Genomic DNA, 72,089 nt, shown 5'->3' with positions numbered 1-72,089 from the left:
AAAAAATGAATGTACTTTGGTACTCCAGTCACCCTATTGGTATTCTAGTACCTGTTTTAAGAATATATATATACATATATTATTTACAAATGAATTGTTGTTAACAATAATGAATCTTTATTGTAAAATTTCAACCATAACAGGAGATATTTTTGCTAGATATCATTTTTCATGTTCATTTGTTGGTTTTGTTGTCTTGCTTTGTCAAGGGTTAGTTTCCGCTATCTTGTGCTCTATCAACTCCAATATTACCTGTCCTTGGTCAGGCTGGACTCCAAATTTCAACAAAAAGTTCTTCTAGTGTAGTATTGCAGAGATGATAAAATGTGTAAAGTTTGATGCTTTTGCTACTGTTTTTCCTTTTCCTTTGTTTGTAGTGTCTTTGAGACGTTTTGCTTGCCACCACTTCTTTCAGTGTGTTCTTCTAGATTTTTTTTACAGTATTACCTTTGTCTTTGAGTGCTTGCCAGTTTGTGGAATCTTCATGGTTTGTCGTGTGGTTTCAGTTTCTGTTCATAGTATGTTTTCATGATTCTTGTTCATTCTTGCTGAGATTTGTGATGTTATCAATTTGATAAAGTGTGCATTTCATTCATTGTACTGACATTTTATATGCGTTGCTTTATTTATTATGCATCTGAATAGATGACATTATAAAATGCGGACTTAAATACCCTAAAACATAGACTTATTTTGACTTGTGCGCAACATAACCTGAATTTCAGTTCCTTTTTTGACATTACATGGATTTATCTCTTCTAACAGAATATAGTGCATGGTGATATCAAACCTGATAATCTTCTGGTTACTGGTACGGGCACAGTAAAGATTGGAGATTTCAGCGTCAGCCAGGTTTTTGAGGTAATGAGTTGTTTAACCATGTAACTTAAGTTCAAGTGGTACCTCCTCATCCTTACTGTTTTTTAAAGTGGTGTAGGTGTGCTTGGTTATTATTATTATTTTTTAAATTAAAAGCCCTGCACATTCCCTCATTCATCTTTTACTGGCTTAACCTCTTTAATTCTTACAGTGTATTGAAAAAAATAAAATCTGGATATGTTAAAACATCATATCATCTAATAACACTTGTCACAAGTAGCGGTAAATTAATAATTCTAAGAAGGAATCACGTTACACGGGTAATAATTCTAAGAAGGAATCATGTTACACGGGGGGATTGATGTGATATATCGTGCTATGCTAACAACCTTCATCTGTTTTGAAAATGCATTGCAATAGTTTAGGTCTTCTAAATCAACTTGATAAAGGTTGGTTTCATTTTGGCATAAAGAACAAACATATGTCAAATATGAAAGAAAAAAGAAAGGGTGATTGCAAAGGGCAATTTCTTGACACCACATATCAAGATATCTCAATATTGGGAAATAATGTTTTTATTTGGAATTATGACACTGAAACCTGATCACACATAAACAAATAAGAAATAAGAGAGAGTAAGTGGGAGAGAGAATTACTTGGTTTGTCAGTAGTCGTCGATTTGGTTGCAGATCAGCGAGGTTGACCTATGAGATCCAAATTTGAGCGGCCTGGTTTGTTTTTGAGCTGTATATTTAAGTGTTCAAAATAGTTTAAGTTAGGGCTAGAGTAATTTCATTTTGAAGGGTTAGTGAGTTTAGCTGGAGTTATGTTTGGAACTTTGGACGTGAAAAATGCGGGTTCAAGTTGGCACTGACCAAAATAACCCACAAGAAGCTCAATTGAAGTTGCATCTCTAGGTCAGTGGAGGATGATCTATTCCAAAGTTTTTCAGTGTTCATGACTCCATTCCCATATACAACTCCTTACATGGAGTTGGGGCGTACATGTCAGTGATGGTGTTTGATGTGTTATTCCCCAAATGTTAAGGACAGAGGATTTTACCTGTATATTTGTCTGTACCTTGGCCTACATATAAAACAATATAACTAATTTGTCAACTACTATACTAGTAACCATGGAACAAGTGAAGATTATATCCTTCAAATTTATAGAAGCAGGAGACTGTTCTCGTCATTCTTTGGACATGCTTGTTCAGTTGGATCCTGAAGTTTAGGCTCACTATACATATTTAAGCCCATGGACATCCAGATACAAAAGCAGTTGCTTTGCTGGCGTAGGTGCTAAGGTACTGCATGCTTTAGGGTGTCGTAATACTCCCAGACCAGGCAGATGTAATTAATACCTCAAACTAAACAAGCCCCACTAAATTTAAGGAGCATTCTTGTCCAATATATTTTAATCAAATCTTATTGGAAGAATTCTATTCAATTTTGCTATTCTGCTTGGAGGAACAAGAAGAGAATAAAGAGATGAATACGTGACACAAAAGCGAGATCATAGGTTCTTTCTTAGGTTTTCTTCAATATTTTTAATTGTAATTTTTGGCTCCTTTTTACTTCGTTCTTGACACCCTCTAATGCAAAGTATTGAAGAGGCATTTGAAGGTGATATAGTTTACGGTGATTGTAGATTCTTCGTTTTTTCTTTGTTCCATTTGTTCTTAGAATATGAATATGAACATTTGTTTTGAAGTGTGATTCCTTTCCTTTTTTTCCTTTTTAAATTTACGCGACAAAAATGGTCTGATTGATGTGGGTTATGATATTTTTTTTACTCATTTAGTTATTTGCAGGAGATGAAAACTGATGATTACGACAATGTTATATTGTTTAAGTTAAATATTATCAGACATTAATAAACTGATAACAACAGCATTGATGAAGAGAAAAAAGTTTCAAGCTGAAAGCAGAGCTGCTCCTATTCCTGGCAACAGAATAATATTTTCACCTTTTTTTTCCTTATCAAAAAATTATATAAATTATAAATAGACCAGTTTGCACGATTAAATAATGTGCATCGAACAGATATGCGATATCTGAAGTAGTGACACATTTGTAAACATGCACTAATGAAAATAGTGATATAACAATACACATTCGCTTACCAAAGTTCTAAGAACATACCAAGGTGGAGACCTATATATAAATATTTCCGGTCAATATCGGATCATGAATAACATTTGACGTTATGAACACACTATATTTCTGGTCAATATCGGGATCATGAAAAACGTTTTACGTTTTGAACACACTATATATTTCTGGTCAATATCGGGGTCATGAAAAACATTTTACGTTTTGAACACACATATATATCAGAAACATTAATATTTGAAAGCATGGCTGATTTTTAATAACACCTCAATTAAAAAAGCTAGCAACTTTTAAAAGGGTACTCCAAGCAGAAGGCTAGAATAAACAATATCAAAGTAGCTGTTGTAACAACCCACTCCACCATATGGTATGATATTGACCGCTTTATGCCTGAGCCCGCATGGTTTTGTTCTTGTGTTTTACCCCAAAAGGCCTCGTACCATTTGTAGATAACCTTCACCTTACCTAGGCGATGTGGGATTGTGCAACTTGTAGCTTGCCCATTGTCTCGCACCCGCCCACATCACACCCGTCCACATAGGTCACCTAAGCTGTACTAACCTGATGGTGGGAAAAGATGACTTTGTAGTCAACCTGATGCAACAACTAAGTTTCAATTAAATTTCAACTAAATTATAAAGCTGCTGCATAATCTAGCTGCATACTTGTTTGACTGGATAATGCTTAACATGTTTTTCCAGACATCATCATGTTAGCTTTTTGTGTAATATGAATATAATTGCACAACTTTACTGCTGTCAACATCTTTGATTTCATATGTTAAGATAATTCTTCTGCAACACATTTTGTGCAGAAATGCTTATCAAAATTGTTGTGCATAAAAAAAGTGATTTAAGTGCTTACTATGCTCCAAATATGTTTTGTTTTCTGTGTGTTCTGGGTGGTGTTGGTGGATGGTCTTCATGGGCAAGGATGTCTACGTGAATGAAAGACACGGGTGGAAGAAACAAGTTGTTGCTGTTGCTATTCTGGCTTGACCACCCGTAGCTAGAGTGAACCTAAACTGAATCAAATAAAAGGTGAGCACAATCTGTGCTTAGAAATTTAAGCATGGGTTTAGCTACACTGGACTTCTAGTGGAGAATGTCATATACCTCAGGTTGAGCTTGAGAGCCTCCTTTGCTAGCAACCTGACTTGCAATTCTAGTTCTCTAATCCTGTTTTGGAGTCATTTACTTAAATACACAAATCAAAGTTAGCATAATGTTTGGAATTAATTTTGTCGATCTCAAAAAGTTGAGGAAATGGACTTTTTGAGACATCAAGCTTCATGTGTCATTGACTTGAATAAGTGGGTCCCCTTGAATAGATGGTGTTGTGAGGGGTAGAGTGGATATGAATCTAACCTTTGTCATTATGTGGACAAAGTGGCATTGACATGAATGCAAAAATATATTTCTGGATTTATCCACATTGAAATCATTTTATTTCTATCCATGTAAAGTTCCTTAATTACCTCTGCACTCGATGTGGATCAGTGATCTTGGTTTTTTTGGCACTACTTTGAAATTGGTTTTATTTGCAGGACGACAATGATGAGCTTCGTCGCTCTCCTGGGACTCCTGTCTTCACTGCACCTGAGTGTTGTTTAGGTTAGGGATCTCTCTCCGTGTGGGAAATTTATTTTAGTAAAATTAAAATCACACGACACACGAAATATATAATAATCAGCATGTTGATTTCCTTCTTGTTTAACAGGTCTAACCTATCATGGCAAAGCTGCTGACACATGGGCTGTAGGAGTTACTTTGTATTGTATGGTGTTGGGAAACTACCCATTTCTTGGAGATACTCTGCAGGATACATATGACAAGGTGAATTGCTGTTTTTTGGAACACACACTCTCATGACTTGTACAGTTATTTATTTGCAGCATCTGTATTGTCATTGTTATATTTTCATGGCTTTCTTTCATTTTTAAAACTTTGTGGAGCCTTAATGTTTAAGTCTGATGGAGAATTTTTGCCCTAAAGATCGTCAACAACCCTTTATTTCTCCCTGATTGTATGGATTCCCTGCTCAAGGACTTGCTAGAGGGGCTTCTTTGCAAAGGTCAGTATTCTTCTTTTCTTTCCGGTTGATAATTAATTTATTATTTCTCAAGTATTATTACTTTCCTGTCAATAGTCCATTATTCTTGTTATTTTAGTTGGTTTTGTTTTTCTTTTTCCCCTGTTGAAACAATGTCTTGTGCAGACCCAATACAGAGGATGACATTGAAGGCTGTTGCAGAGCATGCCTGGGTCGTTGGAGAGGAAGGGCCTATACCTCAGTATTTGTGTTGGTGCAATCGTAACAAGTTGCGGAGGGAAGCATCTGATGGGAGCAGTTTGGATACCCTTACTTGATCCACACTGACAATCCTTTAACTCTTTCGGATTTGTTTGTTTTTGTATAGTTGGAAAGGTAGGGTTTTTGACTCCGATCAACGAGGCAAACATTCTTCTGAACAAAAGAGTTGAAGATATATTTAAGGAGAGATTTCAGAAATATAAAGGTAGTTTTTGGGGGTGCTTTTGAAAGGCTTTAGGAGGACTTCAAAGCCTTACAAGTCCTTGTAAAGAAGCTAATGAGTGTTTTGTTGTGGGCAGTGTTAAAAACGACTTTTATGGAAAGCGTGTTTGATGCCTACAAGTCCTTCACCAAGAAGGCCCTTAAGGAAGAAGTTTGTGTAAAAGGAAGTTTAATCAGAAAACATGTTTGGTAAACCTATTTTTTGATTTGAATTAAGAAAAATTTACTTATACCCAACTTATCACCTTCATCAGCTTCTTTTCCCTTTCTTTCTCTATATAAATATCAAATTCCTAACTGCTCACGGTTGAAATGAAAAATTATCTTTTATTTGAAGTGAAAATAATATTCTCTTTTTGGCAAATTTGACAGTGAAGATGACAACATAAAATTTAACAAATACGTATTTTAGAAGTGAGATTCATATTTTAGGAAGGAAACAAAGTGAGTGAGTGAGAGATTGAAAACAAATAGATGATAAATACTTTTGTTTTCAACACATTTATATTTACTTACTTATGCGAGATTTAATATCTTGAAAAACAGATGTCAAATAACCTGTTAAAAAGGCTTTTGTAATTGTGTTAAAATATTATAGCACCATTACACTAGAAAAGATTACACCAGATGATCCGGAAAAGCAAAGATTACACCGGAGGATCCGGAGTGGTTCTACCTGAGGTTCATTCTCCACCTCGATTGAGTATATAATCCTCTTAACTAAAAAAAGACAGGTTGTAATAAATAAAATGAAAATGAAGGTTAATATTAAAAATGTAATCAATAAATAGGATTAAACAGATTACAGAGATACAATCGGTGTAATATGTATGTTTAATAAACATGTCATGTAATTCAATATGATATAAAAAAGTTAATAACATGTAATTCAATATGATATAAAAAAAGTTAATAACCTTTTAATCCGTTTAAATTAAGTGGTTGTGTTACCCATTTAGTAACTTAAATATAAAATGTAAATATAATGAAAAATTTGAGATAATTGATTACTAAATTAATGGAAACTAGCATAATTAGGACAAAAAAAAAAAAAAAAAAGCCCAAATAAACAAAGTTAAATTTATATTGAAGTAGATTAATTAAACAAACCTAATCAAATTAAATTTCAAAACAGAACATGATATGATTGTGCCTACCAAAATTGATGCATGCATGTAGTAGTAAATAGAGATGGAGAAGATAGTGTACGAACTGTGCATATATGTTCAATCTTCAAGTTGGAAACCTCTCTTCCCATTGCAAAGTTTAACCTATTAGGCCAATTATCAAATGAGCCTTATAAAATTTCACACAGGGCAACATGTGAGCATTAAGGAGTAATCTATATGGCGTGGGCATGGTATATGTGAAGAGTTGAATTCTATAATAATTGTGGTGCACGGATGGTAAATGCTAAAGAGTATTTTAGAGTAATTGTGGAGTTTTGAAACTTGAGAGAGTTGGAGATTTCTAAATTATTGAGATTTTTAGAGTCGTAAACATCTAAGATATTTTTATTGAGGGTTGCAGAGGTTAGATTAGCTATTAATTTTAATGTATTCTAACCTACCGATGATGCCTATATATAAAGGGATATTTTTATTTTCATTAACGAGGAAGATTCGTCCATGTTGAGAGATTTTTTCTTTTGTAATGAGTGGGATAAGGCACCAAAAATGGAGTATAGTGATTAACATGGGTGTATACTGTTTTGAGTTGGGTAATGTGTTAACAATCAAATAAATTCATTTCTTAGCTATCAAAGAAATTCATAGAAGATTGCTTTTCCTTTAGGGATAGTTTTATTTCTAACAAAACATGGGACTCCAAATAAGAATTTTACTCCTTATTTTACATTACATGCGAATCCAAGATTTCATTTATATTTTGTTCTGTATTTTATGATATATATATATAATTGATCACCCATATTAAATAAAACTAATAATTCTTTTCTTTCAGGGAGTATGTTACAAAAAAAAAATAAAAAATAAAAAAACATGTGCAACTATCTTAAAGTCTTACTTTTAGACCTGCAAATTCATCTAAGTATTAAATTGGATTTGTCATATATTATGCCCAAATATTTTTTAACCCACTTTAAGTTAACCTCAAGTGCTATTTTAAACTTTTACCATTACACCAAATTATTAGTATTAGTGTGATTTCAAGGACCATAAATCACCAAAATTATTAAATCTCAACTACAACCCGACAGTGTAAATACAATCCCTTTAAAACATGTGACCTGACTTTGTTGACAACTGTTACATTGGGTAACCGCCCGCAAAAAAAGAGGTGGCCCAAGGGCCTAGAAAGTCAACTACAAAGAGTCTTTTTTATGTAATTATTTGTCTTAAAATAGATATATGCCTTTGGTTGCATTTTCGTCTATATGCTTTTCTTCATCCTCAATTTGATTGAAAGAGAAACCTTCATAATCATCATGTGGTGTACAATTGAATCATGTTTTGGGCCAAATGATAGAATTTCTTATCCTTTGACTAATCTCATGATTCCCTATCAAAATGTTTCTCACGATCATCCCATGATTGGTTTCTTTTAAATGTACCTCCATAAGAGGACGAAAAATAAAGTAGAAAAATAGTATTAACTTCTTCTATTGTTTTATTGTTTATATATGCTATTGGTTGCTAATATTTTTATAGGATTATGAAAAAATAATGTAGAAAGAACATAAATTCATTTGTATAAAATACAAAGACAATTAAATATTTGCTACCTTCCTTTCAAAATTTTCAAATAATATTTGAGTAGTTAGACTTCCTCACTTTCTCCACAATGATACCGACTTAAAAAAAATAGTATTTAACATGAACCATATAATTTTCTAGGTCCGTCCTTATCAGTTGATAACAAAAATGATCGAAACTTCTATCAAATACATATGAATGGATTTATAACATGATTAGAGCATTCATTCGAACCATGGTTCGTCATATCGGCCAATATGTGACCCTTTTTCAAGGGTCCCATACTGGCCGGTCGGTTTTGTTAGTTTACACTGATTTTGTCTAAGTTCGTCACACCGCGACCTTGATTGCGACCAATATTACGAACCATGATTGGAATTCCAAAGACGACAAGGATTTAATGTTTTAATGGTAACTATTCCATCAATGGAGTCCATGATACAAACATACAAGGTTTCATCATGCAAAGCAAATAATGGAGTCCATGATACAAACAACCAAGGTTTCATCATGCAAATATCTCACACCCACGAATATGAAAGGGGTGTAAATTAAACAACAAGATAAAGCTTACTCACGGTGACCACGGGTCAATGGCCTAACAATATCAGTCTCTTACCTCCAAAGAGAGGTCAGAGGTTCAAGTCTCAGAAGAGACAAATGTGTGTGTTTCCCAACTCACTCACGGTGAAATGAAAAATTATCTTTTTGTTTGGCAAATTTCAAGTGAAAAAGAATATTCTTCTTTTTGGCAAATTTGACGGAGAAGATGACAACATAAAATTTAACATATACATATGTTAGAAGTGAGATTGATTCATATTTTACAAAGGAAACAAAGTGAGTGAGAGATTGAAATATGAAACAAAGAGATGATCGATGAAGGAAAAAGAATCACCAAGGGCTTTTCCGGTCAATGGAATTCTTGGCACACGTGTATTGCTTGGACTGCAAGCAAAGCATGGAGGCGGTGTTCAGCCACACCGTTTGCTCAGACTTTAGTCTAAGGCTCCGTTTCTTTTTTAAAAATGGTTTTTTTTTTTTTTTTTTTTTTTCAATTAAAATATTTTTTTATTTTTACTTTGTCAGTATTTAGTAAAGGTTTACGTCGAAATTGAGGCCGAGTCCATCGGGCGAGACATGTAAAATAACTTGTCGAAAATTTATGAATAAATTATTTTTGTTAAATTTTAATATTTTTTTTCTTCTTAAATATTTTATAATAACCAAACACCAGAAAATAAAAAAATATTTTCTAAAAAATATTTTCTGTCCAAACAAAAGGAGCCTAAATCCACCATCAACTTCAAACACCCAGATCCTCTACTGTAACCTTCCCTTTTCTAGTAGTGCTATACTTTTTTAATACAATTATTACATATGCCTTTTAACACATTATCGGTGTTTCAACACGTTATATTTATTTTTTAACGCAATAATTTTCAACAGATTACATTTGTTTTTTTAAACATTAAATTTGACATAAATAACTAAATGTAATTGTGTTGAAAATAAATGTAATTACATTAAAAATAATTCTACAAGACAGAATAATACAACAGAGAATCTGGGCTCCAACTTCAGTGCAGTCTGTAAGGACACAGAAAGGGGACTATATGTTACAAGTGGGACTTGTTTAACATCGGATCCGAATGGATATAAATGGGTTGGGTGTTAGCCCCACCAACCCGTTACACTATGCCAGTACTATGTTGCGACGAATGGGTCCTACCTAAGATGGTTCATGCTTGGCCCTTGGTTGAGTACAAAATCCTAGTATTAGACACTATCCAAGTTCCAAAAAGATAGGTTGTAATAAATAAAACGAAAATGAAGGTTAATATTAGAAATGTAATCAATACACTGATACAAAATGGTAACTCTATTACATTCCACCAGATGTTGGGCGGCCCATTTGTGTTGGCAGGTCATATTTGTATCAACTTAATACAGTAATATTATGTTAGGGCTAATTTGGTATGGTAGAATGAAATAAAAGAAAGTGGAATGAAATTGATTTTTTTTCATTTTCGTGTTTGATGTCAATTTTAAAGTTGAAATCATCATTCTGCACTATTCTTGGAGAATGATCATTTCATCAAAATCATTCCATTGTCCAACAAATGGAATAACCATTCCATTTCATTCTCACCTGTATTCTCATTCCATACCAATTTATTCCACCACACCAAACTAGCCCTTAATGTTATAACTCAACCCGGATAATATATGTTTAACAATTATGTTTAAAACCTATTCATTAAATATATTACTGGCATAGTGTAACAGGTAGGGTGGAGCTAACATATACTCCGTAACACACTTCTTGTCTTGCAATATATATATATATATATTACTAGTATTAGTCCACTCAAAAAAAATTTAACCCACCCCATTAACAATTCCTGAATTCGTTCTTGTGTATAATCTATTTAATATACATGTCACACAATTCATGACATGACATGATAAATTTAATAACCTTTTTAATTCGTTTAAATTAAATGGATTGTGTTAACTTGTTAGTAACTTAAATATAAAATGCAAATATAATAATAAAAAAATTAAGATAATGGATGACTAAATTAATGAAAACGAGCATTTTTAGGACCAAAAGAAAAAAAAAAATCATTTTTTTTTTAATATTAAAGTAGATTAATTAAACAAGTCTTATTAGATTAAACGAATTGAGTTTCAAAACATGAACATGATATGCTTAATTAAGCGAGTTAAGACTATTATGACACAAATATGATTAAGGTGAATCCAAACTTCAGGTGGGTTGTGTTCAATTTTTCCATCTCACAAAACATCCATTTTTAACCCGGTCCAAAAAGCCCCCAAATCCTTTAAAAATCCGTCAAAATGTGTGAAGCTTAATTTCATATGGACTTTTTCTCACGAACTCCTGTAGAGTGCATCAAATAATGTTGTCCAATGTTGAGGAACTATTTTCTATTAACGAGGCAAGCTACCGAATAAGATAAATTTTTTTTAAATAGATTAGTACCTTACTGTCTTTGGAACTGAAAGTCTAACGACACTCCAACTCAAACCCATTTGTGAGATTTTATATACATTGATTTTTTTTTTTTTTTTTTTTTTTTTTTTTTTTTTTCATTACAACAATTACATACATTGATCTTTATTTCTTTTTCTATAAATAAAGATGGAGAAAATAGTCTATGAACTCTACATATATCTTCAATCTTCAAGTTGGAAACCTCTCTTACCATTGCAAAACCTTATCGATGTTATATTCAGTCAATTTGACAGAAGGTCATGCCACACAGGTGAATGGACATGGTATCTGTGAAAGTTGAATTCTATAATAATTGTGGTGTATGCATGGCATAATTATTAAGATTTCCCGAGTTTGTAGAATCTACGATATTTTTATGTAGTCTAGAGACTTGATTAGATCCTAATCTTCATGCATTTGTATATTATTAAGATTTTTAGAATTCGTAAATATCTAAGAACATCTGTAATAGACTCTCTAAAATTAGAATCTCCAAATCTGCCACATAAACATTTCCCATAGCCACATCAGCATTTTAGAGTCTCCAAATTTTAATTATGTACTCCAATGGTGCATTTTTGCTCTTCAAAAATATTAATATTTTAATATTTTTAAATTTTAAAATAAAATTTATTTTTTAACTTTTTCCTAACGGCTATATTTTTCATGTTATATAAACAACCATTTGTTTATCTTATCATTATTACATTCATCTCAACTTATTCTAGTAAAATATCAATTTCAAAACTTTTTCAATCTCAAAATTCCAATGGTTTCCTCATCATGATTTTTTCCTTTGTCAGGCTCTTCTTCATCATCCTCTTCATCAGATAACGTTATTGACTCGATAATTCAATGTAATCAAGACGCCTTTCGTGAGATTTTGAATTCAATGAACCCAGAGATGGTAGAGCAAGTTTTTAAACCGCATAAGAAGCGGTACATTCATCGTGATCGAGAGGGAAGCCACCGTCAACTAATGAAAGATTACTTTGACGAGAATTGCACATATCTACCGGAGTACTTTCACAGACGATTCAGGATGCGACGAGAATTATTTCTTTGTATCCTAAATGATGTTAAAGCTTATGACGACTACTTTATCCAAAAAAGGGATGCAACAGGTCGTTTGGGGTTGTCTTCTATACAAAAGATGACAACTACAATACGTATACTCACATATGGTTGTGCAGCCGATCATTGTGACGAGTATATTAAAATCGGTGAGAGCACTCCCATTGAAACCCTGATGACATTTTGTAAGGCTGTTATTGGTATGTATAGGGAAGAGTACATGCGTCCACCCAACGAAGCCGACATAACACGATTACTTCAAGAAAGGGAGGAGAGAGGATTCCCAAGTATGCTTGGTTCTATTGACTGTATGCACTGGGAGTGGAAGAATTGTCTGGTGGCGTGGCATGGCACGCACAAATGACGCTCTTATATGCCTACGCTCATATTAAAAGCGGTTGCCTCAAAAGATTTGTGGATCTGGCATGCATTCTTTGGAATGCCGGGTTCGCATAATGATATTAATGTGCTGGATCATTCTCTGGTATTCGATAGTATCGTTACAGGCCAAATTCCTCCGGTTAATTTCGTTGCGAATGGCCATTACCATACGATGGGGTATTACTTATCTGATGGTATATACCCTAAGTGGGTAATTTTGATGCAAATAATCCTGCACCCAACTATAGCAAAAGAAAAACTTTTGCTCAGAGACAAGAGGCCTGTATGAAAAATGTGGAACGAGCTTTTGGGGTCTTACAGAGCAAGTGGGCAATAACGCAAAGACCAATGCGTTTTTGGGATAAAAGGGACTTGTGCCTTTATAATGAAAACGTTCATCATCCTTCACAACATGATCATTGAAGATGAGCGTTATGCCAATGTTGGAAGATGGACTCCGCCACTGGAGGAGACAATCTCGATTCCCATTTTAATTCAAAATCCATCAGTTTTAGCGATACACATCTACTCTCGCCAAGTCCAAATTCACAATAAAGAGACAAATACACGGTTGAGAAAAGATTTAATTGAAAATTTGTGAAACCGCTTTGGTGAAGAACGTGTTTAATTTATATTGCATTATTTTATTTTTAAATTGTTATGAAGTTTATGTAATGGAATATTTAATGTCTAATGTTTTATTTTGAAATAAATAATAAAATAATTTGTTGATTAAATTATTTAGCCAATATGTATGAAATCTTGTAAATAATACAATGTCTAATATCATTTGATTTATTAATTTATAGTGAAAGCAAAGACATAATTTTTTAATAAAAAAATCATATTTTAAAATAAATTTCAATTTGTTAGGGAAATCAAATAAAAAAAAAATTGTTTTGTTAATCAATATAGCCGTTTTAGGTACTGTTTGGTTGAACAGTACCTAAAACGGCTATAATGTTAATAGGAACATTGAAAAATTTGAAAACGAAAAAAAATCATTTTTTTCCAATTTTTTAAAACTTTTTTTTGCCCAAAAAAGCCTTTAAGGCACTGTTTGTGTGAGACAAACAGTGCCTTAACGGCTCGTTGGTTCAATTATTTTGAGGGAAAAAAAAAAAAGAGAGAGACCAAAGTAAGCTAAAAAATTGAATTTTAGCTTTTATTTCAGCCAAACATGCCCTTAGAAATAATATTTGGGGCTCGTACAGTGTTTTGGCCTGAATTTTAAAAATAAAAGAAAACAAAAAGGGGCCCACAAAAAGTGAGCCCAATCGCCAACCCAATCATGCTTTCTGGCGACCTCCATGAAGAGCCTAAACTTGGGGCCCACTTTTTTCATATTTTATTGGAGCATGCAATCTCCAAAAATTAGGCCACTTTTGCCAAAAAGAGCACTGATGGAGTTGCTCTAATATATTTTTGTGGAAGATTCTAGAGGTTAAATTAGCTATTTATTGTAATGTTTTCTAACCCCATAAATATTTACATTTTTTGTAAGAGGGTTCCAGAGGTTAAATTAGTTATTAATTGCAATGTATTTAATCCCATGAGGGACTATCTATACAGGGAAATTTTTATTTTCATTAGGAAGGGAAATGTCTACATGTAGAGAGAGAGTTTCGTATTTAATGAGTGGAACTGATTAACTCTTTGAGTTGGCTGATGTCTTGGCAATGAAAGCAATTCATGGAGAGGTGGTTTTAATGCGATGATCACTGCACCGAATCAATTGGGGAATTAAAACCAACAATTTAAATATTCAAGATTTAATTGATATTGTAAATGAAAATCTCTTTATTAAATTTTTTTTACCCAACTTCAACCAATAACCAAGCCATTTTCTTGTCCTGTATTTTATGTTAATTTGCCGCAAATATGTTAATTTGCCGCAAATACAATTTAACACACTAATTGAACACAGACTATTTTATACAAATCCTTTTTAACCCAGTTTAAACTCCTCATATAGTACAACCAAATCCTTCTTAACCCAATTTAACCTCAAAGTGCTATTTTATACAAAGTAACTGCTGCTTAAACTCTCATTCTACTATCAAACATGTTCAAACTTTTACCATGGTACCAAACTATTAGCGTGTATTAGATTTGAAGCACTAGAATCACCACAATGCTAAAATCGCAACAACAGATATGTTATAATATATGCATCATCATTATTCTAGCTTTAAATGGTGTGTTATAATATACACAAGAAATGTAAATGCAATCCCTTTAAAACATGTGACTTTTGGTTGCATTTTCGTCTATATTCATTTCTTCATCCTCAATTTGATTGAAAGAGAACCCTTCATAATCATCACGTGGTTCACAATTGAATCATGTTTTGGGCCAAACGATAGAATTTCTTATTCTTTGACTAATCCCATGATTCCCTATCAATATGTTTCTCAAGCTCATTCCCATGATTGGCTTCTTTTAAATGCATCTCCAAAAGTAGAAGAAAAATAAAATAGGAAAATAGTATTAATTTCTTCTATTGTTTTCTTGTTTGTACATGCTATATATTGGTTGTTTATATTTCATTGGATTATGAAAACAATAGTGTAGAAAGAACATGCATTCATTTGTATAAAATACAAAGACAATTAGATAATCACTGCCTCTATTATGTTTTTTTTTTTTTTTTTTTTTTCAAATTTCTTAAATAATATTCAAATGGTTGGATCCCTCACTTTCTCCGTAATGATACAATGGCCAAACCGACTCTAATAGATAGTATTTAACATGAACGATTAGTCAGTAATAGATGAGATAAACTCTTTTTTAAGTGTTTATTTCAATAAAGGTTATATTAGTCGACAGACACGGACCTAATTCAGGGTCCGTCCCTGTTAGTCAATAACGAAAATAATCAAAATTTTTATCATTTTTTTTTTTTTAATATTAAAATAGAAGTGATGTTAAACTTTCCTCTAATCCTTTCTCTCTTTTGCATTTAACTCAATCAATTCAAGGCATTGTTGGTATGAAGTTGAAGATCTCAACTGATTTAATATTGATCTAATGATAGATTAGTATGCAAAGAAGTAAATTTAAAAAATAAATTAGTGTTATCCGGAGACCTGAAAAGCATATAGCCCATACTGACTGGCATTGGGCAGGAGATTATTGTGGCCCTCGTGGTGCCCATGAAGGAAATGTCAGACCTCCCCATAATTTAATCAAAGGCACCATCCTTTGATTTTCTGACACCCCCCATGGAATTGAGCCATCTCTTTGCATTTTTAGATTTTATGTAGGACCTTTCTATCAAAAGTACGTAACATGGTACATTTATCAAGTGTTCAGACTTATTCTAGTCTACCACTGCCTCGTTAATATATCCACAAGTGGAATTTGAGTCATTCCAGATTTGGAGTGAACACACACACACACACACACACACACACACACACACACACACACACACATATATATATATATATATTAGTAATATGAGTTTAGATTTCATATTTTAGTGTTCAAATTCATACTCAATTTGAGCTTGAATTGAATTTAGTCCCTGTAAAAATTAGTATTAAGTTTTCGCTTCGACTAATCAGATCAAAGCTGTATCTCAAATTAATGACATCCACTCAAAATCAAACACTTGACCATTTCTCAGTCTACAAATCAAGGACAGTCCTCAGTTCATAATCATTGAGAAGAAACCACGATAAATAATAATAATAATAATAATAATTCATATTTTATTATTTATTTGCTAAAATAAACAATTGAATATAAATAGTATTCATATAAAACAAATTTATTAGTTTTTTTTTTTAGTTTTTGGAATTATAAGAGTGTTTTGGTAAGAAGAATCATGTTCTTTTCCTTTTTATGTTATCCAAACTAATAAAACACATTTTTACTAATCAAATGCATAATGAAAATTTAATTTTTCTTTCTTTCTCTTTCACTTTCTATCATAAAATTTTGTCTAACCAAATTGACCCAACATAAATATGTTGTTGCTGTAATTTTTTTCAACGAGCAAATATTCATCTCTAAAAACTTTCAACTTTAACTTGGGAGCCTAATTTTGATTATATATGTGCTTCTCTCAAATTTCTATCCATATGGTTTCATTTTAAATCATTGCCTTGAACCCCAATAGACAATATGAAAGTGAAAATTTTCTTTTTCTATTTTTTCCGGACCAAAAAATGTTATTATTATTTGTTGATAGAAATTAGTGGAGAGAGAGATGTGAATGGAATATGCTTCATTAAAAGGAAATTGTCAAGATGATTACCATAAAATAATGATGGGGAGCAGAGGGGAAAAAAAAAACTACTAAAAAAGAAAAAGATTTGAGGCTTTTTAGGTTGACATGTGGATATTTAGCCCTCACATGCCCCCATTAAAGAACAAACAGCATTAGATTCGTTTCCATCTTTTTATGTTTTTATTTTAATTATTAGAATAAAATATTCACTCACATTTCTTTTTGGTTCTCCAATTGCGTTTTATTTCTAGAAATGATAGAAGTTGTCCTTAACTATTTTTAAAATTAATGTCATCATTGAATTTTAATTAGCAAAAAGTTTGCAAACACTATTCATAGGTTTGATTAAAAATTAAATAGAGCAGTGAGGAGTCGGATCATGCTAATTAAACCTCGTTTGGGATGCGATTGGAATAAAAAAAAACACTTTTACCAATTGAGTTATTAAAAAATTACGATTAATAAAAAGCATATTAAATATTTTGTGACACATTATAATAAGTATTTTTTATAATTAAATTATTGTAACAATTATTTTGGAAACATTTATGTTGCTAATTTTACAATAATATCCTTTAATATGATATTATCATATTTGATAATAGTAACTTTATTAAGGAATGAGTGTAATTGTTATTTTTTTTAAAAAAAATAAGGATACAATTTACTAATGAAAAAGAATTATCTAAAATATTCAACCTCTACTCAGAAGACAGTTTTAAAAGTTTCAATTTCTAGTTTCATTCAAACAATCTATTGAGCTAAATTTGGTAACACGCAAATTTTCAAAATAAAAGCGTTTTTAAGTAATAAAAAAACAATCCCAAACAGGCTGGCTTAGGCTCCTTTTGATTAACTGAAAATGTCAAACAAATGAAGAAAATAAATTTTTAAAAAATATTTTAGAAGTTTGATTAGCAAAAAAAAAAAAATTATGAAGAAAAATTACTTTTCATAACTACCTAACTTCGATTTTATAAGAAAATTTCTATAAATAAAGCAAAAAATTTTGATTTCTAGAAAAAATTCACAAACTTACAATAATTTTTTTTCCATCCTATTCAAACCATAAAATGGTAATTTTTCTTATTATAACAACAAATTAATTGTACAACAAATAAATAACTTACAATAATTTTTTTCCCCCCATCCTACAGTTTAATGGAAAATTGTAGCTGATATAAGATAAGTACAACAAATATTTAAAATTTTAAAAAGGTCCAAAGTCACATGGTCGGTCATACACACTATTATTCTTGGCCATAAATGCACAATTTGCTGCGTAAAGCGTTAGTTTGACTTTTGAAAGATGCATTATAAACCACTAAATCAAAAGCAATTTGTATTACAATTGAACTTCTTCATATATTTGACTTTTTTTTAAATAAATAAATAAATAAGAATTCACTTGAGAATAAATTATAATTTCACTGTAAGAATAATATTAATAATGTAGAAAAATTAGATTGGCCTGTTAATTTTTTTATTTTATTTTTGACAATAAGCAAAAACAATATAGGAAAAACTACACTTAAGTAGATTTAGAAACTCTAAATAAAAAATCAGTTTATTATTACATTTAATTTTTCAAATAATTACATATGCATTAAAAACTATTATTTAGCTTCAAAATATCATCTAAACTCTTATTTCAAATTACAAAATATCCTTCCTAAATCAAATCATTCTTTTATTCATAAAATTTAGAAAAATAAGATTTCTAAGTTGACTTTCAAGTTAGTATTGGTGTATATATTACCAAAATAAATAAAATAAAAAACAACATATATATATATATATATATATATATATATATATAAATTTTGTGCAAATTTTTTTTATAATAATATCTCCTAATCCATATCGGGCTACAAGAGAGGGAGAGATCATGAAAAAACTAAATGGCTGCTTCACTAATATGGTTCAAAGTTAAAGGAAATAAATTATTTTAAGAAAGTACTTGATTTTAGGAGAATAATTTTTAGTATTTTGGAATAAGTGTTTGGAGGACATTTTAGACCTAAACAATAGTTATTAATGCATATGTAATCATTTTACTTAATTCAACCAAAGTGAAAAAGAACTTTTAAAATAGATCAGTTTGTTGTTTAAGGATCCTAACTCTATGTGAGTGTCGTTTTTTCAATAATATATTACATCACGAATTTTTTTTTTTTTTTTTTCCTATTTTCCTTCCATCTTTCTTATTTCCTTCAAACCCAACATAACACAAAGGAGAGAAAGGATATCATTAAAAATCACCATTAAACCTTCAACAATATATATATATGTGTGTTAAATTCACATAGGCAAATTTACATACGTGTGTGTGTGTATATATTATGACTTTGACTAGGCCTAAGCCAACCTTTCTTAATAGCTGTCTAGACACATTGACGTGTCTGCTAAATCACATAGCAAGTGTACGGTCAAACACGTGGTTTTGATCAACTTTTTCAATCACTGCCTTTAAATTTGTCAAAGTTAAACGCTTAGTTAGGCAACTTAATAAATCACAAGACCAATCACTAAAAAAAACCTTTTTCTTTTTTTCATTTTCTTGTTGGGGAATCACTATAAAACTTTAGATAAGAGCAATTTGTTGGACTTGCACCACATTCTCTACCCATTTTTAATTATATATATATATATATATAGAGAGAGAGAGAGACATCAATATTGACATATCTATGGTTAATTCAATGTATACATTGACATACTAAAATGGAATATATTCGGTACGTGAATAGAAGTATAACTAATATTCAAAGCTATTGAGTATGGGATAAGAAAGTATAGAAAAAGAAAAGTGTAGGTGTCTTACCAAAAATAAATAAACAAGCTTACAAAAAAAATTAAAAGGAGGCAAAATTGGGCTGACAATTCAAAAAAAAAATTAGATGAGTACAGCTTGAATTGTCATTATCTGCAACAACTAACATATTTTTACCTTTTGTCCGATTCTTCTTTTCAATTATTAATTCTTTTCCAATGTGAAATTTCTTGGTTATTAAGAATTTACATTTATTGTTCTTTTTGCATATAATTTGCTTACACGCCAGCAAAATAAATAAATAAACTTCTTTATTTATATATTGGCATCACACATATACACATCACTTTGTGCACAATATTAAAAATGCAAGGAAAAGCTATATATACATACATGTGTGTCTATATATATGTAGGCACTAGTAAAAAGTTTTCGCAAATGCTGGGAATTACAGTTAACCAAAGATTATAGTCTAATGGTACTTTCTCGACTTTCAAAGTAGAATATTGAGGGTTTAAGTTTGATAGGAGCAAATGATTGTGTAAAATATGTTCTTGGCAAGGAAAAAAAAAATTCACAAATTAAGAAATGAAATATTTATTATGAAATAATTTACTACCATAACAAAACTCACAAATTTTGAAATACTTTAATGCTATATTATTATGTTATCGTCTCCATCTAAAAGTTTATTAATTTGTTTGTTTGGATTTTATTTTATTTTTTTCAAATTTTGAGAACTTATAATTATTGCACTTAGAAGATAAATTTCTTCTATTTTATATAATATTTTTGAAATTCAAACTAAATGTTGCATAAACCTAGTTTTGTTTTTTAAAGAATTGCTTGAAAACTCTAAATAAAAATAAAACTAAATCGATTTAATAAATCAATATATCATAATAATAATAATACACTTTTTTTTCTTCTATTTATTATCCTTGAAATCTTAACTTGGGACTTAGGACAAAGTCACCAAGACAAAGATAAAATAATCGTACATTTGTTTGCCAAAAAAGGAAAGAAATTTAATAATCCAACTATAAGTATAATATTACATTATGCTTTATGCTAGAATACTAAGTTTTTGTAAACATTTGATCTTAATGAATAACCCGAGGTCAATTAAGGATTTTACAGTCAAATCCAAGGTCAATACACAAATTAGTCTTCATATTAAGGTGTATAGTACATCATAGCATCATTAATTGGCTTGTAAATGGTCATGGAAGTAAATGAAACAAGAATTAGGGTAATTACAGGACCGTCGACGTATACCAAATTCACGTCGACTGATTTAGCTCCCAACTCTCAAAATTCACACTTACTAAATACTGGTCGATGTGACACTTGGTAAGTTACTAAGTTTAATCTTTGAGGACTAGAATATTTTTAGAATCATTTTTTTTTTTTTTTTTTCTCTTTCTCCAGTTATCCTTATCAAGACCCTAGTACTCACCATTCGGTTTTTAAAAAGTAAAAGAAATACTGCTAAACCATCTCATTGATTAGAAACAATTTCTTGCTTTTGCTTCTAATGGGACCATTGTGCTCCATTCACATTGAAACGTTGATCATTGTATAACCTCACCATTAGAGAAATTGAAAGCATGTTTTCATAAAAGTACAGCCAACAAAGTGCATGTTATGGACTAAATTTATTATATAAAAAATGGGTCTGTACTTTTCCTTTTATAGTTGGTACAGATAAGAACTTTATTACTCATTTCTCAAACCAAGAATAGTCCATTCATTTAAATTACTCCACTTTCATATCACTGCAACACCAAGCAAACAAGGAAAGTTGAAAAACCAAAAAAAGCCACGTTCTTTATTTAATGTATGCCCTTTTTATTTTTCTTTCTTTCAAAATGCTCCCCCAACTTTCTCATATTTTACCATCAAGTAAAAAAGAAAAAAATTTAATTGCTACAAAAGGAAGAAAATTCTACAATTAAAACTGCCTTAATTCGTTCTAAATGAATTTTAAACTCTTTTCAAATGGTATTTCTTTGTCTTTGATTCGAATGTGTTTATAGGAATTTTTTTTGACAAGCTATAATTTACATTCTTAAATCGAATTTTGTGACTCAGGACGAAGGCAGTTATGGAACAGGAGGGCACGTGCCCCTGAATTTTCTCCCTCTTTTATATTCTATACATATTTTATAATAATGTATATGAATTTTTATGAAAATATTGAAATTGCCTCCCTAAATTTTCTCATTTTTCACAGAATTCTTATTTCCTTAATTCTTATATTCTATATCTGTAAATTAATTTTATCCTAAAAATATCACTATCTCTTTCTATAGATATATACTCATAAACATTGATTTATATGCATGTACATTATATTGTAAATATATATTATGATATAATATTATAATGTGCCTTGAAATCTTTTTCTCGCTCCTGAACTTAGGAATATTTTTCTCTTATTTTAAAATAAAAGATGTAGATCGCAGAAGGTTCACTTCATATACAAATATGATACCATAATCATTAAAATTTCTATTAGATTAAAGAGAGCAATAATTCACTTTTTTGTTAAAATCTCTCCAAAAAACATTGTTGGAGCTATTTGCTGGGCAAAGAAAAAAAAATTTATTCACATCCTCCAAAAATAAAAATATAAAATTAAGGAAAAGATAAAAGAGGGAGAGAGAACCTTGGTGGGTTTGGGCTGCATTTGGATAAAAGATGAAATATTTGGGAAAAATCAGAATATTTAAAATATTAGGGGCCATTTGTACAAGAAACGTATGAGAAGAATTTCAGTTTCTATTTTTCGCTTAAGTATATTTTCAGTTTCAATCCATACTTCGTCAATCAGTTCTCTTTCTCTCTCTTTTAAGAAACGAACCATATCTCAACTCTCTCTCTCACACACACACACACATATACACACCCCGCAGGATACCGGTGACATGTCTGGTGAAAGACACTTGCCGGCGCCGTCTCCGGCGGACTGATACCTGAGATCCGATCAAACTTTCGTACTTGTCCGCAATGGATACAACTCCGGGTATTCATCTTCACCTCTAAAGATCTCTTATACATATAAAAAAATTCCGCCAAGAGATCCGATTGATTTTCTGCGTCTAATTTGGATCAGAACAATCGTTTTATTGCCTTTTGGTTTTGGATCGAAGCAATTTTTGATCGGATTCTTATATTGTTTTCATATTTGGTGTTAATTTTTGATATAATCTAAACAGCTTCATTCATATATCTCGAGAAATCAGCCGGAAACGATTGAGATTCCGGTGGCCTTGCTCCGAATTCTGAATCGTCGCCGGAGATCCATGTAATTGATGTTGATTGCTCCGACATTGATCACTTCATCGTGAAATTGTAAGATTAGGCTTTAATTTAAGTTATGATATACATGCTGGAGGCAATTGTTTTGGGTATAAATAATTTCAAATGGAAATATAGGTTTGATTTGGTATATTGATGGATAGAATTTATAGGTGGAGAACAGTTGCGTGCAACGATCGCAACTTGTTTTCTGGTTATTGGGAAAATGATCGACAACTGAAGCAGTGTTAGGTTATCTGTTTGGAAATTGTAGTGAAATTGGTGTTGTTTTTGAGGAACTTGCATAAATTAGTTGGGGTATACAAAGGATTTGATAACATGGCTTTAGGAACTGATAGGTCGAAGAAACTGAAATTTTCTTCTTATAAGGTAAATAAATCTTTCTCTGATTATTCATTGGAGGGGGAAGCAGAAGAAGAAAGCACTGCATTGGAAATGAGGGCACAGGGAAGAGTTTATGATGGTCGGATTAAATTTGGATCAAGTGATTCTCTTCTTCCTGGTCTTTATGATGATGTTGCGTTGGTTTGTCTTGCTTGGGCTTGTAGATCTGATTATGCTTCATTGTCTTGCCTAAATCTGAGGTTTAATTCGCTAATGAAAACTGGGTATCTGTATGAATTGCGGAAGCAATTGGAGATTGTGGAGCATTGGGTGTATATGGTATGTGACCCGAGGGGATGGGAGGCATTTGATCCAATGAGAAAGAAGTGGATGAGATTGCCTAAAATCCCATGTGATGAGTGTTTCAACCATGCAGATAAGGAGTCGTTAGCTGTTGGTAGTGAATTGCTGGTTTTTGGCCGTGAATTGATGGATTTTGCTATTTGGAAGTACAGTTTAATTTGTCGTGATTGGGTGAAGTGTGACGGAATGAACCGCCCTCGTTGCTTGTTTGGGTCGGGTAGTCTTGGTTCAATTGCTATTGTTGCTGGAGGGACTGACAAGAATGGAAATGTTTTGAAATCTGCGGAGCTATATGATTCCAGTAAAGGTACGTGGGAAATGTTACCTAATATGCATTCCCCACGTAGATTGTGCTCTGGATTTTTCATGGATGGAAAATTCTATGTGATTGGTGGGATGACAAGTCCTACAGATTCTTTGACGTGTGGAGAGGAGTATGACCTTAAGACAAGAAGCTGGAGAAAAATTGAGGGCATGTATCCCAATGTCAGCAGTGCTGCTCAGGCACCTCCTCTTGTGGCAGTTGTCGGTGACCAGCTTTATGCAGTTGAGTATTTGACCAACATGGTGAAGAAGTATGACAAGGAGAAGAACTCGTGGGAGGTTTTGGGACGGCTGCCTGTCAGGGCTGATTCTTCAAATGGCTGGGGCCTGGCTTTCAAGGCTTGTGGAGAGGAACTTCTGGTCGTGGGTGGGCAAAGGGGTCCAGAAGGCGAAGCTATTGTGCTGAACTCTTGGTGCCCAAAATCAGGGGTCAAGAATGGAGTTTTGGATTGGAAGGTTCTTGGCGTGAAGGAGCATGTCGGGGTATTTGTGTACAATTGTGCTGTCATGGGTTGTTGAGGATTCATTCTATAGATTGAGGATTTGCAAGCTGACTTGGCCTTTTAGCTTGCTTCCTGGACATTATTTGATTGACCAGAATTATTTATTGTTGAGATAGCCGATCTCAAGATAACTTGTTTTTTTCTCTTAACATTCCTGTATCCAGATGTTCCTCACTCCAATGATTCTGCAGTCTCTTTGCCTTAAAGAGTACTGGGGAGGATCGCCCCTGTAACGTTGTTTTATCTTTTTTCTTTCTTTATTTTTGTCCAAGTTATGTTTCAGATTCACAGCCAACTGCTTCATATCAATAAATTGCGAATCTTTATTGTTCAGTTATTTGAAGTTGCTCATTTGGTTTTTTGTCCAATGGTATCCTTCGCCTTTTTTCGTACTTTCTTCCACATCCACTAAATAAATATCTGTACAGGTACATGACCGAGTTTTTTTTCATGCGACTTGGTTGTCACTCCTGGTGCTTGGAAACGGAACTGATACTTTTCTAATTTGCTTGTTTAAATATGTTTGGAGCTTCTTCTTCCCCTGCACATTTTGATGATCTAATTTCTACTATGTTATGGGTTCTTATACTTGTAAGCTCCGGAGCAATACTATTCATTCTTTGGACTAGGACAGTGTGGACATCTTGACATGGTAATTTTTATTTTCCCTTAAGACTTCTTAATTTAATCTAGTTGGGAGATCTCTTGGTAGTGACTAGGAATCAAAATATATTAAAATGCATGTTGAAGTTGTATATGCAATTACTGAAATAAACATTTTCTTTGCCATTGTATAGTTTGTGAACCAATCTCTTTATAATGGCATTACACAAACTATCCGTGAGATGCCTATGTACTAACTAAACCTTAATGGTATTTAACTATCTTCATCTCTGCTCATCTCAATGCCAATTATCCGAAGTTTTATTCTGATTTTGCTGTAATAAAATAAAATATAGTCCAAAAATACATGTAGAAATGTTCTTTCTACTTTTTTGAATGACTATGCTACTTCATGTGCATTCAAATTTGTATGGTTACCTCTGTCAAACTGAAATCCTGGTCTTTCTTGTCTTGTCACAGATTGCAATTCAAATGTTGAGTCTATAGTTGCTTTAATTTTATTTGTTTCCTTTTGGATAGCTATATGGTCTGTTAGAACTGTATTCATCTCCATTTTCTGTATGTGTTAGGACAACCTTTTAAACAAAGGAACAGCATAGAGACCAAAAAAGGGGGTTTGAGAGAAGAGTGGAGTGAGTCTTTTTTACTGTTGAATGATATACAGACTGGATTTCATGTGGGGACTGAGTTCCAACTCCACTAAAAATAGAATAATTCTTTATTTGGGCGTATTGCTCTGCTGTCAAGACGAAGTCTTATTCTGATTTTGCTGTAATAAAATAAAATATAGTCCAAAAATACATGTAGAAATGTCCTTTCTACATTTTGAATGACTATGCTACTTCATGTGCATTCAAACTTGTTTGGTTACCTCTGTCAAACTGAAATCCTGGTCTTTCTTGTCTTGTCACAGATTGCAATTCAAATGTTTAGTCTATATAGTTGCTTTAATTTTATTTGTTTCCTTTTGGATAGCTATATGGTCTGTTAGAACTGTATACATCTCCATTTTCTGTATTAGGACAACCTTTTAAACAAAGGAAAAGCATAGAGACCAAAAGAAAGGGGTTTGAGAGAAGAGAGGAGTGAGTCTCTTTTACTGTTGAATGATATACAGACTGGATTTCATGTGGGGACTGAGTTCCACTCCACTAAAAATAGAATAATTCTTCATTTGGGCATATTGCTCTGCTGTCAAGCCAAGTCCTTCCTTACCGGAAGTAGAAAAAGGTTGTGGTTGTTGTTGTGGTGCTTTTGATAGGTTTAGGTGGGCCTCATATTGCAAAATAAAAAATAAAAAAATTTGATGGGTTGGGTAAAAAATGACCAGCAAATTACAAAAAAAATGATGGCTTGGGTTAAAAAAGGTTCCCAAAGGACTCTTTGTAAAGTGCAACGAATCAGGTTTGTATCAGAGCATCGGAAGGCAGTTGTGAAATTTTTTGTACATTGATACACACTTTTTTTTGGGGTAATTATGATACACACTTTTCTTTACAACATAATTCAATTAAAGTGAATTTTGATTTTTTAAATGATTTTTTAAGACTATTTAACACGTATATATTCTAGCGCTAAAATTTGCTGTTATTTACAAAAATAATCTACTAATCCCCTCAAATTTGGAAACTATCATATTACTTTTGATGGTTTTAAAATTGTATCTCCCACAAACTAACTGTGACAATCACTTGCTATTTTTTATTGACCAAAATGCCCTTGTAATGATGTAATGACCAAACTATCCTTTCCAATACTTGCACGTGCCCTCAGTCTCTCTCTCTCTCTTCTTCTCCACTGTCGCATTGCGTTTACCTCATCGGAGAGGCTCCATGGATTCCGGTGACCGTAGCGTCATTGATTCCAAGAGCGACTTGTCATGTGTTTGTGTTGCTATTGTTGAATTTGGTCCGATTTTTTATCATTGGAAGTCATGAGCTTCGAAATCTCTTGTTTGAAGCTCTCATCCTGGTAAACAGTAATTCTTACAACCATCTATACATTGATAACTTGGGCGCTCTCATAAAACTAATCAATCCATCGCGAAGGATTCAATCCAACCTCACTTGAAACTAGAAATCGAACCAATTCGATGTTGCCATGAATTTTTGTGATGTGAAGATGTGTTTGACCAATCGAATGGATTGAATTCACATCAATTTCTTTCAAACTCATCATAGAACTTTCATTAAATCCAATTGCTCTATTTCTGCTGCTTCATGGTCCCTATTGTTCCGATCCACTCCAGCGTCGATCAAAGCTATTACTATATAATTTGAGTTTCTCGATCCTTGGTGAATATATATATAATTATGTAATATATATAATTATAATTACTTTAATTACTATAAACCTAGTTCAATCCCAGTGGCCTATTCCGTCCAAGAAACCCTACGGCAATTATCCTCTGTCATACTGTTGATGTTGCTATTTATTGTCAATTGGCTTCTTCGTTTGCAGATAATGGAGGATATGTATTATATATGTGTAAGTGTGCGTGCGCGCGCGCGTGCATGTGTGTGTGTGTATATAATTCCTATATAATTACTATAAATTTATATAATTATAATAAATATAATTACTATAATTACATATAATTACTATACTTATAATTATATTTACAATTACTATAATTGTATATATAATTACTATAATTATATTTAAATAAATATTAATATACCATCAAGGGCATTCTTGTCATTTTGCAGGAACTTAACGGTTCTGTGATGGATTGGGGGCAATGTGATAGTTTATGTTATATCAGGGATTTTTTTCATATTGGAGGGGGTTAGTAGATAGTTTTGATAAACAATATAGAGGTTTCAGATTTTAGCCCTATATTATATGTTGTAACATGTTGTATATCACAAAAAAGTCAGTATTTGCGAGTGAGAATTAAAAAAATTTGAAAGAAAAAAAATTGAAAATTAATGTAAATTAGGAAAAATAAATGTAACATAATGACGTGTAACATGCTCTTAAAAGTTAAAAACTAAATTGTCATTAAAAATTCAATCAAAGATAAGTGCCAGTATTTATCTTTTTGAAAAATGGACCAAAAAGTTTTACCCAGAAGCTTGAAAATTGAAACACCAACTACAAACCACACTAATAGATGTACAAAATATATATACATATATGTTTAAGTTTAAATCTAAGATTAAAAAATGCTTTAGAAGTTGAAATTAAAAAAAAAAAAAAAAAAAAAAAAAAATCGGTTTGGTGTTTATTTCAAATTTTGGAGATTCAAAAATCAATTTTTGATCTTGGATCTCAAGTTCTTGTGTTTATCATGCAAGATTTGCCTTTGGAGAGGAAGAAGTCAACAAGGAGAGATTTGTCTTCGAACGGATTCGGATGAGAGAGTGATTGGGTATAAATTTAAACTTCTGGGTAAATGGATAAGCGTTCACCCATTACAGTTGATATCAGAACTAGACCCAATCCTTGATCCGGTGTCACGCCAAACACCCAACCCGGAAGGCGTCCGAATGAGTCACCCAAGTAGACAGAGTGACCCGACCGCAATAAAAGTATTGCAAGTTCGAGTAGGGGAGAATGTTACAAAGGGAGATTTGTTTCATATTGGATTCGAATGGAAGAGTGATTGGATATAAATGGGTGGGTACGCAGTACTACCTAACAATTTAAGTTTTTTGATAAATGAACAAGCGTCGTCCCGTCACACCAAGTTTGTTGGAGCGAAAAAAATTGTGAGAAAAGAATAAAATTTGTGGTGGGAGAAATTTTAACAATAGGACACTTAGCCTAGGTTCGACTCCTAGCAAGTGCACTCGAGAATTGCAAACTAGTCAGATCGCCAAACTATGGGTCACACAGGTTAAGAGTTTCTTCACCTCATGTTTGTCTACCCAAACTATTCAGTTTTGCATAATTTACCAAGGACCGAAGGTTTTTTAGTCCAAAATAGAAAAAAAAATGTACAAAATTTTATTTGATTGAACGACCATTGCAAAATACCAAAGGTCTAAAGTGATATTTTCTCATCTCACATGAAGTGAAGGGTTGAAGGCGACATCATGAGCATAAAACAGTGCCAGCATCAATTAGGTGTTGGAAAGTTGTAATAGGTGGACGTTTGTTTATTTATTCAAAATGTTAAGTTTATTAAATAGCCCTACATACTTATTGTAAGTAGTGGACGTTTGCTCATTTACCCAAAAGCTCAAACTATTAGGTAATGCTGCATACCCACTCATTTATACCCATGTCACTTTTCATCCGGATCCGATGTGGGACAAGTTTCCCCTTGTAACATTCTCCCCCACCCGAACTTGCAACGCCTTCGTTGCGGTCGGACCACCCTGCCTACCCGGGGTGACTCACCCAGACGCCTTCCGAGCCGGGCGCTTGGCGTGACACCGGATCAAGGACTGGGTCTGATTCTAATACCAACTGTAACGGGTGAGCGCTTGTCCATTTACCCAAAAGCTCGAACTATTGGGTAGTGCTGCATACCCACCCATTTATACCCATGTCACTTCCCATCCGGATCCTATGTGGGACAAGTTTTCCCTTGTAACACCTATCCATTTCACTTTCCATTCGGATCCGTCTACTCGAACTTGCAACGCCCAATCCACACGAATTGAATAGGCTTTAATATTTTACAAAAAATAAGCAGCTAGCAACATGATTGTGTCATCTTTTAGCGAGTCGTTACAAATTCAAGCTCAAGCTACCTACAGTCAAAGGTGGTGAGAACATACTCTCCCATTATTCCTCGTGACAAAAATTTCTAAGATTTATAAAATAGTTATCACATTTCACAAAGAGTAATGCCATAAACACTGATCAGAACGTTGTGCGACTCCAATAAATAATATTCCATAAAGATTCTTGTCAATTTTGTTTTTATAAGAACAGTCTCTATTTCCTAGGTGTTAAACTCAATGATTGTCACATCAATCGGTAATAGTTAAGTTTATCATTTTCCTTTCACAAATTGTTGGAGCTCAAATTTCTTGCCTTTCCTTTGAGAGAGGAGAGGTTATACCATTGGTTTAACGGCCCATTGGTAACTCAGAATTTCCTACTCAATATAGCAGCAATGGAACAATGTTAAAAGCATATAACCACATAGCAATTACTCAGTAGTTAACATAATAATGAAGCGAAGTAGATGTTCAGACACAACCTAGGTGGGGAACTCAAAGCATAATAAGTACGTAACACAGTAGATGTGTCCTTCACAACCAGATGAGGAAATTAAAGCATAATAAATAACACGTAGTAAATGTTTCCTCCACAACCTGATGAGGAACTTTTGAAGCATACTTAAGTAACACATAGTAGATGTTTACTCCACAACCTCTGATGAGGAACTCAAAAGCATAATAAGTAACACATAGTAGATGTTTCCTCCACAACTGGATGAGGAAACTCAAACAAACACAATTCAACGGAGATGAGCCCGAAAATTACATGTTCAATTCACGGTCTCACCTCGTTTTTTATTCTAACACATGAAAAACGGAAAAGGAAGTTCACCGAAACTTGCATGGGAGTTCAGTCACCCCACCACTGATGGACGAAGATGCCGCTGTTTCTGAGACTCTTGAAGAGGCTCATGCAGTCTCCGCACATGGCATTTTTGCATTCGGCATTGTCTGAGCAGCGAAGGAAGAGTTCATCAATGTGGCATATTGCTCCAGTTTCGAATAATTCAACGAGAATTTTCAGTTCTGCGTCTCTTGCATTCATCATAAGGACCACGACATCACCTGCTGCTATTGTTGCTTTAAGCCAGCGAATCAAATCAAACTTTTCATCATCCAAGGGCGCAATGAAATCTTCACCGGATTTGGAACTGGTAGTAAGCATATCTTTTGCAAGGCCCGGATGATAGACAAAGGTAACACCAGGTTCTTTCACATAAGACAAGAGGACCGAAGGGTCGTGATCAACAACATAAACATCGAAAGCTTGAGATTGTATGGGATAATGAGGCATGAACATTTTTTCAATGCTAGAGTTCACAAATTCCCCTGCACCAACATTGATATAGATTAACCTGTTTCTCGAGGACATATTCATGAACTTGGGTAAATATGAAAGTTGTGTTCCGAGTTGTTCGGATTTTTTGTCTACAAGAGGCTCCATGTACTTTATAATGGGCTTGTTGTTCAAAACTGATGGGCACTTGCTGGGAAGCCGGGAATGCTCAAAGGAAGCAACAGTATCAAATCTTTTCTTGAAAACAATCAGAGCAAAGGAGCCAATACCACATACATGCACAACATTGGAATTTCTCAAGAAAGACGAAACTGGTATAGCGGACCTTATCAAGGCACCCGAGTAAAAACTATTGGCACCCACAAGCATAGCACCAGTTCCGCCTGGTCGCAGAACACGCTCAATCTCATGCACGAGAAGAGCAGGAACAGAAACCTTATCGAGAGCTCTAGAGAACACAAAGTCGAAATAATTATCCTTAAAATCGAGCTCATACACGAAACGCTTCCGCAAAAGAGAGAAAAACGGGTGTCTTTCAACACCAAATGCATTGGAGAATCCAAATTCTTCCAACGCCAGGACAGCCGAGGCCGATCCTTCCCCAATACACAGAGCTTTTGCATCAGAATCCAAAAAATCTTTCTTCATTAGCTCCTTGAACACATTAATAGTCAAATTATCACTTCGTTTGCATGACCTCACTATAATTGGTGCAAGAAGGGGAATTTCAAAGCCCGAATTGGGTTTCAGAAACCCAGTGAAATTCAAGTGCATGGTCGAGCCAAAATTCAATTGGCATTCATTGAAATTCATAGCCAGTGGATCAATCATTCGTATATCAGAAACAATTTGAATGAACGGAATGATTGCCATAGCCAATGCAAACAAGAAGGTTTTGAGAAGCAATCGCCTCACTAATGACACACGAAAGATTTGCCATTTCAAGACCTTGAAATCCATTTTCAATGTATCTATCTTTTCACGCGCCGTGCAATTCGACTTGGGTCTTTCGATTAACAGATCTAGGGTTTGAATTTAGAGAAAAAATCGATTTTTGAAAAATCGAATCAAACAGTGAAATTGAACACAACAACAATGTAGTTAAAAGAGATTAGCGAGTACAAAACCTGGAAGAGGTGTGATTACCACCCACGAGGACTCCCATAGATTTTTGAAACCCTAACCATACCCTCATTGGAACCCTTCTTGGCTTCAGCTCGTACCACTTCTGATCCATCTTGGACCCAACACCCATGATTGAATCAACACCTTACATTATCAGCAAAGATTTTCAAACAGAAACTACATATGTATACACGTATATATGAGAATTAGGGTTTGGATATGGAACAAAGTTTTAGAGAGAGAGAATGGATCTGGAAGATGCGGAAATGAGTAGTGATGAGTGAAAGTGGAGTGAGGCAGTGAAGTTATATGGGGGCGTTGATGACAAGAAGTTTCGGAGGTTCTGGGGTTTCGTGTCAGTGTCCTGCGTATACACGTGTCGTTTTGTAATTGGATGCAAAGAGGTAGATTGACTCGTAATTATTTTTTGGATGGCTCAGTCGAACTCGGCTCACTTGTCGGTGCGAGTTTGTGGGCTGGGTCACGGATTCGAGTTGGGCCAGTTGGTACCGAATTTACGTTTCCTGTGGGACGTTGACAACCGGACCGTTCGTAACTGACCACGATGCTGGAAAACAAATTATTGAGAGACATATAGGACTGGTGGGCTCCACCATTCCCAAAATTATTAGCAGCGTGACAAGGCACATGCCTTTGGTCCGTGATATCAATTTAATATAACATCATAATATATATATATATATATTATTTATTTTTTTGACATTTCATAAAACAAATGGAGTTGGTCAATTATCAACAATTCGACTATACTAAATCACAATTTTTCTTTATTTAAATAGAAAACACACAAAATTCCATATGTTTATCATAGAACCCATTGAGAGGTTACGTAAGTCCATCCTTAGCTGTTAAAGATGATCAATTAATAATTTTTCTTTCTATTCTTCCATTTGTTTCACGTCTCAAATAATGTATTTTTAATTATATTATATTTTCAATCAGTATCAACCTGAGAGTAACCCAATTGAGATTTTTTCGGACTAAAAGGTTGTGCTTTTGATCCATGCTCATTGTATTTTCTTTGGTTTTTTGTTTTTTGAATTTCCATTTAATATATTCCTTCTTTTACAGGGTAAAAAAAATCATAAATGTGATTTGATTCTCTCCTGCTTTTAATTCAATTGATATGCATTCTTTGACTGTAATTCAAATAAAAATAATATTCCCTCGTCTCATATTAATTGTTGTTATAAGTGTACTTATATCACATTAGATTCGAATGAAAAGTAAAAGAGATATAAATTGATGGGTACGTAGCATTACCTAATAAATTAAGTTTTTGGATAAATAAATAAACGTCCATTCTTTACAATTAATATCAGAGCCACCCCTTACAATTAGGATAGTATATATATATAGTATAATTTTATAATATATATATATATATATATATATATATATATATTTTATATTTATCGAAATATTTTTAACATTATTTCTCCTCTTCTTATTTTTTCTCTATTCTTTCTTATTACTACTATGTATAATTCATTAACAAAAATATATAAGATCTAATTTTATTTTTCTTTTAATCATATTTTATTTATCTTTTGGTGTCTATTATTTTTATTTTAATCATAGGGATTACATATAGGATAAACTACACCAAGCTCCGCCAACTTGAGAGGCTCCTGATGAGTCATTATTAGTCAATTAGTGTCACAACCAACACTTCAATTTGTGAATGAAACTCGAATATGTGTAACGATGATTGTGAGTTAATTTATGTGGAAATGAACTCATAACCAACACATCCCCATCTTTGCTTCTATGAAATTTAGGAAGTTCATATCACAATAATTGTGATTGTCATCACTTGACAATATACACTGATTTATATACCTCAACTTGATAAGAAAGTATACGATTTATTCTCTCTCAATAGAAGTTTAATAAGTGTTCAAGCCCTATTAGGGAAATAATATTTGTGAATTTGTGTGCATTCTTACTTTTAATTGAATTTTCAAAAATAAAATAATATAAAATAAAGAGAATAGTGTTACCATGAGGTTTACATGATATTGTTCTCATGAGCTCTCTTATATAAATTATATCATCACGGTTACAAATATTTCTCATGAGCTCTCTTATATAAATTATACCATCACGTTACAAATATTAAAGTAATATCATTGTTAAAAAAAAACAAAAAATACAGTTCCAAAAGTACCATAAAATAAAATTATACGATCAAAGTTAACAGTGTAATTTTGTCGAAAGAAGTAGTGTGTAAAATTTTGAATGATTAATGTGACATATTGTAAATGCATTTTAGTACGAAATTTTGACGGTATAATTGTCATACAATGCGCTTTCAAATAGTTAGATTCGAGACTCAATAATTGTACATGATTATGATAAAAAGACGGAGAGTTCATAAAAGGTGCCACATGAGGGAGACCTCGTAATAACATTACTCAACAAAAAATAACTAGACCAACCTCTTATGATATTTATGAAAATAACAATGTTTTTCTTTGTCATTTTATAAATTATACTAACCAGTTAAATTAAGGAGCGATCATAATCAGTTTTAAAACTTCGTTGTCATTGTAATTTTTCAAACAAGGGATGTCCATATAATTGAGAAAGTCTAGTTTTTTCATGTATATAATATAAATAGATGTTATACAAATTTGTATATATTTACCATTGAATATATTTTCAATATAAAAAACCATACGAATGTATTTAATTAATTAAGGATTTTGTGGCCTAGTGATATCTCTTTTATGAGAAATTATTAGTTAGAACGGTTGTACCACGTCATTGGTACAACCGACCTACACATAAAAATTGACTAAAGTAAATGGTTCCACAATAACTTAGTAAATTGTGATAAATTCAACCATTTTACTTTAGTGGAGTGTTTGTATTGATTGGTTGTACTAATAACTTGTCACAATCTTCGTATTAGAGAACAAATTAAGTGTGTGAGTGATATGTGTTTCTTATGTCGGCAACCTATGAGATGAAACTGAGATTGGAAAACTCAAGCACTTGTAATTGGTGGTGAAAGTGACTATTAGGAAACAAATTAAGTGTGTGAGTTGTGTGTGTTTCTTATCGGTGAAAAAAATTATGTCGGCAACCTACGATGGAACTGAGATTGGAAAACTCGAGCACTTGTACTTGGTGGTGAAGGAGACTCTGAAATTGCACCATCCTGCCTCTCACTTCAAATGATAGAGAATAAGTGAATCAGACATCGTAATCTCACTTATTTCAAAATGAGGTCAACTCCAAAAACTATTGACAAACTTTATACACGGGCCTTTAAATTAATAGCCCAATCAACTTTTAAAATGATTAGAGGCCCTTAAAACTTTAAAATGGGCCCCTACTTTAGTGGCCCGCCAACCTAGCCTTTTGGTTGATTAGGCATTAAACAAAGAGTCATTCCCACCTTCTATTAAATCTTTCCAATGTGGGACAATAACTTGTATCATGTGAGGATTTGCTTTCTCTATCAAAACTTCTACTAGAAAACCATCTATGTAAACTTGTACAGTGTAATTTTTAATTTTATTTTTGATCTTTCTCTCATATGTTGTATATGATATGAAATTTCATCTTTTTCATAATTGACTTAATTTTTATTCATTAATTTAGTAAAAATATAATTACTAAGTCTTTTAATTATAAAAACATTGACTCAAATTCCTGAATATGTTATTACTAGTGTTAAATGATAAAATTCACCAAAATTAATTTTAAAAATAATCTTTATCGAATTAGGTTAAAAAAAACCATAAAAACCATGTATCGGTTTATTTTGATCATTATGTGCGAGTTTTAAAAAAATTCACGATTGCGATAACCAATATCGTTACGGAACACCGGTACTCGTCTAAGTCCGTTACACCAGGACTGCAAACCATGGTATATATATGGAGATATTATGTGTATATTACGTAGACAGAAAATTGGTGAGATCCCAACCTTTTGTTAGGATCCAATTCACATAACACAGTAAATTGAGAGCTTCAAGCTCTCAGGCATAGAAGTCTGGCAACTGGAACAACAACCATGGTCGTCGGACTCTGTTCCAATGGGGTCGCAGTTGTCCAATGGCCGACGACGACCCCTCCTCTCTTCTCTTTTGCTCCTTTTTCATTCATTTTCAACATTTCTTCATTCCCTACCTCACCCCAAAACCTCCATTGATGACCATTATTTTCTGGTGGGTGGAGGAGGGCAGGGACGGTGGTAGTGGTTCATGGTGCACTACAGCAAAGTGTCAAAATTAAAATATGCAAAAAAAAACAATAGTTTCAAGGGTAAGTGCAGAAAATATCTCTATAGTATGCTTACAATGCATATCACACCTATAGTGTGCTAAACGATGTCATTTTGCTTTATGTCCATTTCCACCATTTCACAAAAATGATTTAATTTTAAATAAAATGTAAAATGTGTATATAATAGCAATTCAAGAATACCATACTGTAAATGTGCAAGCAGAACCCATTTGCACAAATTTAACACTTTAGGAGATGTTTTTGATAGGGATGTTCTCTTGCACTTCACCTCATCTACTGGGCACATTTAAAACTATTTTTGTTAAGTTATCAAACACAAACACAAACAAAAATAAAGTAAATTATCAAAATTAAGAGCATTTTAATTTATTCAATGACGTGGCCAAACACATACTTGTTATCTCATGTAATAAATATATGTGATACTCACTCCAAATAATTATAGTGAATTGCCTAATAAAATATTTTTGATAAATTATTTATGCAAAATATAAGTAAGTAGAAGTCTCCATTTCCTTATTTATGACATAGATAAATAATTAAAAATAATAATTCGGTGTAAAAATTATTTTTATAATTACATTAAAGCATAGGTGCTTTTTGATTAATTATAATTTTAGAAGGTATACGTTAAAATGCTGAAATTTAAAATTTAGAATAGTATTATTTTTCTAAAAAATTTAAAATGTTCACTAAAGTAAAAAGTTAATCTCCGTTTTATAAAATTTTATCTTATTAAAACAACACAAATAATAAAAAAAGGTAACATATATTTTCGAAAAAAATATTGTGTGTTCTGAAAGTACCCATTAATAAAACTATTATTTATGTTTTTTAATTTATTACTAACAAATACTAGTAGGTTTTGGATTCTAAAAGTCGTAATGGCAAAAACTGATGGCAACACTCTTTTGGTAATTAAACAGACCCCTTAATAAATTTAATTGTATTGTCGAAGAAAAAAAAGAACAAAAAAAACTAATTTGTTTGTCAAACAACAACGTAAACACGTCCAAAAATAAGCTATAGATGCACCGGTTAAAAGAGGAAGTTTATTTTCTACAGAAGGCAAAAGGCGGAGAGGGAGACCAAAATAACATTGGTGAAGTTATTAAAAATGACTTTAAAAAGCTAAACATAGTAGGTGATATGGTGAGCAATAGAAAGGAACGAAGATAGAGAATTCATGTGCCCGATCCCATTCATATGGGAATAAGACAAGGATGATGATGATGACGATGGTTCAGTTAATTTAAAGCCATGGTCTAAAGTTCATCAGTCAGTTGCTATTAAGTATAAACACAAATAAGTAGTGGTATAACCATTGTTATGTTCCACAGTGTCCAGCAAAGTTTTCTTCAATTGGAGTTGTTTGACATAATATAGGTGATTTTTTTTGGAAAATTTCCCGTTAAGAAGGTTTAAGTTCACCTTGCTGTTGTTTCTTTTTTCTTCTGATTCCTTTCAATATGTAGATGGGCTTACTTCTGTGTTTTCTGTCTTTTGATTAAAGTTTCTGTATTTTTCAAGGGAATTCTCTTCAAATCAGCCAAGAAAAAGAAAGGCATGAGTGCAGGTTTTGTGAATTTTGATAATGCAGAACAAGTGAAAAGAGCTGTGGAGGTATCTCTTATTTTTAGTAATCATTAGAGGTTCAAGTAATCAATAGGAGTGCTTTGGAAACATGCAAAACTTTAACAACTTGTACTCTCAAATCCCAATGTGACAGGAGCTAGATGGAAGATCTGTGGGAAACAAGAACTTAAAGGTTTCAGATGTCGTTCCCCGACCATTTGAGAAGAAAACTAAATTGTCAATGCCTCCCCCTCATTGCCCCCAACAATCCGCAAAACCAGCATCAGCTGTTGACAATGGGGAGGTCTCTGAATCTACAAATGGGCTTCAGGATGTTGATACAATTGATGACAGTTTAACTCCCAATGGTTTGGGATTAAAGGCAAGAAATGTGCGTGATGCAGTGACACCACTTTCTCATATGCCCTATGTCGATCAGCTGGAGCACAAGAAAAATTCTCTCATGCAAATTCTCAAACGACTTGTCAGAAATACTGCCTTTTTCTTTAATTATCATATTTTGTGTGTAGTTTCCTTATATTAATTTTTTGAGTGCTCGTCAGTTTTTACTAATATGAATTATTATTATTCTGCGGAATACAAGCTACAATTCTACGATTCACCGACAACTTATGTAGCCTTTTTTTTTGTTTTACTATTTGTAGACTTGCCATGCACGTAAACTTGTCCGAATGGTGTTTCACTTCCAGAATGGATTCTTAAATCTAGGGAAACAGGAGCTGTTCTTACATTGTCTAACCACTTGAATAGATCAATCTTGCAAATTAATATTCGTAGTTTTGTTATAATATTTTGACTTTAGTAGGAGGAAGGGTTTTGTTCATGGAATTTAGTAATAATAACACTTGAATTTCTCCAAAAATTGCACAATGCCCTTTCTATTGTTATTTACACTCTAAAACCTGTATCCCCTGCTGTATCTTAGAGCAGTCTTAGAATACTTTGGGACTCATACAGCTCATCTTTTAACCCTGCAGGCGGCCTTGCATGCAAATTAGAGGGTATAGTTGAATCGCCAGTTGTAAATGGATACCGGAACAAGTGTGAATTTTCTGTTGGATATTCTCCGGAAGGCAAACCAACTGTGGGGTTTATGCTTGGGAACTTCAGGTAGTCTTTGTAAGTTCAGCTTTTGAAGGTACTTATTTGCAATTTTTTTTTTTTTTTTTTTTGCACTTATCAAGAAAGATGAATTACTTATTTCAGGGAGGGTGTGACTGCTGTTGAGGAACCTGCAGACTGCCCCAATGTTTCTAGAATTGCAAATGTGCTGCAATATTTCAAGAGTTTCTACAACATTCAGGCTTACCAATTTGGAACAGATTGAATAATACTGGATTCTGGCGTCAGTTAACAGTAAGTTTCACTGTCTGAAGGGTAGAAAATTTGTTATGTCTTCTCTTATAACTGCTTGATGCAGTATTTGGAGTATTTATTTAATTTGCTGTATCAATGAGACTGGAAAACATGTAGTCCTTTCTGCTGAGTTTACATTCTGTTTCATGATATCTGATTAGGTTCGAGAAGGAAGAAAGCCAGGCAAGGATGCTGAGGTTGAAGATTTTGGGGCCAATATTTCAGAGGTCATGCTCATGGTTCAGGTTTATTTCTAATGAACCTACACTTTGAGTATTCTCTTCACGTTTGTGGTTTTCTATTGAACAACATAGGATGTTTCAATGCTCTGGTATTCTATATGTTAGAAATTTTAAAAAAGGCTGAGTAGTATTTGCTTTGCCAAAACTAGGGTTTATATAACTTACGCAAAAAAAAAAAAAAAAATTACTGGGGTTTATATTAGATTACAACCCTGAATCTAAAAGGAAACAACTTATTTGGAGATACTCATTAAATATAGTCCTTGCTTAAACCAATCCAATGATATCTGATAAAACTAAAAACAATTTTATGGTGTAACAACAGTTCACCATGGTCCAATACAACCACTCATGATACTTCTCATTCTCTAGTACTTCATCATAATCTACTTGAAATTGATAGGGCGATGGACACATCTTTGCATAATCACAACCAGATTGCCAAAAAGGTTCACTGTAAACAAGATATAAACAAATGATTACCAATAAAACATAATCAATTTGCACCATTATATGGTTGAATTTGAATGTGGTGTTTGCTGCTCTATCTGACTACAAACATCGAAACTTAGAAAAGTGGACACCATTAATGCCTGAAGCCTTTGTTGATGAAGGCATCACGTGTCTTCAAGCAAGAAATCAAGCCTTTATGGACTTGACATACTATTGAGGCCACATGTATCTTCCGAAATTGCAACAACTTGCCACATGAACAGAGCACTTCTATCTAGTTACAAAAACAAAATAGGAGCACTTCTATAGTATCGCGTGGTATAGATACAGCCAATACAATAGTAAGAGAATGGTTATAGCAGCAATGAGAGGGGAATTTTCATACAAAGAACATTGTCTGGATGCAAATTAATGGAACAATGGCAGTTGATGATGTGATGATGGAAAACCTTGCACAAATATCATATGATCTTTCAACAATTTGTTGAGGATAACATGTGACTGATGAAAAATAAAATATCAGAAAAGAGATTAGGTATCTTGTCAAAAAAACCAACGAAAAAAAAAATGGAGATATTATGAAAAATAAAATATTGTTACGGAACACCGGTACTTATCTGAGTCCATTATACCACGACCGCAGATCATGGTGTATATGGAGATATTATGAGTATATCACGTAGACAGAAAATTGGTGAGATCCCAACCTTTTGTTAGGATCCAATTCACATAACACAGTAAACTGAGAGTTTTAAGCTCTCAGGCATGGAAGTCTGGCAATCGGAACAATAACCATGGTCGTCGAACTCTGTTTCAACAGGGTCGTAATTGTCCGACGCCCGACGACAACCCCTCCTCTCTTCTCTTTTGCTCCTTTTTCATTCATTTTCAACATTTCTTCATCCCCTACCACACCCCCAAAACTCCATTGATGACCATTATTTTCCGGTGGGTGGAGGGCAGGGAAGATGGTGGTGTAGAAAATATCTCTATAGTATACTTATAATGCGTATCACACTGCTAAACAATGTCATTTTGCTTTATGTCCATTTCCATCCTTTCACAAAATGATTTAATTTTAAATAAAATGTAAAATGTGTATATAAAAGCAATTTAAGAATACCATACTGTAAATGTGTAAGTAGGACCCATTTGCACAAATTTAATACTTTAGGAGATGTTTTCGACAGGGATATGTTCTTTTGCACTTCACCTTATCTACTGGGCACATTTAAAAGTATTTTTGTTAAGTTATCAAACACAAACAAAATTAAAGTAAATTATCAAAATTAAGAGCATTTTAATTTATTGAATGACGTAGCCAAACACATACTTAGTATCTCATGTACTAATTATATGTGATACTCACACCAAAATGTTACAATGAATTGCCTAATAAAATATTTTTGATAAATTATTTATGCAAAATACAAGTAAATAAAATACTTCACTTCCTTATTTATGACATACATAAATAATTAAAAATAATAATTCGGTGTAAAAATTATTTTTATAATTACATTAAAGCATAGGTGCTTTTTGATTAATTATAATTTTAGAAGGTATACGTTAAAATGCTGAAATTTAAAATTTAGAATATTATTATTTTTCTAAAAAATTTAAAATGTTCACTAAAATAAAAAGTTAATCTCCGTTTTATAAAATTTTATCTTATTAAAACAACACTAATAATAAAAAAGGTAACTTATATTTTAGAAAAAAATATTGAGTGTTCCGAAAGTAACCATTAATAAAACTATTATTTATGTTTTTTTATTTATTACTAACAAATACTAGTAGGTTTTGGCTTCTAAAAGTCGTAATGGCAAAAAACTGATGGCAATACTCTTTTGGTAAAAAAACAACAAAAAAAAAAACCTAATTTGTTTCTCAAACACCAATGTAAACATGTTTTAAAAAAAATAAAAATAAAAAATAAAAAAACCGTAAACACGTTCTACTTTAATTAAAACAAAAAACAAAAACATGAAAAAAAACTTAAACACGTTCTATGTGAAGTACTGAACTTAACTGAAAGGAAACCTAGGCATCAGCAAACACTTCCACTAATGGCGGCATCTTCAAATAACGAAACCTCTGCAACCAAAACCCTAAACCCTTCCGTCGAAAACCCTAAAACGAACGGCCACGATTCCACCGCTCAATCCCATCGGACGACCCCGCAAGAACCATCACAAGAGCCACAAAACGACGGCGATGGACAACCTTCCGATACTCAATCAGCGGACGCAATCGAATTGGCCGAGAAGCGAAAGAGAGTGGACCCCCCGGAGCCATCGGCGAAGATAGAATCAAGTAGTCCTCTTCACCCTCTGTGGAAGACGAGTCTCTGTTCGTATTTCCGGCGATCGGACGGGTCTTGTAGCCACGGCGACACTTGCCGTTACGCCCACGGCGAGGAGGAGCTCCGACCCAAACCCGACAACACGTGGGACCCAACATCCGAGAGGGCCAAGAAGCTGTTGAAGACCGAGAATGGAGAGAAATCGGAACGGGCCGGAGTTTCGGATTCAAGAGAAGCTGGTGTTATGATGACAGACGCTCTGGCCGACAATGATACGGACTCGGCGCTTGTGAAGTGCTTGGTGCATCTTCCGATGAAGTGGGATGCAGGCAAATTGAGGAGTTTTCTTAGTGAGCAGGTGAGGGAGTTCTAATTTTGTTTGGTTAATGGGAAAATTTGGTACAGCCTGTAAAACATATACAGTACTTGAATTGTACGTACTAAAACTATACAATTTTCAATTCAGCGATTGGATTAGAGCTATTTCTTTTTCTATAACGTAAGGGTTATCGATTATTGGTGATCACATTGAGTATTTGTTGGTTAAAATTTAGTTAAACACCTATGTACAGGTTTGAAAGTTAATTTAGTATATAATAGATTTAGATGAATAACAATCATAATAGTGATAGAAAGTGGATCCGAGTTTCTTCTTTTGCTACTTACGCTAATTCATGCATAGTTGCATACTTGCATATTATTCAAATCTGGGATTTTGAGAGAGCCTTCACGCTTGCATCTCAGTGAGTGAAATTTTATGCGGAATAGGTGCGAAGCCCAGTTATTTACACCACCCATTCCTTCGTCTGACTATATATGTGATTTCGAAACGAGTGTTGCATGTGAAATATCTCTTTCTTATTGTTGTAACTATAAATATACAATAGGACACCATCATATGAGTGTGGTGAAAAGAATAACACATAGGTTAAAGGAAAATTATACAGGACCGTTATTAGACCAACTATACTTTATGGAGCGGAGAGTTGGGCTTTAAAAAAGAAATAAGAACGTTTTCATGTAGTGAAAATGAGAATGTTAAGATGGATGATTGGACTGACTAGAAGAGATAGGGTCACAAATGAATGTGTAAGAGAAAAACTAGGTGTGTCACCCATTAACGAGAAAATAAGAGAGAGTAGACTTAGATGGTTTGTGCACGTACACCGGAGACCTATAGATGCACTGGTGAAAAGAGGAAGTTTAATTTCCATAGAAGGTAAAAGGCAGAGAGGGAGACCAAAAATAACATTGGTGAAGTTATTAGAAATGACTTTAAAAAGCTAAACATAATAGGTGATATGGTGAGTAATAGAAAGGAATGGAGATAGAGAATTCATGTGGCCAACCCCATTCATATGGGAATAAGGCAAGGATGATGATGATGATGGTTCAGTTAATTTAAAGCTATGGTCTAAAGTTCATGAGTCAGTTGCTATTAAGTATAAACACAAATAAGTAGTGGTATAACTATTGTTATGTTCCACAATGTCCAGCAAATTTTTCTTCAAATAATATAGGTGATTTTTTTGGAAAATTTCCCGTTAAGAAGGTTTAAGTTCACCTTGCTGTTGTTTCTTTTTTCTTATGATTCCTTTCAATATGTAGATGGGCTTACTTCTGTGTTTTCTGTATTTTGATTAAAGTTTCTGTATTTTCCAAGGGAATTCTCTACAAATCAGCCAAGAAAAAGAAAGGTATGAGTGCAGGTTTTGTGAATTTTGATAATGCAGAACAAGTGAAAAGAGCTGTGGAGGTATCTCGTATTTTAGTAATCATTAAAGGTTCAAGTAATCAATAGGAGTTCTTTGGAAACGTGCAAAACTTTAACAACTTGTACTCTGAAATCCCACTTTGACAGGAGCTAGATGGAAGATCTGTGGGAAACAAGAACTTAAAGGTTTCTGATGTTGTTCCCCGACCATTTGAGAAGAAAACTAGATTGTCAATGCCTCCCCCTCATTGCCCCCAACAAACCACAAAACCAGCATCAGCTGTTGACAATGCGGAGGTCTCTGAATCTTCAAATGGGCTTCAGGATGTTGATACAATTGATGACAGTTTAACTCCCAATGGTTTGGGATTAAAGGCAAGAAATGTGCGTGATGCAGTGACACCACTTTCTCATATGCCCTATGTCGATCAGCTGGAGCACAAGAAAAATTCTCTCATGCAAATTCTCAAACGACTTGTCAGAAATACTGCCTTTTTCTTTAATTATCATATTTTGTGTGTAGTTTCCTTATATTAATTTTTTGAGTGCTCGTCAGTTTTTACTAATATGAATTATTATTATTCTGCGGAATACAAGCTACAATTCTACGATTCACCAACAACTTATGTTGCCTTTTTTTGTTTTACTATTTGTAGACACGCCATGCACGTAAAGCTTGTCCGAATGGTGTTTCACTTCCAGAATGGATTCTTAAATCTAGGGAAACAGGTGCTGTTCTTACATTGTCTAACCACTTGAATATATCAATCTTGCAAATATTCGTAGTTTTTTAATAATATTTTGACTTTAGTAGGAGGAAGGGTTTTGTTCATGGAATTTAGTAATAATAACACTTGAATTTCTCCAAAAATTGCACAATGCCCTTTCTATTGTTATTTACACTCTAAAACCTATATCCCCTGCTGTATCTCAGAGCAGTCTTAGAATACTTTGGGACTCATACAGCTCATCTTTTAACCCTGCAGGCGGCCTTGCATGCAAATTAGAGGGTATAGTTGAATCGCCAGTTGTAAATGGATACCGGAACAAGTGTGAATTTTCTGTTGGATATTCTCTGGAAGGCAAACCAACTGTGGGGTTTATGCTTGGGAACTTCAGGTAGTCTTTGTAAGTTCAGCTTTTGGAGGTACTTATTTGCAATTTTTTTTTTTTTGCACTTATCAAGAAAGATGAATTACTTATTTCAGGGAGGGTGTGACTGCTGTTGAGGAACCTGCAGACTGCCTCAATGTTTCTAGAATTGCTTGCAAATGTGCTGCCATATTTCAAGAGTTTCTACAACATTCAGGCTTACCAATTTGGAACAGATTGAATAATACTGGATTCTGGCGTCAGTTAACAGTAAGTTTCACTGTCTGAAGGGTAGAAAATTTGTTATGTCTTCTCTTATAACTGCTTGATGCAGTATTTGGAGTCACGGAGTTCGGTAGTTGAATTTATTTAATTTGCTGTATCAATGAGACTGGAAAACATGTAGTCCTTTCTGCTGTGTTTACATTCTGTTTCATGATATCTGATTAGGTTCGAGAAGGAAGAGAGCCAGGCAAGGGCGCCGAGGTTGAAGATTTTGGGGCCAATATTTCAGAGGTCATGCTCATGGTTCAGGTTTATTTCTAATGAACCAGCACTTTGAGTATTCTCTTCATGTTTGTGGTTTTCTATTGAACATAGGATGTTTCAGTTCTTTGGTATTCTATTTGTTAGAAATTTTAAAAAAGGCTGAGTAGTATTTGCTCTGCCAAAACTAGGGTTTATATAACTTATGCAAAAAAAAAAAAAAAAATTCCTGGGGTTTATATTAGATTACAACCCTGAATCTAAAAGGAAACTGCTTATTTGGAGATACTCATCAAATATGCTCCTCGAATCTAAAAGGAAACTACTTATTTGGAGATGCTCATCAAATATACTCCTTGCTTAAACCAATCCAATGATATCTGATAAAACCAAAAACAATTTTTTGGTGTAACAACAGTTCACCATGGTCCAATACAACCACTCATGATACTTCTCATTCTCTAGTAGTTCATCCTAATCTACTTGAAATTGATAGGGCGATGGACACATCTTTGCATAATCACAACCAGATCGCCAAAAAAGTTCACTGTATACAAGATATAAACAAATGATTACCAATAATACATAATCAATTTGCACCATTATCTTGTTGAATTTGAATGTGATGTTTGCTGCTCTATCTGACTACAAACATCGAAACTTAGAAAAGCGGACACCATTAATGCCTGAAGCCTCTGTTGATGAAGGCATCACGTGTCTTCAAGCAAGAAATCAAGCCTTTATGGACTTGACATACTATTGAGGCGACATGTACTTCTGAAATAGCAACAACTTGCCACATGAACAGAGCACTTCTATCTAGTACAAAAACAAAATAGGAGGCAGGTCTGCTGAAGCTATAGTATCGCGTGATATAGATACAGCCAATATAATAGTAAGAGATGGTTATTGCAGCAATGAGGGGGAATTTGCATACAAAGATCATTGTCTGGATGCAAATTAATGGAACAATGGCAGTTGATGATGTGATGATGGAAAACCTTGCACAAATATCATATGATCTTTCAACAATTTGTTGAGGATAACAAGTGACTGATGAAAAATAAAATATCAGAAAAGAGATTAGGCATTTTGTTGAAAAACCAAAGTCACCAGGAAAAAAAAAAAAAGTGTCTCCCAGAAATAAACATAGGAAAAGTCCCAGACCAGTGAGGCTTTGAAAGCATATTAGGATATGAAGGCTAAGTTGTATTTGCTAAACCATTATGACCCTAAATTTAAAGTAAATAACTTATATAAAAATATTCATCTGATATACTTTTACGAGTCTTACATAATTCAATTTAATCATATGAATCAAATTAAGAACAATGTTGCAGTGTAACACAGTACACCAGAATCCAATTAAAACTCATGATACTTCTATATTCTCAAACGTTTTTGTGGAGAAAAGTAGACATAGGAAGCCACATTGAGTAACATTTTAGTAATTTGGGCTTTAGATAGTATATGCAGACCTTTACTCTCTCTTTCTTTTTCTTTTTTTTTTTTATTATTATTTTTTTCTTTTTCTTTTTCTTTTAAGATAATACTTGCTTCAGTAATTGACAAACTAATCATGCATTGAAGTTTAGCCACTATTGGACGCTCCATTCAAATTTGTGTTTATTTTCATACACACACTCTTATTTTTGAATTCTTAGGTTTGCTCAGTGGGCTTTGACGATGAAATGGTAAACAGTGAACTTGAGAAGATGAGTCAAGCTTTTCTTGTGGGAGCTTCTGCTGATTCTCCTCCTTTGCCTCTAACAGCGTTAGTCCTTCAGGTACTAATTCCAGTTCATGGTTATATGCTTGCATCTGAATTTTTAATTTCTTTGCATATAGGTGTGTGGCATATGTAGTGAGCTAATGTGGAGACTAACAACTCTCAGTATCTTTTTCTTAAACTTACATGTATATAGTTTGCTTGTTTTGTTGTTGCCATAATATTATTTAAATGTGCAAGGAAATGAACTTGATTCAGTAATGAAATATTGTATAAAAAGATAATTTTAGCTTGAAAATTTTTACATGTTTGCAAAAAACCATGTTTTTTTTTTTTTTTTTTTTGGTTAAATTTCTGAGTGTCAATTTGTCAGGCATGTTTAAGTGTAAACTGTAGACAGCTTTATTATTTATATTGTGTGTTTTCACTGTTTTGGTTGTTTGTTAGCAAGATAATTCTCCTAATATTGAATAGAGGTGTTGGTTAGCATTAGAAATTTGGCCTGATTTCCTTAAATTTTGATTCATCATCCTTAATGTCATCGGCAACACAAGAAACTGGGTATGACTTTAATGAGCTTCGACATCCCATCCATCTTTATATTTGTGTGTGTGTGTGTGTGTTTGGTGACCTTTGTTTATTCAAACAATTGTTTGAGAACAATTCATTTTGTATGGCATAGTCTCCCGGAATAGTTTGCTTTGTTTGGCTTCTGAGCAGTGGGATCAATGTGTCTTAAACCAACTCAACTGCATGTGTTTGTCACGTGTGCAACTGAGTGGTTTGGGGTTTAGGTTATATGCCTCAAAATTGTGCGGATATTTTCAAAATATCATGGTATGTTAATGGAATGACACATGGTCATATCACCTGCAGGATTACACCGTGCAATATATTGAAAGTATTGCACTTTTTTACGCTATACACATGTTTTTCTTTGGGGTGAATGCATTTTGTTTGCCTTAAAAGACAGGCTGAATATCTGAAAAAACTAAATACAAGTGGGACTGTAACCCTCAAAGTAGTCTAGATAGAGAAATATCGATACTTTTTTGAGTATGAACAAGATAAGAACTCCATGTGGCTGTGGCACTGGCACTAGCTGAATGGTTGTTTATGTTGCATTGTAATAATTGTATATTTTATATTTATACCTAAACTATATTTGACAGATTCATAGTGACCCTTATTTGCTCTGGATGTTAAACTTTTATGAAATTGTAGTGATTGTATTCACTACATGTCTAGAGACTAGAGTCTCGCATTTTTTCATATTCTTCCCACTATGCACATGTTAAACATACATTTCATTTGCAAATTGCAATATATTAATGAAAGATCTTCCACTAGCATCTCTATTAACACTTCAGAAATTTCATCTAATTTTCCATGATTAATATTAATTTTACCATTTTTGGGGAGAAATTTACTACGTTGATATATGATTGATATCTATTTTCATGCTTGTAATCCATTTTTTTTTTTTTTCTTGTCTATATGTTTTCCCTTTAGGCAACAACTGGATGATCTTCTACTTTATATTGTTCAATGCATCTTAAAAGCCATTTTTTACATGTCTGTTTGGTGGTTTATTCTCGAGCAGGATCATAAGGGAATATCAAATGCAGCACCAGCTGATGCTCCATTGCGCTCACTGCCCCTTCCAAGAGCAGAAACTGTGTCTGGACTTGATGCAGCAAATGATGATGTAGAAGCAAGGATTCATGATTATATAAGCAATCTTAAGTTTCGTATTTCCCCAACAGCTTTTTTCCAGGTAAGGACCTGTAATTGTTCTCTCTCTCTCTCTCTCTCTACACACGCGCGCGCATATACAGAAAAGTTTTTTCTAGTATAATTGGAAACTCTTTGCGTGTCATAATGTTGCAGGTAAACACCTTAGCTGCAGAGAAGTTGTATTCACTTGCTGGGGATTGGGCTGATTTGGGCCCTGATACCTTGCTTTTTGATATTTGTTGTGGGACTGGAACAATTGGCCTCACATTAGCTCGCCGTGTTGGTATGGTAATGCTCACCATTACAGTTCAAGAATTATTCAATTCTCTTATTTTCAAGTATGATATATGATGGGACTAAATAGTTTTTCATCTAACATGGAAGATTCTTGGCCATTTTATCTAAAAAATGGATTTGAATAAACTATTTTGCTACATAGCATATATATTTAAAGATATATAGGTATATTTGTACTCCTTTTTATATCTATGCTTGAAGCATTCTCTTTTTATGAATGTGTGTATTTATATACACACATGCTAATACTCAATTATATAGCTTATTTTGGCCTTGAAACATTTTCAGGTTGTGGGCATTGAAATGAATGCTTCTGCAGTTTCGGATGCTCTCAGGAATGCTGAAATTAATGGCATAAAAAACTGCAAATTTGTATGTGCAAAGGTGAGAATTAGGGTGTTTCCTTTTTTACTTGGTATATCCATTTTTTAATTTTTTGCGGGTTGAGTTCATCATATTTATTTTAGATAACTCATTTCTTGTTTGATTTTATATTTGTTATCCATGAGTTAACAGGCTGAGGACGTGATGGGATCTCTACTGAAAGAGTACCTAAATTTGCCTCAGAAACAAGATGAGGTATCAAATGCCTCTGAAAGCAATAATGAAGAAATTATTAATGTTGAAAGCAGAGGTACCTGCAATGACAATGTAGCAGACCCCAAAGATGGTGAAAGTGCATCTGGGTGTTCCAAAAATGGCAACCCAGAACTTACAAAGCAGCTTCTTAATAGTTGCACTTCAGAAAGTGGGACCACTTCAATGCGGCAATTTAAAAATGTTGTTGCTATTGTGGATCCTCCACGTGCTGGACTTCATCCCACTGTAAGTAATGTGCTCCTTTATGTTATGCTTACCATTGCTACATAGTTCTTTTTCATGTTGGTCTGCTATATATTCTACTGAGTCAAATCCTCAACTCCAGTTCTTTTATTGCAAATAATAACCCTAGTTGATAACTGAAGTTGTTTGGATATTAGAGGTTTTCTTTTAGCCAACTGTTGATTCTAGACAAGTCTAAGTCAACGTGCATGTGAACTTCATCGTCTTGATTTATCAAGCACTGTACCATTTGGTGTAATTTTCTTGATTGCCTCTTCTGTGTTCTGCACTAAAAAATCCTTATGTTCCAAGAACTGGAGGTTAGTCATGCACATCTTTCTAGCGGCGTCATGTTTTACTCCTACCTCATTGATAGGTTTTGATCAATCTTTCTTCTGTTTACAGGGGAATCTTATTGGCCTTTTTCCTGTCCTACTGTTTTGGATTTTAAAATTCACAATTTATTGGCTCAATTAGAATGGAGGAACAAAAGGACCTGCATAGTTATAGTATTTTTTATTGTTCAAAGCTTTATTCTCTTAACCTTGTGTCGAGTAAGTTGTGACTTATAGTCCCTTGTCTTCTGTGGACCAATATAAAGATTGTCATCCTTTTTTAAGGTAGGATGGGATGGAATGAGAAAAAAGCTAGATAGACCGGGTCAGTTAGTCAGATTTTCATTTTTTATTTTTTTACCTTGGCAAGAAACTCTCTCACATACCCACTTTGCCCCTAAGGGGACTTGAACCCTGGACCTTCTGCTTTGGAAGGTGAGGAAGTACCACTAGTCTACAACTCTTGGTCAGTTAGTCAGTTTTATTGTTGAGTTATCTGATTTTCTTGTTTTGGATATTCTTTGGTAGGATTTTTCTTATGTTCAGCCATGACACTTGTTTCATGGACGTATTTTCTTCTTCAGTTTAAATTTCGTTATGGATTTCTTTTATGCCATGAAAAAATGGATCCTGGGAATTGGTTTAAAGGAACTAAAAATACTACTATGTTTGTAAATTATTGCCTTTATCTTTATTTCCTTATTGTTTAGGTTGGGTTGTTGCTCCTGAACTGTAGAGACGGGAAAATGGTTTGAGAAAACTACTGCTATGTATTTTTTTTATATGTGAAAACTACTACTATATATTATTCCTGCACAACTGCTGCGTTTGCTATTTGTGAAGATTAAGAGCTTAATTTTTAATTGAATTTGAATTTATAATTTTCGAAATGGATCTACTTTAAATTTGGATTGCTACCTCATGGGCATTGGCTATGTTTTTTTATTATTATTTGTGGTTGTGGTGTACTGTGCAAATTAAGTGGAGCACACATGGTATACATTGTTTGTTCAGTACAATTATAGTTGATAAAGCTGATTTAAATATTAAAAGTTTAAACAATATTTCACAGTGATTAGGACTCACTCATAATATGTTGAATATTAAATGGTAAAACTGAAATGAGGGAATGAAAGAAAAAATTATGAATAGGAGATATCCGAACATGACAATTTTTTTATTAAGATAATCAGTTACCAGGAAGGGGAGCTTGAAGAGGACGCTGAGAATAGAATTTGAGCAAAATGTGTCGTAATGGTTGTTAATATTTGTCAAGTAAAAAATTTATTAGATGGCTCCAAGGTGAATGGCAATGGAAAACAGAATACTGGTGGGTGGTTATTAATTAGCATGTTCAAGAAATGTACAGCTGGAATTAGGATATTTAGCTGGTGCGTGGCAATAGAAAACAATCTCAAAAAAAAAAAAGCACTTTGCATCGATTGAAACTGAGTAGGGAAATTGGTGAAGAATGACTTTGGTATATCCGTTAATAATGAATGCACATAGCAAAAGTGATTAGAGTATGTGTTAATCATGAATGCACATAGCAAAAGTGATTAGATTTAAGTTAGTGTTAGAAGGGTTATATGATAGCTAAAAGGCGTGATATAAGTCAGAGGAAACAAGCACGCGGGTGTGTGATTTAGTAATTCTTTTGATATGGCTCTAGATGGAGTTAAATGACAAGATAATTGGATTGGCTTGGGAACGGGTTCGTTTGATTTGGGTTTATGTGCCTAAATTATTTTAATTTCAGGGCAGCTACTTAAACAGTAGTAGCATATGGACAATGCAAGTACATGCCTGATCCAGCAGTAACACAATATTTTCCCATTTCTGAAGCCTAATTTTGCAAAGGGAATATCTTGCACCTGAACCTTTAAGCCAGAACATTGTTTCCTAGCTCTAAATTGGTCAAGTGCATGATTCACCCATCACCCATGAGATTGGTTCCTCTGAATTTTGCATAATACTGTCTCTACACTTCTTTGAAGATCTCCTGTGTGCACTATGGAGTTAAATGGAATGGCCTTGTAGTGGTTCTCGTTTACTTTTAAACCCTGATATTGCTATCAAAAAGTACAGGAACCTCGATGCTCATGTAGTTTCATTATTCCTGTGTTTAAGCTTCTTGTTTGGAATCTTAAATTTGGGTCACCGACTCTAAATGCATGAACTGTTTATTACTGATTCTTATTTTGTGTGAATGCAGGTAATCAAAGCTCTTAGAACACATCCTGGTCTACGAAGGCTCGTGTAAGTTCTCATGTTGCCTAGTTTTATTCCTTGTTTTGTTAAGATATTCTCTTTCCCAAAATCTTACTAGTTTTTTTTTTTAATTTTTCTTCAGTTACATTTCCTGTAATCCTGAAAGCTTAGTAGCAAATGCTATTGAACTCTGTACACCATCTGCTGATCAATCTGAAAAGGGGAACAAGAACAACAGGGGATGGAGGAACATGAGCAGCGCTGGGCTGGCGCGGCATAGGGCCAAGTCTATGCCCAACTCAGAGCCTTTCCAACCCATCAAAGCTATGGCTGTTGATCTTTTTCCTCATACTCCGCACTGTGAACTGGTGATGCTTCTGGAGAGGTAAAAAAAAAAAAAAAAAAAAATTGAGCTTGATTTGACAGGCTTGTTTACAATTTTTTTTTTTTTTTTTTAAAGGAGAGGTTCGTTTTATTTATTTGCAAATAAACCGAATATTCAAAATTGTTGTATTTAACTCCGAGTAATATAATGAAAGTCTCTGATCACGAGGAGCATCTCTTTATTTTCTTAACACTGAATTGTCTCCTTGTCTTCATAATTTAAGCTTCTTTGTCATTGGAGTGGAGGAGAGCAACATTTGATCCTGTGCCATTAATCAAATTCTGGTCCCACTATATATATATATATATATATATGTACCCCCACCCAATTATCCTGGTGGGGACTTGCATCAACCTTGCAATTGAAGTCACTAAACCCTCTTAATGGCAGTGTCTTGACATGTTGCCTCTCTAGGCTCAGGTTTGACCTGATTGAGATTCAAGCCCATGACTCGACCCATGCTTTTCCTTTTGTGACGGGTGCTAAGTAGCACCATTCGTCCAAAGTCTTTGGCTGCTCTCAAGCTTCGCACGCTTTGTACAAAATCGGGGAATTCAATTTTATTACTATATATGTATTTATTAGTTACGCTATTATTCAATATATATATTAATTATTTAAACTTTACTTGTGCTCCAGTTGTATCGCATTGCTATATAACTAATATATATTAATTATACATGTTTGAAAATATAGTACTAAAAAACTTCTTAATCGGAGAATATTACAAATAAATCAGGCAAGTAAAAAATAATTACCTCATTTATTACATATATCATAAATAATAATGAATATATTTGGATATGGATTTAAATAAATAAAAATATATAAAATATATATGTAAATGACATGATATAATTTTATTTAGCTTTCAAAAAATTTAGACTTTCATACAAGATCACCCTGGTTAAGCACGCATCTAAAGTAGAAGTCAGTCTTCACTTTCTATTGTTGATATGTTGCAATGCTATCCAGAGGACATGAGCATCTTGGACCAATTGTCCACTAAATTAGTACTCGAAAAGGTTTGCAAAGAAACCTAATATCCTAATATCAAATTCATGCCCTTAATTTGCTTTGTATACAACCATATAAATGAATTTTTGATACAGTAAACTTTTGGTGTACTCTAAAGGAAAAGGAATTAAAAAGATGCACAAACATTTTCTGCATTGATTCTTACAAAGCAAATGCTATATTAAATAAGTATGAACTTTAACGTTAACCGAAATTAAATCTACATGGGAGTAACAGTCTTGTACTCTTGGAATCCACCCCGATTACATAATGTAGTTCTCGTCACTGAAAATCCATTAACTACCCATTCAAAACCACTACATGGACAAAGAAGCCAATTGTAAGAACTAGCAAACACCAAAACCACTTCAGAATTCAAACTACGGCCTCCGGAGAAACATTGGCATTCGAGAGCCCCCTGAAAACATGATGGAGTAGAAGTTGAGTGGTGGCCATGTCCTGGATTAAATTTTAAATTCAATGCCGGTTAGCATTTCAATAGCATCCCATCCGTAGGTAATATATCTGAATGAATTACTGTTTTCAGCCACAGTAATCATGCACCGGAAGGGTTGGGTTCAGTTCATTATGATATGTATCTATCCTGCTGCTCTTGAAGAAGCTTTGCGGAAGATTTGGCATCCAGATATAGGGAACAGACTTCTTCAAGATCCGCCTGCAAATTGCAACAGACATATATATACTCACTTGCAGAATGAAATAATAAAACGTCCCTTACCAATCTTAGATGCACATATACAGAAGAATACCAAAATAATTACCTTGCAAATACTGTCCCGGCCATTCATTTTAGCCACAATGCTGGCAGGCGATAAGAGCTGAACTGCATGCCTGAGAAAACAGGAAGATGGATTTGAAATTACTATTGAGGGGGAGATGCACCTTGTAAGAGAAAACTAGAAGAGGAGGGGAGAAGTGGACCTTAAAGATGCTTGCTGTCCAATTTCTCCAAGGTAAGCCAAACTTTCCTCATCTACAGTCAGCTCTTCAACCTGTGCACGGATGGCTAAAATCTGGCCAAACATCAAAAAGCACATGTATCAATAACATTGGTTATATGTTTAAAGGATGAAATAGATAATACATACAACAAAATTTGAATAGAATACGGCGTGAACCTGTATCATTTCAGCTGGACCATAAGTTTCAGTCCGTATAATCACCAATCGGTCTAACAAGTCGACAGGTATGCCATGAGGACTGGTCATATCTGTTCCTCTGCAAAGTTCACAAATTCAAATTCAAATATCAGGAGATCATTAGGACATCATATGTGGTTAGGGCTCGAGGAAAACCCGGTAGGCATGTTCCAGGAGACACATTAAATTCTTTGGCTTCCACAAAACTTAATATACTTGAAAGTCATTGATACGACTTACAAAAATAATTCATTCAGTTTATATCTAAGCGATCAAATTCATGCGCAAGTCACAAATTCATGCGCAAGTCACTAATTACCTACTCCCCCAAAGGAAAACATGAAAATTTATGAATTGAAAGATGTTTAATACAATTGACTAAAAATGCACAAATGTACTTTTTGAAGAAGCTCCTCTGGTCAAAGCCAACAAGTGTAGCTTTCTTGACAGCTTCTCATGAAGGCAGGTGAGCACTTGACTGAAAAACTATAAAATCATGGTTTTGTCCCATGTTTGTTAGATGCTAACATATTTTCTTTATTGTGTACCCTTGATTATTCTGTATTCACCAATGAATACAAGGATATCTCCACTATCCAGAGGGGAATTTTGAAGTAGTTAGATTGAAGCTTTTCAATACATATCAAATGTGCCTGCCACAGTCAAGCAGATGGATTCAGAGGGAGTGGAGGCTTCCAGATTCAATTTTCTTAGTCTTAAATTTTGTGTCTAGGCTGAGTTTGCATTTTCTATCACAGTTGTCTTTGCTTGAGTTTTTTAAGAGGATATATGCCTCTCTGATATTCTGTAAACTGTAAAGGTTTCTTTTGTTAATACAATTTATTTAATTACCAAAAAAAAAAAATTACAAACCCTAATATATACTAATTCACAGTAGTCCCAAGTTTCTGAACATCTGATGAAGTAGAGCTTCATACCTTACATTACATATTCCTCTGTTTGTGGCAAAAATTACTATTGGAGATAGTGAGCTCTCTAAAGCGCGATTCAAGTATGAAAAGCACTCCATATCCAGCATATGTACCTGTGAATAGTAGTGTGCTATGAACAAACAAACCACTGAAGTAATCATTACATAACAGGACATGAAAGATTAAATTTAAAACTGACCTCATCTATGAATAAGACTCCAGGAACGAGCTCTGCGACACCTTCGTCAATATAACGGTTAACAACCTGTATGGGCAAGATTTTCAGTTAGCGAATGAATCTGCCTTATATTCATGGGCAGTGTCTGCCATGGGAGAAAAGGGGGTTTTGATAAGGGAAAAAATACATGATCCCCATGGTTACAAGTTCAATATTTGTGAACTACAGTAGCCAGGTTATGTTGGAAGGACAGAATTTCGAGGCAAAAGGAAAAAAATAAAATTATTATTGTTCGATTCATCTTGGAACTCGAATAAAATGTGGGATTTCCCTAAATTATAAAGAAATCATTAGCACTATTTCCGAATAATTTGCCAATCAAAAGTTCAATTGTAAATGGGTTCACTGAAAATAATCAGAAATCCATGTAATTTGTTATCTCACTCATCAATCATGTTTTGTCTATATACGTGAAATGAATAAATAAATTAAGCAATTAATATATCTTACAGATTTATGAATTAGTACCTTATTTATCTCTTGTCGTAACTTGTCAGTAATTTCTGTTTTCCTGGGCTTCATCATCTGACCCATGAGAGACAATATGTCTTGTCCGCCTTGAGGCCGTGCATTTGCAGCATCCAGATCATGTAGTGTAACATCCTACTAAGCCAAAAGAGAGTGATTATTTAAATCTCCAGAACCTCATCTCTACCATCTTGTAAAGGTGAAATTATATTGGCAAAAGAAGATCATAGATAAAATAAAAATCCATCTCAGAACAACCACATAACATATATTATCAAAACAGACGCTAAATTTTGTCTAATTCCGAGGTTATAGCAGGAAAGTTATTGGAGAGATCTCATCCATTCTTTCCTAACCTCAAGCACAACAAACTTATATGCAGAATACTACCAAGTGTTAAGCTATTTACATCATAAGATGAACACAATTCATCTAGAACTCACCAACACATAGAATACAATACCAGCATATAAAATGGAGGCAACTCTAACCTATGTGATAAGCAAAAATCTCAAGCGAATACTAACTTTGGGTGGAGGTACAGCCTAAAATCCAGATTTGTAATTGTAGCAATTGCAGTTCATGTAAAACTTTTTGTGCAGCTTAAAACCTTTCAGATATATATTTCTCCTTAAAATCAATAAATTGCATATGCAACTTGAATCCATATTCTATTAAAATCCAATATCAGAAACATTTAATTCTCACAGCAATAATATGCTCTTGGAAATGCAGAGTTCCCAAGCGGTCAGCAGAAGCATAATGGAGTCATTGATCAATGCGGCTGGGGGGGGGGGGGGGGGGGGGGGGGGGTGTGGGCGTTTGTGTTTGGGTTGTTTTGGGGTGGGGTGGGGTGGGTTGGGGAATCCTAATTATTAATCAAAATAATCAATCTACAAGTAACAGAAGAACTATAAGTTGCAATCCACTAAATGGCACATATCAAGGCTTGTAATGGACTTACCATCAGAGCTCATCATATCAACAATGAAACATAGAATACATAACAAGCCCAAAGTTCATTGAAACAAACCTGAACTATCTCCTTCTTTTTGTGAACCTCTCCTTTAGGTAGTGGAACATACTCTTCAGCCTCAAGATCGAATTCTGTAGCAAATGCATCACTCCTACCAACCCTTTTTACTGCTCCACTATTGGCTTCAATGTATATAACATCACCAACAGCTACCTGCATTTTTACCAGAAACATAGCAAGATATTAAAGAAATCAAGAAACCATTGCGCAATTTTCACTCTGAACATGCAGTACCTCTGGGGACCAAAAGTGATTTGACCCCCATCCTAGAGATCCCTCTCACAATATGCAACATTACATGGCTGATTTTTAGGCAGAATTTGTACATAAAAGCTTCTCGAAGATTTACTAAACTGAAATAAAAAGTTAATGAAAACAAGAACTAAAACTCTCATTTATAAACAAGAAACAAGCATATAAAGCAACTAACCTTTTCCTTAATCAAGGCATCATAAATAGTTGGGTCCAACTTCAGCTGCTTGGTTCCTTTTACAGTTTTTAACCCAATAATTACATGGCTAATGCTCTTTCCATAACCACCTGTCATACTCTCAGTTTCTTCTGGGGAGAGTTCAGTCACCTAAAACACAACGAGCTTTTTAACACATCATGAACTGTGACAGACTATAAGATTACAATGATACGCACCAAAAGAAGGGGGAAAAACAACTCGACCAATTAACTAAGAAGCTTGATAAAGGTAACTTACCTCTCCTTCATAAACCTCCTTATTTTCCTTGATACGTAGACCAATGGCACGTCTGAAATTTTCCATTAAAACCTCAGTTTTCTTCACTTCTGAGGAATACACTTCTGAGCCAACCATTGGGCAAAATGGAACCTTTTGATATAAAAATAAATAAATAAATGAATTTTACACGTTGAAGAAAAACCTGAGACATAATCAATCTTAAGTAGAAATTAACTCAAGATCCAACCCTAAGATGCCAACTGATAGTCCCCATTGAGAAACATGACAAATTGTTTTGGTCGATAGAAACATTACAAGTTAAATATGCTAATATGAACAACAATTATAAAAAGAAATCAATTAAAACAATAAAAATAAGAAGTAAAAATGTAAGGAAGTACCTTGCTACCGAGCTCTTGAGATATTCCCAGGGCAAGTGCAGTCTTCCCAGTACCAGGGGGTCCAGCGAGCAGAAGAGCTCGGCCCGCCATCTTTTTTTGCCTTATCATATCAACCACAAGGCCTGAAGCTTCTCTTGCTGCAGCCTGACCCACAAAGCCAGCTGCCAAAGGTATTGCCTTTCCATTGGCCTATAAAAGAGTCCAACCAAAACCCCAGAAAAAAATTACCATTTGTTGATGAATGCATGATTACTAAAGGTATTGCCCTTCCATTGGCCTAGAAAAGAGTCCGAACTAAAAAGCCAGAATTTTTTTCACCAATTGATCAATAAAACGAAGACGAATACTTGATGAATAGAGTCCGTACACACACACACACATACATATATATATAGCCAAAGACCCAGAAGACCCAATAGGACAAATGCAATCAAACCTCTGGAATGTCAAAAGAATTTTAAAAAAATGTGGTTCAGTGACAATCCAAAGAGGGAAAAAAAAGTACAAAACCCATAATATAACCTAAAACCCTTCCGAACCCCCACAAAAAAGAAAGAAAAACGCATAAAATGAAATAGCAATCGAGAAACAGAAAATAAAAATTCGATAGATGAAAAAGGGCATCCAGAAATCAAAGATAAGTAGAGTAATATAGTCATATATGTAATTATGCATGTATGTGTATACATATAGAGAGAGAGAGGGAGAAAGAACAGTGCGAATTACCTCAAGACCAAGACCTTTGATGTGGGTGTGAGTAGCGATTCTCTGCTTCTTTGTTGTGGATTGAACCTCTTCTATCTTCATCTTCTCTCTCTCTTTGGTTTACGAAGGAGCCTGAGGAGATGGGTTTTGAATCAAGTACAGGGGACGAGGGTTTTTGAAGAGGGAAGTGAAGGGGACGGCCCGGTATTGTCTTATAACGCATATCGGGTCAAAACCCGATTAACAATTGGTGTACCCGGACTGATGTCCAAAGTTCATTTGAAAGTTGTGAACCCCAATTTAAATTTGGGCCACGTTTAAATTGAACTGCCATCAAACTCAAGCCCAATTTCAACTTCTCTTTCAAATTATATATTTGTAATTTCTACGTAGTAATACGTAATGTGATAAACTTTTTTTTCTTTCCTATTCTTTATAACTTGATTTATTGTACATTAATATTTAGAAATTTAGTATCTTAAGGATTTGCTTATTTGATATGTATATATATATATATATATATATATTTTTTTTTTTTTGAATTAAAATTTTAAAATTTTATATGCATAGGATAAAACCAAACCGGATGTTGACGTGATTTTCAGCCTAATTTTTTTAACCCGATATTAAAAATTTTAACGTGAGTTGATGAATTTGGATTAAGGTTTCCGTTTGGAATTGAGTTGAATGTTTTATGCTTTTATATTATCTTCATGAGTTGCACCATTAATAACAACCGGAGTATGAAAATGCACATGCAGGTATTAACCAATAGAATATTCTTCTCACCCAAAAAAAATAAAAAAATAAGACTTAAGTAGTAGAGTTATCCAACAATATATTAATTATATATATATATTTCCGGAAATTCATCAACTAAATTATTATCATCATATCCTTCTCCTAATTTCATATGTTGATTCGCAATATAATATATTTTTTCACTCTTTTCTACTACTAGTCATCTCTGTTGTTGTTAATTAATAATCTTGAGAGAGTTCCATATAATTAATTAGTATATTATTAAGTATTAATTTTCTTAATAATTTTCTAAATATATTTTCAAATATAATGAATTATTATGCAAATAAAAAAAAATAAACTTATGTATCATGTTTAATCTTTGTAATATTGAAGCTTCTGATCTTTAATTACAGAGATAAAAAAATTAAGAGTAAATTACACTGACTTCTCCTGAGGTTTTGTCAACCTACACAGATATCCCCTTTTATTTGTCAAATTACACTGACCTCCCCTGTAAATCGATGGTGTTAATGGAAAGAGTAAAATTACTAATTTACCCTTATTAATTTATTAAAAAATAAAAAATATCATGCATGTAAAATACCAATAGTACCCTTTTTAAGATTTTTTTTTTTTTTTTTCCTTCTAGTTTACCATGGCCGTGCCACTGCCGACAAGCCCACTCTCTCTCCCCTCTGTCCCCAACAGCTCCCCGGCAACCATGTTTACTTGAATTTTTTTTTCTTCTTGTTGACAGTAGAATCCCACAAGCCGAAGTGATCGTCCGGTCATCGAAGACTTATTTGGCATTGGTGTTTAAGCCCAGAGGGTGCAAATTCAAGCCGGCTAATTGTGACCAACTAGTACAGGCTCTGAGGCACGTGACAAAGGCATTGGTTGCATTGCATGACCATTCGTTCATGCAGAGGGACTTGGGGTAGGACAAGGTGATGATGAGTAGTGAGAGAGAGAACGAGTGGTTCATGACTGGGTTTGATGAAGCGGTGAGTGCGCCGCAGTTGTACCCACACGGAGGTGGTGGTGGGGTGGCGGCAGTGGTGGCGAAAAGCGGGAGGCACGCGCCGGAGATGGGGAAGGGTTTGCATGGGGTGAAGGTAGATGTGTGGGGTGTGAGTCAGCTTGTGAAGACATGTGGGTTGGTGGGTGTGCCCAAATTACTTAGAGAGTTCCAGAACTGGTGTCTGGAACACAACCCGGAGCAGCGGCCGACGGCGGCTAACTGCTACCACACCTGCTACAGTTACAGTCTTCTCTGTCATCCGAGCAAGGTGTTCTCGGTGGTGAAACGAAACGACGAGGACTACGGTGAGGATGACGGGTATAGGGGCACTCTTAAACTGGGTTTGCATTTTTTTATATTGAGTTTTTCTTTTTTGCGGCCCTCTTTCTCTCTTTCTCTCTTTCTATTTCCACAAGCAATATTCACTTTCTTTGGATTTATTTTCTCATTTTTTGTAATACCCCTAATTTTAAAAGGATAGTCTCGTCATTTTATTTATTATTTTTATTTTGGGTGATTAATTGCGTCTTGGCTTAATTATTTAACTGTTTTATTATTTGGTTTGATTTAATGGTTTAATTGTATTTAATAATTATTTAATTGTTTATATTTAATTGGTGCTTTAACTATTTAATTGCATTACGTGATTTATTGGTTTAAGTTGAATTCAACTGTTTTGATTATTTATCATGGCTGTATTAATTGTTAGCACACATACTTGCAAATTAAGTTTTGTTTATGGGCCAAGTAAGTCAGTTTAGGGTTTGATATATTTCACGGTTAGCCGACTTAGTTTCCCGTTTAGTATTAAGACTAGAATTAGGGTAAACCTATATGCCTATAAATACGTATATTAAGGTTCTGCCTAGGGTTTTAGAACCCTATTCACGATATAGTGAAGGCAAAGAGACGTTTAGAGAAGTCTAAGAGAAAATAGAGAGGGAAAACAAAACGTTCATCGGAGAATTGAGGAAGACGTCGGTGTAAGGTTTCGGATTAAGACCTAAAGGCAAGTTCTAATCCTAACTCCTTCCCTTTGGCTCGTGTTCTTTGCATGTCTAACTCAATTCCAGGAACAGAGAAAGATTAAAATCAATTTATTACGCATGTTTGCATTGTCTGTATCTATATGTGTTCATGAACTATTAACTTCTTGTTTTACATTCTTTGTCCATAATTCATGACTTAAATTGATGTCAGTTGATGAATAATGAATTTTACTAATTCTGAAACACATGGGGAAACATTAGAATTAATCTGGTTCGCTTGGTTGAACGTCTTAAAATAGTACGTGTTCTTGATTAGTTAACGGGCCGGGTTAAGTTCTTTATGCATAATTCATGTTAAATTGATGTTGGTAATTGAACAAGGAATTTAATGGGTTTAGGAACCTGCTGTGACTTAGTTTAAACATCTAAGTATCTTAGGAATGGAGGGCAGACCGGTGGAAAACCGCCGGAGTTGGAAGAGACGAAGAACAAAAGGAGAGCCGGCTCCCGTTGGAAGGGAGCAGGCTCCCTCAAGGAGGGAGCCGGCTCTAGAGACCACGGAGGTGGCTCCCCATGGTGGGGAGACGGCTCCAAGTGTTAGAGAGCAGGCTTTCTCCAATTTTCTCTTTTTTTTTTGGTTTTTCGGCGACAGTTTGGGCTACGAGGCTTGGATTTTGGGATTTTCAGATTCTGTTAAGAGGTATATTAGGGGTTTTCAGTATGTTCCAAGGCCATATTAAAATTTCCAAGGGTTGGTTGATGTGTATTAAAACACTAGGGTTTACAGTGAAACATTACATAAATTGTTACATGCAAATCTGGATACTGTTATTGGAGATGCAAAGTTTTAATTACTTATGATTAATTTAGCAGTTTACTATGGATGGTTACACCCTGCTAAATATGAAACAGTGGTAGGAATAAGCATGCGTAAATTTAACTACTGCTGGCTACGGATTTAAATGACGGTTATCAGTTAACGACTTATTTTATTTAGTGTTGGTTTGGTATAAAAAGTAAGCATGTGAATTTATATATTCTGTTATGCTAACTTTGAATTAATTGATGTTCATATGCATGATATGTATAGTCAATTATTGGATCTTGAAAAATAATATGTATAAGCCTGTTAATTTATAAAATTTTATCATGCTTAATATGGAACAATTGATGCCTATATTTAATATATTGTTATCAATCGTGGACTTTATGGAATAGTTGGTATTTACATATATGGTTGTATTGTCAACTGCTAAATGATGGATGGCATGAACCGGTATGGGACGGTGGCATGTCTAGGTTTGGATTAGCTCAAATTGCTAAATCCTACCTATATTGGAATAAGGGAACGGATTATATAAATGAAATCCTACTTATAATTAAGTCAAAGAAGCTGCACAAATTGAATGACTAATTGGATTACTTGCTACTATGTTAAGTTAAAGAAGCTGTACAAGCTGAATGATTAACTGGACTTACTTTGGATGGATAGGAAGACTTTAAATATATTTTTATGGTACCGCGATATGAGCTTGAGTCTCAAAGTCATCGGTTAGGGAACGTATATGCAGTAGGATGCGTAGCTGGATATGCTAGGTTGAGGTATACCCTGTTAGGCTTAGGTACTCATGCCCACTCAGGTGCGATTTGCATGTTGTCTTCTACTCAAGTTGAGACCCCCTGCATAGTCCAGAGAGAGTCCTGTAGTGTGGATATATAAATATATACGGACTATATAGATATTGTTGAGTTGGTTAGAATGTATATGCGTATCGAGTCTCTGCTTGGATTGTAGTAGGATAGAACTTGTTTGTGAGCCTGACCCACTTTTATTTTTCAGGTACTCGTCAGTTCCAGACTTAGACCTGATCGTGCTGAACAGAGATTTCTATTCACTCTTACGACGACGTAGGACTTCTCTCCATGGTTTCATTTTGGATGTTTTTATTGTTTATACTTTAGTTTTACTTTAGTTTGGATTTTCGTATTAGGGGTCCAATGGATGGATTCCCGAATTGTTTAAACTATTGGAGGTTTTGGATTTTAAGTTATTAATTTTTAAAGGATTCTATTTTAGATTTCTTTCAGTTTTTAATTATTTCATATTCAGTTTTGTAATCTGTGTTCATTTAAAATACTTTAATTGTTTGATATTTCCCTCGAGTTCGGGCTTGGGCTTGATCAACCCGTGTCCGAATCCGAGGGGTATCATATTTTTTGCTTCATTATTGAGTGATTAGAAGTGGGTTTCACATACATGCTTCTCCAGTGATAGCCCAGCCAGCATCTTTTGCAAGACCCCATCTCCGGTGACGCCGAGTTTCAGCAACCCAGTTCAGTCCAGTGACTACTCAGACCATCAAGTGTCAATGAACATACCAGCTAAGCTCTAAACTGAAATGTACATGAACTCCGACTCACCGACTGCAGACCCATCTTTCCTTGCTCTAATTTTCCCGCCAGTAAAACAGCCGCCGTTGGTCTCAACAGTAAATTTTGTGGCTGCAGTTTAGACCCATTGGGTGTTCTGGGTTTGTTGATATGAGGGCATCATTGTCCTTTTGAGTTTATAAGTTAAGAATAGTATTATAAATTTGCAGTGATTATTGAGGTTAAAAATGTCATTTAAGGTATTAGAAGGGTAAAATTGTTTGTTCTGATGGACATAAGCATAAATTGTTAGTTGTTTAACGGTAGGGGAGGTCCGTGTTATCAGTATATAAACTTTGAGGGAGGTCAGTATTATTTGACAAATAAGAGGGGAGGTCAGTGTATGATGACGAAACCTCATGGGAGGTCAGTGTAGTTATCCCAAAAATTAAATAATTAAAGTGTTGATTTAAAGATTTCAACCTAAAGGCAATATGGTAATTTTAATGATTACAAATCATTAATGATGTTTATGGACTAATATCTACATTGATTTTTTATGCTAAAAATGTCATATCTCTAATATTGACCTCAATGAAGCAAAGAATATCAAAAGGTGAAGTTGTAGACATGAAAATGTTCTAAGAAGACCAACCGTCAAAGCTAGGAGCTCCAAAGTTGTCTTGGACCTCAAAGGCCAAAAATGAACCTCAAAACTCAAGAAAGAAAGCCAAAAGGGTCAATGGTCAACACCAATACTTGAATAAATGGATACATAGGTTAACGAGTGCTTAAGAATTATTGTCAAAGTATTTAAGAATTCCTTGAAACTCATTTCTTATAGGATCATGCATTTAATAAACACACATCCTCATCTATGATACTTAAAACAAGTTCTATCATGGTCATGAACTTAATTACAATCTTTAAACGACCAAGGGTGACTAAGGCCAAAGACACTTTTAGAAGTGGTCAATATTGAACCTAAAGTTGTATCAGTTAACCGAATGAGATACCGGCCGATCGATATCCAAACCGTGGGATTGCAAAGCTAGACTTTCAACCATCCGATCGATAAAACTATAGGTCAGCTGATAGTTCTATCAGCTGACCGATTTTGTTCAAAAATCAAATCTAAAGGCTCTATTAACATTCAATGCTCCCCAACAACCATCCAACAACTATAATCTTCATATTTCTTTCTATATATGGTTGGGCATTATAAATGAAACACACAACTTTGAGAGTGCATTTAAAAGTACTTATAAGTTGCACTTGAGCATTGATTACATCTTCCATTATCTCATTCATTTATTCATAAACTTGAGCTTTATTTGATTCATTAATACTCTAGGGACTGTTTGGTTTGTAACTCTAAGAACAGTTTTTTATTTTCAGAAAACTGAAAATAGAAAACTGTACAAATTTTTTTATTTAGTTTAGTTTTCTATAAAACTGTTTTCTGAAAACTCAGTTAAAAGAAGCTCTAGCTCTGGTTGGATTGTGACTCCCACAACTGTTTTCAGTTATGGGAGTTACAAAAAAGTCAGAACAACTTTTTTTCTCTGCTTGGAACTATTTTTAAAGAATAGTTCTTAAAGAACTGAGTTCTCATAGTATCACTTGTTTGAGAACAACTAAAATTTGTTTTCCTTGTTTTTGAGATGCAATACTCATTTTATTGGAAACACGGAGAACAACTTACGCTTAAAAAAAATGACGTTGAGAGGCGTCGTTTATAACCATACAATTATCCTTCAGTCCTAACCCTATCTCTTTTTCCTCTCTACCGCTCCTCTATCTCTATCCATGTGCAGAAGAACTCTATTTTGATTATGATAATTTGGGTTAAGGTTTTGATTTGGTCTCTCCAACATCTTTTTGCAACCTGTTCTCTCTCGCCCTTTCTCTCTCTACGATTCATGGGGGTTTTGAGGTTTTCTGGCATATCTAATTTGGGTTAAGGTTTTGATTTGGTTGGTATTCTCTAGATTTCTCACTAACGTACGTGTTGGGCTCTAGATATACTGCTTAGAAGACTTTCTATTCAGGGCTCTATTCAGGTAATCCATCGAGATCTCTTTCAGCCTCAATATTTGGTTGTGGATTTCTTTATTAGTTGGGTGGATTGGTTGATTGGATGGAATTGGTTGTGTGGTTTTCTATATAAATTATGGATTTGGTTTTCTGCAAATGGATCTCCTGTGTGTCATTTTTGCTTTATTTTTGGTTGATTGGATAAAATTAGTTGTGTCATTTTTGCAAAATATTTAAAAAAAGGGCAAAGATTAAACCCTTATCTCCGGGAGTACCATATACCTGTCAAATTAATAATTGCGGACAAAAAAGAAAAAAGAAAAAAGAAAAAAAAGAATTAGATCATTGTCTTAATCATGAGGTTGTTAAAGAAAAGATTTTGGTGCATAATATTGGAGATCATAATATAGTGTGTTTAAAAATTAGTTGTTCTATAACTTAGTAGTGATAAAATTATTTTGATGCTTGTTATTTTGATGCTATTTTCCATTTTAGTGTCTTTATATTTAAAGAAAACGAACAAAAATAGCATCAAAATAAAGCATCATGTAGCCACATTGGATGAACTCATCTTCTAGAATTACTGAAATTATAAGGAATGGTAGATAAAGATAATGTCGGATATCTATAAGGAATAATAGATACTGAAATTATTCTCGTGGCTCATGTTGCTATACTATTAAAATGATAGATTTTATGAAAATAATGGAGTGCAAGGCCAGCTTATAGTATTAATTTTTTAAAGAAAATAGTGTAAACATTCTCTTCAGAAGTTGTGAATATTGAACTATAGGGTTTGGTGAAGTTTGTGTATAGTTTGTTAACTAAACATGAATTAAATTAAACCTAAATTGATGAAGTACCTGTCTGTTTATCAAATCTCTCTCTTTTTCTTATCCCAACCTCCTTTTTTTTCTCCCTAATCTCTATTTTATATTGCATTTTGTAGGCAGTGGTTGCTGGCATTGTACTTGTTGAACAAGAAGAGAAAGTAGTTGCAATAAAGAAGCGTGATGGTGTGATTCCATTGCCCTCCCTTTCAGTGTTGTTACATGGAGGTATAACAAGGAGGATACTGAACTTGTGGCCCTTTTCTTGGGTGATACTTCGAAAGCCCACAAAGCTAGTTCGTTTACAAAGTTTTTTATTGAAGGGATCAAATGGCATCTTCACTAACTTTTCTACTGAGTTTGTGGGCAGAGCATGGACTTGAAAGAAAATTTTGTGAAACCATTGGAAAGCAATCAGACAATGGCATTGTCACCCTGTATGGCCTTCGTGGCTTGTAATTGCAATTAACTCTTATTGTATGGATTCTATTTTTAAATAATAATTGAAAGGAATTGTTTTATTTAAACTCGTGATATTGTATTCGTGCATTTTTTTTGTTAATTTACGAATATTTAAGAGTAATGCACATCCAATACTTATAATAAATTTAAGAAATAAATAAAAGAGTGATATGCAATATTTTTAGCTTTCAGAAAACTATTTTCAGTAAATACAACCAATCAGATTTGTAAGTTTTTGTTTTTTGAAAACTATTTTGTAATTTTCATAGCCAAGTAGAGTTTTGAACTAAAAAAACTGAAACTATTCTCAGTTCTAATTCTTTGAAAACTATTCTTAAAAACAGTTTTGGGAAATCTAAACCAAGCAAGGCTTGTTTTCAGATAACTGTCTTTTATTATTCTCTAAAAACTGTTTTCTGTAATCTGAATTCTTGAGAACTGTTTTCAGAGTTACAAATCAAACAAGCCCCTAGTCTTATGAGCTTAAAATTTGAAAAATCATTTACTACAAAAGGTTAATGTAATCCAAAGAAAACCTAAGAGAAGGAGTTTATGCTGAGAAATATTTTAATAAAAGTAAATAAATTTATAATAAATTATATATTTAGTTATAATATATTAAATACTATTAAATTATATTTAATCCAATCATTTTAATTTTTACTTAATATCATATTAAGTGTGGATAACCGTTATAGTTATTATTCTATATAAAGAGACTTCTCATTTTTCTATAGAGAAGTGTTTGATGTATGAGTGATGATATAGAGTGATTAAGACTTTTCTCTCTATTCTATAATCTATCTCCAAAACTCTTTCTTATATGAGATGTTAGTGTATATTATTTTACATATTGAGTTTATGAGCAACTAGACTTATATAGGCTTGAACCTAGTCTTCATGTGGTAGTACACATGGAGGAGACGCGCTGATTAGGTTGTATCTTGGAGCTGGCTAGTTTCGCCAATGCCCGCACGAAGGGGAGGCCTATTAGCTTTAGGTCAATGTGTTTATACATGCCTCAACAATCAGGCTAGCACTTTCTTACCTATTTTAATATTGATTTCATTTCATAATTTCTATTGTTATATTAGTTTCCTATTGCAGAATTATTATATTGTTAAATTCTTATTCATCTTTATATCATTATTGTTCATATTGTTGTATTCATTTTATTGAAAGAATTGCAAAGTTATTAATGTATTATTCAAATTTATTCAGTAATGAATTATTTATTATTTTATTTCATTGTGTAATGTTGAGTTGATTTATTATATTTGTGTTATTTTTATAATTATGTGGAATTTCCACAACAGTCTAAAGCTGATATCTTCTATATATTTATACAAGTTCTATTTTTTACTAAAGATGAATCTGTTATGATTTAAAAGGAAAAATACATCTCAACCGTTGATAGATAAAATATAGTTTATTGATTTTACACTTATTTTCCTGATTATTTAAGTTGAGATCTGTATAGTTTTATGCTGCAGTGTTGTTTGTTACATGGAAAATTATGACTTGTGTATGAATAAAATTCAATATGTTATTTTTTAATGTCTTTTATATTTACGTGCAAATTCCCCAACAATCTAATATGTTTCTAAAATAATTTGTTCTTTATATGATCTGATAAATAATGAATGTGTTAATATTATATTCTCTGTTATATATAGTATATGCTTTTACAAGCTTTGTTTGACTGACTTCTCTAATAAATATGAGCAGTATTTTTTCTTTTCCTTGCGTATGAAGGATCGAATATGAGACACATACATAGTCACCTTCCATAAACTAAATGTGTAAATTTGAAGAATTTTCAATTTTACTTAAAGTCTTTCTTTATTTAAATCGAGTGATTTGTTTATTCTTCCGAACATAATGTGTAGGTTTTAAAAATTCAAATTTAGTTATATTTGGAATATATGTGATATAATGCATTGACTTAATTACTTACCATTTTGAATAGCATTGAGCATATATATTCTTGCAAATATACTAATTCGTTCAATAGTTAGGAAAGGTAGTAAATGAAATTAATTTGTGTAATTAATGGCTTGATTATAGAAATTAATGTATGCATTATATTATGAATTAAAATAGCCATGGGTTATATAAAGTATTAAATATAAAATAAAGATATATAACTGTTTGGATTGAATATTATTATGAGAGTCATTCAACGTCTATACTGGTGAATAAATGATAATAACAATTATATTAATTTTATAACAGTCCACTAATGGTGTGGGTCTGTTATAAAATGTAAATGAGAGTTGTTACATCATTTACTATATTTATTAATGGGTATGAATTAATATATATATATATATATACACACACATACATACATACATGTTATGGAAATTATACTCAATTATGTTTCCAATCCAGTTTTACTTCTTTAATGACCTTTGAAGGGAAAAAAAAAAATAATGCGAATATTGGAATCTATGAAATTAGAGTTGGCAAAAAGTTTCAGCACATGTAGACGAAGGAACATCATAGAGCTGGAAATTCCAATCAAGGAAGGTGCAGAGCTATATAGATTTCAAAGAGTTTAGATTCATAGATATTGTCCATCAACATAGAAGTTGTCTTTGGGCGTAGATACTGGATGGCGAAAAATGCAGAATTAGTGTAGTAAACGAAAACGGGAATTGCCGAATGTAAATACGAGTAACAATGATCAATAGTTTAAAGTTTACATAAAAATTAAGCTACCGCAACAATAGAAAGGTTGGCAGTTTAATCTTCACCAAAAGAGAGGGAAAGTCGAACAGAAAGCACCATTCATACTTCCACTTTGTATGAATTCAAGAAAGGCAGGACTCGGAAGCAATTGGGGAGACATATTTATTTATAATTAATATGTATATATAAATGTATATATAGAAATTAGGAAAAAAAAAGTGTAATCTTGTATAAGACCTTTTCATAGCAGGTGTGCTTGCATGGCCGGTCATACTTAATAAAATTAAAGTTTTGTGCGGTGGAGGGATATCGCATGGGCTTGCCCGAGTTCTCTCATCCAATATGGTGTATGCGTGCGCGCGCGCGCTTGCATCTCTTTCAATCTTATCACTTCCTACTTTGCTACTTTGCAATGTTGCAACTAACATAATGGAAAAGCAAATGCATCCGTGTAGGTGCAAAATTTCGCTCAACCAATAATGATTGAGAAAAATAGAACAACACACTCAAAAAACAATAAGAATAAATAAGAACAGTGTATAGAGAAGCGTAAAATTGCGTGATCCCTTTATTGGAGGTCTTAGCCTCTATTTATATACAAAAGATTGTAAAATTATGGTAGGACTCGCGTTACTTGCCCTCCAATTCTTTCTATATAAACATTCTTTACTAATAGAGTTCTTTCCATTGTCTAATTTTCCATACATAGAACTTGCCTTATACAGAACTTCCTATCTCAGAATTTTCCTTCTACAATAAATCATTCAACTGGTAGGACTTGTGTATTCTTGAATAACTGGGCTGAACATATTTTGATCCGGCTGGGCTTGAGTAACGGACCGGATGTTAAATATTAACAAGTTGGGCTGATGACCTCTTGATTCGGCCTTGATGGAGGTTAGAGGACAAATAACAATGGTCTTGAGCTGTAAATACCCTCAATTTGGGCTTGAGCATGATGGGCCTTATATGTCCTTGGAATGTAGATATGTGTAGTAGTGACGTGTGCGCTTTTTATT

The 72,089-nt window shown here is 33.6% G+C and overlaps 6 protein-coding genes and 1 long non-coding RNA gene across 10 annotated transcripts in view; 5 read left to right on the top strand and 2 right to left on the bottom strand.

Moving 5' to 3' along the window:
* LOC132306977 (serine/threonine-protein kinase GRIK2) overlaps positions 1-5,705 on the top strand; it is an 11,095-nt gene extending 5,390 nt beyond the window's left edge. For all 4 annotated transcript variants that reach the window (XM_059804604.1, XM_059804606.1, XM_059804605.1 and 1 more), the window contains exons 9-13: positions 766-861; positions 4,480-4,546; positions 4,653-4,768; positions 4,928-5,006; positions 5,151-5,705. In XM_059804604.1, coding sequence (XP_059660587.1) covers positions 766-861; positions 4,480-4,546; positions 4,653-4,768; positions 4,928-5,006; positions 5,151-5,302 — 510 coding nt within the window. In that variant the 3' untranslated portion in view covers positions 5,303-5,705. The remainder of the gene's footprint in view (positions 1-765; positions 862-4,479; positions 4,547-4,652; positions 4,769-4,927; positions 5,007-5,150) is intronic.
* A 5,728-nt stretch (positions 5,706-11,433) lies between these two features.
* Positions 11,434-12,642, top strand: LOC132309518 (uncharacterized). Its single transcript, XM_059807821.1, has 2 exons — positions 11,434-11,488; positions 12,008-12,642. The coding sequence occupies exons 1-2, from the start codon at positions 11,434-11,436 to the stop codon at positions 12,640-12,642; spliced, it is 690 nt and encodes a 229-aa protein (XP_059663804.1).
* Positions 12,643-22,484: 9,842 nt separating this feature from the next.
* LOC132306976 (F-box/kelch-repeat protein At5g60570) lies at positions 22,485-24,844 on the top strand. Its single transcript, XM_059804602.1, has 2 exons — positions 22,485-22,697; positions 22,891-24,844. Exon 2 carries the CDS (start codon positions 23,312-23,314, stop codon positions 24,521-24,523), a length of 1,212 nt encoding a protein of 403 aa, XP_059660585.1. The 5' UTR covers positions 22,485-22,697; positions 22,891-23,311; the 3' UTR covers positions 24,524-24,844.
* A 5,508-nt stretch (positions 24,845-30,352) lies between these two features.
* Positions 30,353-32,526, bottom strand: LOC132309517 (uncharacterized). Its single transcript, XM_059807820.1, has 2 exons — positions 32,222-32,526; positions 30,353-32,139 (listed from the first exon to the last, which is right to left on the bottom strand). Exons 1-2 carry the CDS (start codon positions 32,360-32,362, stop codon positions 30,661-30,663), a joined length of 1,620 nt encoding a protein of 539 aa, XP_059663803.1. The 5' UTR covers positions 32,363-32,526; the 3' UTR covers positions 30,353-30,660.
* Positions 32,527-39,091: 6,565 nt separating this feature from the next.
* On the top strand, positions 39,092-40,084 carry LOC132310237 (uncharacterized). Its single transcript, XR_009482579.1, has 3 exons — positions 39,092-39,221; positions 39,318-39,467; positions 39,629-40,084. It is a non-coding gene; the product is annotated as an uncharacterized LOC132310237 (long non-coding RNA).
* Positions 40,085-42,059: 1,975 nt separating this feature from the next.
* LOC132306975 (zinc finger CCCH domain-containing protein 24) lies at positions 42,060-53,465 on the top strand. Its single transcript, XM_059804601.1, has 14 exons — positions 42,060-42,825; positions 44,131-44,223; positions 44,329-44,658; positions 44,838-44,910; positions 45,168-45,300; positions 45,390-45,543; positions 45,724-45,807; positions 47,424-47,546; positions 49,092-49,265; positions 49,379-49,513; positions 49,811-49,906; positions 50,039-50,347; positions 52,895-52,938; positions 53,033-53,465. The coding sequence occupies exons 1-14, from the start codon at positions 42,232-42,234 to the stop codon at positions 53,277-53,279; spliced, it is 2,589 nt and encodes an 862-aa protein (XP_059660584.1). The 5' UTR covers positions 42,060-42,231; the 3' UTR covers positions 53,280-53,465.
* Positions 53,466-54,337: 872 nt separating this feature from the next.
* Positions 54,338-60,111, bottom strand: LOC132306974 (ruvB-like protein 1). Its single transcript, XM_059804600.1, has 12 exons — positions 59,945-60,111; positions 59,219-59,407; positions 58,836-58,967; positions 58,557-58,706; positions 58,124-58,279; positions 57,091-57,225; positions 56,584-56,649; positions 56,391-56,497; positions 55,432-55,531; positions 55,235-55,326; positions 55,075-55,144; positions 54,338-54,968 (listed from the first exon to the last, which is right to left on the bottom strand). Exons 1-12 carry the CDS (start codon positions 60,023-60,025, stop codon positions 54,879-54,881), a joined length of 1,368 nt encoding a protein of 455 aa, XP_059660583.1. The 5' UTR covers positions 60,026-60,111; the 3' UTR covers positions 54,338-54,878.
* Positions 60,112-72,089: the final 11,978 nt, after the last annotated feature.

The sequence above is a fragment of the Cornus florida genome, unplaced genomic scaffold (assembly GCF_030987335.1).
Source record: "Cornus florida cultivar Cherokee Brave unplaced genomic scaffold, ASM3098733v1 CherokeeBrave_3.0.0_Hap2_Chr05, whole genome shotgun sequence".
NCBI classification, from domain to species: Eukaryota; Viridiplantae; Streptophyta; class Magnoliopsida; order Cornales; family Cornaceae; genus Cornus; species Cornus florida.
The sequence above is the reverse complement of the archived record's forward strand: the minus strand, read 5'-3'. Positions and strand labels throughout refer to the sequence as shown.

Coding starts and splice junctions, on each gene's coding strand:
- LOC132309517 (XM_059807820.1), bottom strand. CDS start 32,362: ATGGGTGTTGGGTCCAAGATGGATCAGAAGTGGTACGAGCTGAAGCCA. Junction 32,140..32,221: donor CTTCCAGGTTTTGTACTCGC/TAATCTCTTTTA, acceptor TTTCTCTAAATT/CAAACCCTAGATCTGTTAAT.
- LOC132309518 (XM_059807821.1), top strand. CDS start 11,434: ATGTTATATTCAGTCAATTTGACAGAAGGTCATGCCACACAGGTGAAT. Junction 11,489..12,007: donor CACACAGGTGAATGGACATG/GTATCTGTGAAA, acceptor TTCCTTTGTCAG/GCTCTTCTTCATCATCCTCT.
- LOC132306974 (XM_059804600.1), bottom strand. CDS start 60,025: ATGAAGATAGAAGAGGTTCAATCCACAACAAAGAAGCAGAGAATCGCT. Junction 58,280..58,556: donor ATGCCTTGATTAAGGAAAAG/GTTAGTTGCTTT, acceptor GTAAAAATGCAG/GTAGCTGTTGGTGATGTTAT. Junction 55,532..56,390: donor AGAGGAATATGTAATGTAAG/GTATGAAGCTCT, acceptor TGAACTTTGCAG/AGGAACAGATATGACCAGTC.
- LOC132306976 (XM_059804602.1), top strand. CDS start 23,312: ATGGCTTTAGGAACTGATAGGTCGAAGAAACTGAAATTTTCTTCTTAT.
- LOC132306975 (XM_059804601.1), top strand. CDS start 42,232: ATGGCGGCATCTTCAAATAACGAAACCTCTGCAACCAAAACCCTAAAC. Junction 47,547..49,091: donor TAACAGCGTTAGTCCTTCAG/GTACTAATTCCA, acceptor ATTCTCGAGCAG/GATCATAAGGGAATATCAAA. Junction 49,266..49,378: donor CCCCAACAGCTTTTTTCCAG/GTAAGGACCTGT, acceptor ATAATGTTGCAG/GTAAACACCTTAGCTGCAGA.